At 40.7% G+C, this 72,089-nt stretch overlaps 1 pseudogene; it reads right to left on the bottom strand.

Annotated features, from left to right (window-relative positions):
* Positions 1–40,373: 40,373 nt before the first annotated feature.
* Positions 40,374–67,532, bottom strand: LOC119244745 (sperm-associated antigen 6-like; annotated as a pseudogene).
* Between the last annotated feature and the right edge of the window lie 4,557 nt (positions 67,533–72,089).

The following is a 72,089-nucleotide window of genomic DNA, read 5'->3' as shown; positions in this document are numbered from 1 at the left end:
TAACACAGTGCCATGCAGGGTAGGCAGTAAGTGCTCATTAATGTCAGCTAGTATGACCAATCAGACTAACAGCTTGGTGAACAGCAGTTGAGCACTAATTTCCACACATTTTTAATAAGCAGCTTACAAAAATATTCAAATCCTCAAATGCTTTTTAGTCCCAGCCTTACGTCAAAAAATGCCATCTCATCTCTCCTGATATACCTTCTGACCTCTGTCCAATATTTCCCATGCCACCAGACTGAAGGCATGAACATCTCTAAGTAGCAAATATGAAAATCCAAGCAAAAAAGAGACAGCCATATTCAATTCTTTTAGACACCAGTGTCATTTCCTCAAGATTTAACCAGATGAGAAGTGTTGGGTCAAATTGGTTTTCATCACCATGAATGGGGGGTGTGTCTGAGTGTGTCTGCGCTGTATGAAATTCAGGAGGCATTGCAGGCTTGAGATAGTTGACTGTCTAGTGCTAATAAATGTCACACCCTGCAGCTTCTGAGGAAGGAAAAAAGCTGTTTTAGTTCATGGTCTGCATTGCTAATCAACACTGGCTGCCTGGGCCTGTGTCCTGTGAGTCAGGCAGGGATGGAGAGGAGGAAAGAGGAGAAGCAGAGGACCCATCACCACAGGAAATCCCCTGTCCTGCTGCAGTCTTTGTAAAGAGGCCTCCTGCTCACTCAAGTCATGTCCTCCAGCTGGAAGTCTTGTCCTGTAAAAGGCCTACCTCCCACTTGTGCCTTTAGCCCTGTTGCCTGGCCTGCACCCAGGTCCTTATTTGGCACTTACTACTAATTTAAAGTAACAGGTATGGTAGCAAGAGCCCAGGACATATTCACAAAACTCCCGTTCTCTCCATGTGGCCTTGGACTAATCATTTAGACTCTCTAGGTTTCAGTTTCTTCATCTGTGAGTGCAGATAGTAAGGCGTTGTTATAAGGAAGTAACAAGAATTTTGTCAGCTCTGAAGTCCTACAAAAATGGAAGGTGTTATGTTGTGACTCCTGTCACAGCTCCAGGTGTTGAGGGAAGATCACTCAACAGAGCTCTTGTTTGGTCCAGTCTGGCACCTTGAGGCCAGACTCAGCCAGCTGGTGACAGACCCAGTAGCTTTCTGGGCTCTGTCCTAGCATTGCATCATCTGGGGAGGCGTGGGGTGAGGCTGAGCTAGCAGAATTCCAAAACAGCTTTCAGACTTTTACTGCCAGGGAAGCCTTGGAGTTGAGTATAAGGGTTTCAAAGAGACAAGTTGATACATGACTTTGATCTTTATCAAGTGAAAAGATTAACGCAAACTACAGATTTTCAAGTATTTTGAGAGGGGAGTGATAGATTGAGAGAGAAAGAAAAAGAGAGAGAGATTGAGAGATTGATTCCAAGACTGTTACTAGCAAAGAACAATTTCTAAATGGCCGTCTCGGTCTTGTGAAGCCTTTCTTGGTCAAGAGGAGTTTCCAAAACAATCCAAGAATATTCCCACTAGCAAATTTCTAGATGCCTTCCTGTGCTATAAGGGACAGGAGGCCTTTCTGCCCACCTAGCACCACCATCTAAAGCTATCCATCAGGATAGAAAGAAAAGTGGAATATAACATGCTCCACGAAGGTCCTAGGTCTAATTCTAAACTAGACAGCTCAAGTTAAATTTCCCTTTAGAGAAGACCAAGCACACATTGTCTCCATGTAACCTTGGGCCTTTTAACATTTAATCAACACCTATAGGATATAATAATTATGCAGGAATAATAATGAATAAAACCCATTTTTGTCCAAATACCCACTGCTGCCACCTCCATTCATCTTGCTGTGCATGTTCCCATCATCACCTCCTCCCAGGCCACTCCTAATTTACCTTCTGAAATGCATGACTTGGGCACTGGTGGGAGCAGAGAGGGAAAAATGAAAAAAATCACAGAGCTGATGTAACCTCTTTGTCCTGACCACCAAAATGGGTGCCCCAACTCTGGGCCTGAGTTGACTATTTCCTGCCAGAACCCTAAGTCTAGTGAATTTTACCAGGAACTTTGTTCTGGTCAGTCAAAAAAGTTGATCCTACCTCTAAAGAGCACTGCAGAGACTGTCTAAAATTCACATAACTGCAGTCCAAGCATCTGACCTCAAAGGTGGATTTCTTTTTGTCATTTCAATGGCAGTTAACATTCATGAAACTTGGTGACCATCACGTCTGATCACTGATACACTGGGCCTCCATGACGGGTCTGCATTTTAAATGGAAGTATAATGGGTAAAAATTTAACTGCTACAGATTTTTACCTAATTATTTTACAATCTGAACTTTCCCATAGATGCAATTTAATGAGAAGATACCAAGTAAATGACCATTAATATTTTTAAATGATCACAACAAATCTCCAGGGAGTGGACAAGCACTTCTCTGCCTTGGGCAGTTGTTTGTTGGCACACAATCAGAAGAGAAATAAGAGGCCAAGAAATTATTCAGCAGCTCCTCTTGACCTGCCATGGTGCTATAGTAACCTGAGCGACCACGTCTGTGCAGAGCACGGGTGTTCTGCCTAACAGGCTCCAGGCCTCCACCGCACTGGAGCGGAACCTGTGTTCCGCTGAGCTCCCCACTGCTGGCGTCCCTCTCTGAGGTTTGAGGAGGGGCCTCTTTTTGGTTCTGCAAGCTGCCAGTGCTCAGCTTCAGCAGCTTGTGAAGACAAACCGCTGCGGCAAAAGGCAGCAATCCACAAACCCCATACTGACCTCTGACCCTTGGGAAAGCTGCAGAACCCCTGAGCAGATGACCCTGAGCAGCTTGACACCATTTTATACAGCGGGCAGCATCCTAGGGCCACAGGCAGTAGCACTTCAGGAGAGAGCTGGTGGCTGGATGGTGGGGTAGAGGGGTTCCCAGATTCAGCAGGGCACCTGGTAGGCCAGACCTGCGGTTGAAAGCAGTGGGGGATCCACTGGGCTTACTCTCCCCACATGCGGTCCTCAGGCCTCACCCTGGCTGTGCCACCTTAGGTGCCTTCTGGTGAAACCCAGGGCGAATTCCATGCCCTTCAGGGGCTATCTCTATTTGCAAAACCCCTCAGACTATTGCCTTCGTACCATGAGGTCTGCGGTGGAAGTGGGGGATAGAGGTGGCCCCAGTAGCGTGGAGGGAAATAGGGGACAGGAGGCACCAGGGATGCTCGCTACCGAATGAAAGGGGCATCAGCTCGAATCTCTCTGGGAGTGATTTTAACACGCAGAGAGGTTGCACGTATGGTTTCCACGTTGGGCGGGCGCAGATACAAAGGATAATTTTGAGCCGAAGGAGTCTCCAGACATTGAACCCCAGCAATTCCAACGGAGGGGGTAGGGTGAGTGGCAGGAGGTGGATTTTTGGTTGAGATGCAGTTAAAGGGAGATGATTATTCACGAGCCTCTCAGCTTATTACTATTTATAGCCCCAGAGCCACAAGACCTTTGCTCCCAAGAGGCAGATTTTTCAGGCCCAGGCGCAGAACCGGGGTGTCTCAAGAGCCAAAAGCTTCGCCTGTGACCTAGGAGGACAAAGTTTGGTGGGGGAAATGGGTCTTGCGCGCCTTCTGCGTTTGTCCTCAATGCGTGAGCTGGGCAGCGGGAAGTCCTCCTTGGGGAATCGCGCGCTCTCCGCGTCCCGAGGGCCGAGGCAAGGCCTGCAGCACTTAGGTGCGCCCGCCCGGCCCCTGCAGGGCGCATTTCGGAAGCTCGGTTGTTCTGGTTATCATCCCAGTAATGCCTCCCCGCAACGTGTCTCTAGCTCACGGGACAGACGGCGTGGCGAGGAACGTTCCAACAGTTAGAGTTGGGGGTACGTGCATTTATGTCCTCTCCCCCGGTACCCCTTCCCACACGAGCCTCTGGGCCGCAGGAGCGAGATGACCCGCAGCCCTCGCTGCAGGGCGGTTGCGTAAAATACGCTTGTCGGGCCTCTGCAGTCCTCCGACGGGCCTTCAGCTGACTTTCCTCCCCGGGGCGGGGTCTGTCCGACAGCCCCGGCGAAGCCCCGGCCCGGGGGGATGGGCTCCCCGCGGCGGGAGAGCTCCCGGGCCTGGGGGGCGCGCGGGGAGCTGCGGGGAAGGAGCGGCTGTGGGGGCCGGTCCCGCAACGCCGACGAAGCGTTTGCGATTTGGATTTCACGCTGGTCTCGGGTTTTGGCTTTTCCTGCGCGGGTGATGGGGGCGGGGAGCCGGCGGCTCTCTCCGCCCCGCGGGTGGGGCGGCGTCCGGATTCTCCGGTAATAAACGCGGGGTTCCGCGGGGGCAGCGCCCCCGCTGCCATGGCAACGCCGCCGCGCGCGCCCGCTCCAGGCTGCCCGAGGCTGCGCCGCGATGGAGCTCTTCGCTGTGGCCGCCGCGGCAGCCAGCCTGTTCCTGCTGCTGGTCTTCCTCATCTTCATCTCGGTCTACGTGGGCTCTGGGCCTCTCCACCAGCCTCTGGCCCAGAACTGTTAACTGGACAAAAAAAAAAAAAAAAAAAAAAGGAATCTGTCGTCGCAAGTGGTGTCCCCGATTAAGCTTGGCGCCACAAAGGAGGCTCCTGCTGCATCCTGTGGGCACCAGAGGAGTCCCTGCCGCCCGCGCTCAGTCCCTGCTATGGACATCCCGGGCTCCGCTTCACGGTGGTGGTGGGTCGATTCCCACCGCCCCGAAAACTGGTTGGCGCCCACACCAGTGAACGATGAGAAAGACTCCCTGCGCGTTTCCAGGGGGATCCACGGTGTTTAATTATGATTATGGATTAGAGCATAAAGGCATATTTAACAAAGAGATATGGATGGCTTTGTAAGATATGTATGAATTTTCTGGACACGTTTGTCTCTGGACACCTCAGAAGAAAATGTTTTGGCAACCACGAAATGAATTTTTATATTTACCCATGTAAAGAGTGTGTGTAAATCATCGGTGGTGGAGTTGGGACGGAACAGTGACTCTAAATAATTTATAATGAGAAATATGCTACATTGAGAATAAAAACTATACTGTTTATTCAGTCCATGGCTATGTGTATGTGTGCAACCTTTTTTTTTTTTTTTTAACGTCAGCCAGCTAAAGAATTATGTGGCAATGACAATCTTCACGGTTTTATAATGGGAAAAGTAAATCTGATAGCAGGGTTGTCTATTCAATACTCTTGTCCAGTGCATGAAAACACTTGCTCTTTATTGCTAATTTGCACTTAATGCTTGCAATCGATAATGTATACCGATGTCTTCGTTTTCTTTTTTTTTTTTTTGACCTTTCAATAATGAGTTGAGTAACTGCCATATTATTCTCCGCCCACCTCCCAAGCCCTGTATACTTCTTGTTTCTATTATTTTAAATGAGCTTAAACATTTATCTTCGGGCATACATTAACAGAAGCTAGAAACATTCTATGTTTATTTTCAGTTACTTCCAAAAAACCTATGAGTTATAGTCTATTTTTCCCCCTCATTTTATTGGTAAGCCAAGTAAGACTCGGGTTACTCTATTCACACATCTAGTCACACACGTCACTAAAGCTGGATGCTTCTGGATTCATCCGTGAATTTACCCAATGTTTTTTCCTAAAACACACGCTCATTGCCTGAATCAGAAAATTTTGGTTCATGATTCTTCTGCCTGAAATGACACACACCCCTGGTTCTTCTTATGTCCAAACTACCTATTTTTAAAGTCAGTCTAAGCCCATTTCAACTCCAGAGATTTTTCTTTTTTGTCTTCTTACTAGTCACAATAATGTTTCTCTTTCAACATTTCATATATGACCTAACTGCAATGTTGAAAGAATATACCAAAACCTGAACTTGTGCAAAGATCAGCAGTCCCAAAGAAGATTATGAAAGTTATTCAATTCTGACTTTTCTTCAGAAAATGACACTTTTTGATGTGAAAGTTTCATTCTCTTTTATATTTATCTTAATTTTTAAAAATTTTAGTATTTTTTCACACTATCATTCATTATACCCACACCTACCCTCTTCCCCTCTAGTAACCTTAGTTCAGTTATCTATGTCCACATCCACTAATTTGTTTTCTCTTTACTTTGTCCATTCATTCATCTGTTTCCTTATATTCCACACATCAGAAAAATTACCCAATATTTGTCTTTCTCCAGTTGACTTATTTTACTTTGCATAATCCCCTTTGGGTTCCATTCATCCTGTTGCAAGTGGTAAAATTTCATTAAGGGCTGAATAGTACTTATTATGCATATATATACATCTTCTTTATCCAGTCATGTATTAATCAGCATTTATGTTGTTTCCATATCTAAGCTGTTGTAAAAAATGCTACAATAAATATTGTAAAAAAACTCTCCCGGCTAAAGATTTCATATTCTTCAGATACCCAGGGGTGGGGTTGCTGGATCATATGGTAGTTCTATTTTTCAGTCTTTTTGAGAAAGTTCCATTCTGCCTTCCAAAATGGTTGCCCCAATTAACATTCCCACCAACAGTGTAGGAGGGTTCTTTTTTTTTCTCTTCACCCTTGACAATACTTGTTATCAGTCTTTTTGATGTAGGCCATTCTCACAGGTGTGAGATAATGTGTCACTGTGGTTTTGACATGCATTTCCCTAGCAAGAAGTGAGGATGAGCATTTTTATGTGCTTCCTCATCCTCTTTGAAAAAGTATTCAGATCTTCTGCCCAATTTTTTTTTAGCTTTTTATTTTATGCTTTTATTTATTACTGTGTATTTTTTATTGAGGAAATATTGGTTTACAACACTGTATATGATTTAGGCATACAGGTTCAGAGATCTTCAGATCTATGTTACTACATCACAACATCACCAGAACACTAGTAATCCTCCACCATAGTCCATTGGGGCCCCTCCCTTTGCTCCCCAAGTCCCATCCTCCTGCTCATGTGGCTTCAACTCTTCAGTCAGATTTCTATTTTCATTTAGTTTTCTCTGTTCCTTTGTTTTCTTTCCTTACACTCCACATATATGTGAAATCATCTAGTGTCTTTCTCCTTTGGCATATTTTGTTTAGTATAATCCTCTCCAGTTCCATCCATGTTGTCCAAAATGGCAAGATTTTATCTATCTTTTTTTAAAATAGTTGAGTAGTATTCCATTATGTATACATACCGTATCATCTTAAAATTTTAGAATAGTTTTAAGCTCATAGAAAAATTGCAGAGCTTTCCTATACCTAGTCCTCCATTTCCCTTATTTTTAACATATCACATTACTGAGGTACATTTGTCACAAGTAATGAACAAAAACTGATTTATTATTGTTAATTGTACTTCATACTCCATTTAGATTTCATTTATTCCTTTGTTGTTGCTGCTGTTCTTAGATCCCACCCAGGATATCACATTATTTTTAGTCTTCATGTCTCCTTAGTTAAGCTGTGACAGTTTCTCAAACTTTCCTTGCATGATTTTTTTTGGATGTATTTATTTATTTATTTATGCATACAAGAACTGGGGTATAGGTCAGAGGAGCAAAGGGTGAGAGGAATCACCAGAAACAGAGTGGGGAGCAGAACATGCAGATCTGCTGAAATATGCTGCTAAGGGGAGCAGCAGACTAGACAGGAGAGGTCTGCTGCGCCCTGTGGGTTAGCTCCCTGGCCAGGGATTGAACTCAGGGCACAGGTGTGATAATGTGACAGTGCTGAGACTTGAGCCCTACACCATCAGGGAGGCCCAAACATTCCTTGCTTTTGATAACCTTGAAAGTTTGAAGATTTTTTTAAAATTGAGGTATAATTTACATATAGTGAAATGTAGACACCTCAAGTTATAGTTTTATGAATTTTACAATTACATACATCCAATATAATCCACTTTAGCAGAGAAAATGTCAACTCATATTTGAAATATTGTCACCAATATTGCAAATGTATTTGCATAGTTTCTTTGACATATATACACAATCCACTAACATTTTTCCCAATTTAATATATATATATATTTTAAGATTTATTTATTTATTTATACAAGCACTGGGTACAGTCAGAAGCACGGAGGTGAGAGAATTCACCAGAGCCAGAGCGGGGAGCAGAGCAGGCAGAAGGACCGAAGTACACTGCTGAGGGGAGCAGCGGGTGGCAGGAGAGGTCTACGCGCCATGTGGGACCCTCCTCCGGTGGCCGGGGAGCAGCCAGGGATCGATCGCAACCCAGTGCTCAACCGCTGCGCCACCGGGGAGGTCCACCCAATTTAATAGTTTTTGTTTCCAATTTAGTATTTACAGATTTTCAGTTCCAAGGATGTTAAAGAGCTTTAACCTAATGTTATCTTAATGAGTTGTTGATCATTTAGTGTAATAATTTTCCTTTGGACATAATTTAAGCTACTGATTGTTCTTCACTCTAGAACATGTTCTTCTCTATCGAGAGGATAGTCTAGGCATTCTCCTTAAGAAAATAGACAAGTTGGGGGACGAGTCAATCTGGGAAGCTAACCAAGGTGGCTTAGTAAATGTAAAAAGTGTCTTCATTTTTTCTTACTATTTAAATGATAATTAACATATCTATCCATGCACAACTCTTCTGGGAATTTTTTCAAGTACATTTCAGCAATTTGTCATAGATCACTGATTCTCTTAATTGTAAAAAAGTGTTCCATATTTCCATAGCTCCTTGAAAATCTGACTCATGGCATAACCTCCAAAGATGGATTTTGAAAATATTTTTTAGTCATAGCAATTCTATTAAGATAATCCTGTGTTCTGGGACTCATTTGATTGGCATCAATATGTAAGGAAACTGTACCTACAGTTCTCGCATACTTCATATTACATACTGTGGGGAGAATCACTGGAAGTGGTTAATAAACTTCATTTTCATCTGTGATTACCTTCAAGTTTTCTGAGAACTCATCATGCTTAAGATTTAAATCCTAAGGTAGTAACTGAAGTAATGTTTCTATAAGGAAATTGAAAGTAAGGGAACTATTTTAGTTTTCTAATGTACAAGGCACATTTGGAGATTTTTGCTGAAAAGATATAAGAAAGCATTTTGATTTATTAATTTTATATTTAGCTACAGCTAATAGTGAGCATTTAAATGAAAGAAATATATGCCCATACTTAATTTTAATCCAAGGATGTATTTTTAAGCGATGTTAACAAATAGAAGTGATGTTCAGCAATGAGGAATAAGGAAACAATGGTCTTATACCATGGGGATCAGTGATTCTGTAGCTCTGAACTTGATGCACATATACACCTTAAACAGGTGAGTAAAACACTCAGTGCAATCTTATTTCCTCTTTCATTTCTGTGGTGTTTCCTTTAAAGATTCACATTTAAAGAGTCACATTTGATGACTGGTGATACAGAGTAGTGAACATCAGAAAGGAAAAGTAAAATTTAGCACTCTATTTCTTCTCATTGCTACACCTTCTAACCCTTATTCAGTTAAAGCTGGACAAGTCAGAAAACACTTCTGTTGGTGATCCCAGGAGCTGCCTTTCAGAAGAAATTTTTGGCTTACATGGCCTTAGAGTCAGGCCATTTTGTGTAAACACAGTTCTGGCCCATGTTATCTTTCCCAGTTGACAAGTAAAAACCAAGCCAACCAGGGTAAAAGGTGTAAGAAACAACAAACAGATGTTGCATTCTTTTAGCATGACCAAAGAAGATTTTGAAATCTGTGTAATTTTGCATATATTGTCCATCCATTCTAAAAGCTTTTTAATTTGTACATATGCCAAGTAATATGAGCAAATGTCTTCCAGAATGATCATTTGGGGGAGGAAAAGAATATGAATTTTTTTGAAAAGTAATGCCTTTTTAATGGAGTCTACTTTTAATTAGTACTTTTCTTATGTGTTTTGAAGATTTAGTTAGGTAATCCATGTACCATCCTTTGCATAGTATCAGGGACATAGTAAGTATCAATAAATTTAGCTATTATTGATCATCCATTTAACTATCCTAGAGCAAAAGTTTTTTGGGGTGATTTGGTACCTCATGGGTCATTTACTTCTCAAAGTCAGCTTCTTTCCAGAAGTCATTTCAGGGTTTTCTATTGTCCATTGCTTAATCCTGGCATTTAAAATAAAATAAACAATACTAGATGGAATGGCCTTAGCTATTTCAGGTACTGTAATTTTACATCAGTAAATACAAATATAAAGTTTTAGTTGTTTCTTAGGTAAATTCAAGATGTTACCCTGTGCTTCTCTTGAACTATAATGGCAGCAACTGGAAGACAAGTCTGACTTCCAGATTAACTCACCTCTCCATCAGGTCTCCCAATGTTTCTAAAAGAAGCCTGAAGGATGAGCTCTGGCTTTGGAGCTTGGGTTTAACACACTGCTTCAAAAGAAGGCACGCTTTAACATGCTGTTTCTAACAAGAGGTTGCATTTTATTTTGCACAATGTTTGCATTTGGCAATAATGACACTTGAGCAACATCCCTGTCTACTTGGAGTCCAACAGGGAAGAGATTTGTAGATAAATGGCAGGGGGAGGGTTATGCTTTGTGGGAATGTTGCCACTGCCCTGGGAACCACAGCCTTTCCAGGAGGGGACTGGCTCAGACAATTCCCTGGGGTACTGGGCTTCAGGAGCAGGGTTATATTTTACCCTCAAACTCTTAGATACTTACATATCCTGCATGGGCTGTGAATGACCCTGCTCACTCATGAGACTGCACCCTGATTTTTGCAGTTCTAAACCTTGTGCACCAGTATATATATTTGTCAATTTTCCTGGTATTTTCCTTGAATTAAAAAAAAAAAAAAGCTTCAGGATGAATCAAGTGATCTGGGGTTAAGAAGTGAAGGGTCCAAGAACTTCAAATAACACCTATGGGCCTCCCCTGGTGGCGCAGGCGGTTGAGCGCCAGCGCTGTGAAGCTGTCCGCAGCCTCTGCAGCGCAGGTTCGATCCCTGCCAGCAGGTGAGATACCTACATGGCACAGCAGACCCCTCCTGTCTCGCCCGCTGCTCCCCTCAGCAGTGTATTTCACTCAGTCTGCCTGTTCTGTTCCCTGCTCTGTCTCTGATGAATCCTCTCACCACGCCCCACCCCACACACATACCTCTGGCCTGTATGTACCCCAGTTCTTGTATGCACAAATAAATAAATCTTTAAAAAAAAATAACACCTATGATTACTTTTAAGGTAGAGAAGTAAATACTAATCAAATATTTTTTGAATGTTGAATCACTGCATAGATATGAGATTTTATTTCCAAAGCATTTAATATAATGATGTTTTGTCATCCTTTACAACCCCATGGGAAAGGTTTGAATATTATCCCATATTGGGTAGGTTAAAGGGAGCCACATTAACTCAAGAAATTTCTCAATGTTGGCAAAGAAGCCAGTTAACTGAACTGGAATAGCCGATCCCTGCATTATGACTGTTCTAATGCACACACATTTTAAGAATATTTCTTGACAAAAATGGGTGATGAGTGACATATGTTGAACATTACCATTTTTTATGTATTTTTATATCAAGCAAAAAATAGCTGAGCAAATTACTAGAAGTCTGATTTTTTACATAGTGCTTGCCTAGGATAATTTCTGTTTCTCAGAAAATAGCTTGAACTATATAGGGGCAACACAGTTACATTTTAAAAAATCATTTTCAATAAAATCGCAACACACAGCACTTGATATACTTTTGATATTTTCTGTCACATGAAATAAATTCCAGAAATAAGCACAAGCTTATCTAAGAGGAACAAGTATCAATTCAGTGTATAAATTTGATATTGCTATTAGTCTATTAAGTACAGTAATTATATTTTATAAATCACAAACTGGCATATGATATGGTAAATATAGTAAGAACAATAGACCAAATATTTAAAATCTGAGCAATCTCAGAAAATTTGGATGAACTTTTCACTGTACCATTAAATGTGAAGAAAATATTTGATGACTTGAACATACTTGAGCATTCTGTTAATACTGAGTTGATTACATCTTTTCAGTTCTTGGTCCATATTTTTCTTACAAGCCTAAAATTACTATTAGTAAAGGCAATTCAACTTAACGTTCTTGAGTATTAAATATTGTTTCAGCATAATACAGTATCAATTTTTTCCAAGACAAACTGCAAGGACTGTATCTATAAAGGCATTGGAAAATTGTACATTGAATACTATCAGTCTAAGAAGACATAGTGGAAATCAGACAGGAACACCTTTTTTTCTCAATTTAAAAATTTGAAAACATATTTTGTCTTTTCTCTGATTTATGTGCTTTTATGGATTCTGTGTTTTAGATACTGCCAGATACTTCATTATTTGCTTGATTTGAAAGAAAAGTTGAAGGAATTCAGGAATTACAGTATCTGGAAAAACTTGCTGAACACTTACTACATGCCAGTTTCAGTGCTCAGACCCAGAAAAAGAACAAACAGCTAAACCAGCAGCTAAGGAAACAGACGAGCAAGAAGGTAGGTGCAATTCAACATGGCAAAGGTTCCATGGGCAAACACTACACATCAGGAGCTAAGGTGCAGCTGCCTGCCCTCCTCCCACAGCCCATAGGGGTTGAGCAACATCACCCAGTTGGATGTCTTCCTCACAGCATTGCTGCTCAGGGATTCAACTTTCAAAGTTTCATGGAAAGATATTGCTTAGGATTTAATAGAATGCAGCAGATTGCTCCATTCTATGTGATTTCCTTATAATGGTAAAGAGGGGAAAAAACAGATTCTAGTGGGGGCCACTCTCTGTGCAGATTTTGCATATTGTCCACTATCTGGGGGGGTTTCCGCCCACATCCCAAAGATATGCATGTGAGGTTCTTTGGTGTCTACATTGCCCATTGAGTGGGGTATGTGTGTGAGTGCACTCAGAGAGTCTGCTGCCCAGGGCTGATTCCTCCCTTGCAGCCTGAGCTACCAGCTTTTCATGACCCTGGACTGGAAAAAGCAGGTTGGAAAGGAATGAAAGAATGCAAATGATTTTTTAATATTAGGAGTATTGTGTGATTTATTTAGAAGTTGTGTGATGTTTTGTGACCAGAAATCTGCCATAGAAATTTAAATTTTTTTTTAAGATTTATTTATTTATACAAGAGCTGGGGTACAGACCAGAGGCATGGGAGGGTGAGAGAATTCACCAGAGACAGAGCAGGGAGCAGAACAGGCAGACGGACCGAAAACACTGCTGAGGGGAGCAGTGGGCAAGACAGGAGAGGTCCACCATGCCATGTGGGTATCTCTCCCGGCCAGGAATTGAACCCGTGCTGCAGAAGCGCTGCACTCAACCTGCTGTGCTGCTGGGGAGGCCCAGAAATTTAATTCTTACATCAGTTAATCTCTGATAAAATTGGTTTCATTATATACATCTTTTCCCTTAAAGGTGCTGTTTCCAATAACCCATCCACCACACTAAGTAAGGAATTATTGTATATGTAAGAGCTGAAAATACACTTTGTAAAGATAAAGATAAGGTAGTTGTCTTGAGGATAAATCTTATGTCACCTAGCTTGCTTCTTATAGTGACCTGATTCTGCTTAATAAGGTTTTAATGTCAAGTCTTCAGAGTGGACACAGGACAGCACAGGAAAGCAGGCATTGCTTGGTAAACTACACATTAAGTAATATACGCTGTTCTTTCAGGGGGAAGATAGATGTTGATTAGGAACTTAAAAGAAGGTATTCACATATTCTGAGCATTTGATATTGACCAAGTTACTAACCTTTTTTTACCTTATTTCAAAATCCTCATCTGCATTATGAGACATAATAGCATCAAATTCACAGGGTTGTTGTGAGGATTAAATGAGATGGTTCATGTAAAGTACTTGGGACATTGGCCTGCTACATAGTGCTATTTTATTTTAAGCCAAAATATAAACAAGGCCTGAAGTACGGATGTTATTAAAAAATAAAAGATGCAATTTCAATAACTTGAGGAAAATGCAGAATTTGCATTGAGTTCTCCCTTTATTCTTATCATGTATTATTCATTAGTTAAGAAAAGTATCTGTTAGGGTTTCCCTTGGTGGCGCAGGTGGTTGAGCGCAGCGCTGTGAAGCTGTCCGCAGCCTCTGCAGCACCGGTTCGATCCCGGCCAGCAGGTAAGGGTCCCACATGATATGGCAGACCTCTTCTGTCTCACCCGTTGCTCCCCTCAGCAAAGTATTTCAGTCAGTCTGCCTGTTCTGTTCCCTGCTCTGTCTCTGGTGAATCCTCTCACCCTCCCGTTAATCTGGCCTTTACCCCTGTTCTTGTGTAAATAAATAAATAAAAATCTTAAAAAAAAAAAAAAAAAGTATCTGTTAGCGATTCAGACTGAAGTATTTGTGGATGAAATGATGATAGTTGGGAAGTGTTTAAAAATAGCCCAGTGGTGGAGGAAGGCAGGAGAAGGAGGTGTGGAAGTGAAGCAAGATTAGCCATATGTTGATGATTGTTGATGCCGGTGCTAGACACGAAACTTCCTTAGACAAGTGTCTGCTCTGCTTTATGTTCAAACCCAAAACAAAAGTTTGAAAAAGTAATAGTAAAGCCAGAATTTGTAAGTACTATCTTTTCCTATATATAAATTGTCTGATGGGGAATTAAATGTCCAGGTTTGTTTTTTTTTCAAGTCGGCAAGCATAATTTATGTTAACCTGCAGCAGAAACAGTATTGCTACAGCAACTCTTCACACAGTCAATAATTATGGAATCAAAATGACAGCAGTCTTTTTTTTTTTTAGGAGATGACCTAAGTCTCAGAGGGAGAAACCCATCCAAAAGGTCCCTCCCAACCAGCCTCCATCCTAACAGAGCCTCCACCCACCGCCTACCAAGAGGGACAGAGGGGTGTAGACTCTGAGAGAATTTGGAGCCCAGCAGATTAGGGCATGAGGAGTGTCCAGTGCGGTGTTCTTACTCTGGTCACTGGACCTCCTGGGAAGGCCCCTGAGCCCAAATGAGGGACACTGATGGACAAGCAACAAGAGCTCCTTATCAGCAAGACAGGCCCTTGGTGAACATCTGTTTCTCTCCTTTTATGCTCTTTCCCAACATGTGCTACTGATCAGTGACAAGAAATGGAGCCCAGTCCCGGCTTCCTGCACATGGGACCCTGTTTCCATAGAGGCTGGCTGTGCTGGCAGAATCATAAGAAAACCTCATGTGGCCGGGGATTTCTGGGCATCATTAAGCCCATGCCCCTGCCTTCAGAGACTTTCTCTAAATCATTCCTTATGATGACTTGAACAGCTACACGAGGGCAGAGGGACCCCAAACAAGAGGCATAGGGGTTAATTCCACAGTGCAAACAGGACCTCTTGGCTTTGCTCCTAGAGGGGTTGGCTAGGGTGCCCACTCCATGACATGTGGCTGTATCAAGCTGGGTTGGTCATTTACTTTCTGTGCATTCATTTTCCTTCTTGAAAAGTGTTTCCCTCACCAGCACCTAATCTATGATAAAGCAGCTCTAATCATAAAATGGAGAAAGGACAGTCTCTTTAGAAAGTGTTGCTGTGACTATTGGAAAGCCACACATCAAAGAATAAAATTGGATCACTTGCTAACTCCATACACAAAAATACACTCCAAATGGATGAAAGATGTCGATATTAGACATGCAACATAGAAGGAAACATTGGGGATACATCCCGTGATATCAAATTTATAAAAATATAAAGATATTTTTGATATTTCCCCTATGGCGGGAATTTTAAAAAACAAACAATTGTAGTTACCTCAAGTTTAAAGGCTTCTGTATAGAGAAAGAAAGAAAAAAGATGATTAAAAAGACATTAAGTGGGAGAAAATATTTAGATGGTATATAACTCATAAGGGATTATTAGTATCTAATATATATTTAAAAACCAATGCAATACAACCATAAAAAATAAACAACCCAATTAATAAATAGGCAGCAGATATGAATAGAAAATTCACCAGAGGATATCCACAGGAACAACAGACATATCAAAAAATGAATGAGGATCACTGTTCCTAATAACATAGATGCAAGTTAAAACCACCATTCGATGACACATCCCACCCATGTGAAGGCACACAATAAAATATCTCCAGCCACAAGTGTTACAGAGGATGCGGAAAAAAAGAACCCTATTATACTGTTGGTGGGAATGTAAATTGATGCATCCTTATGAAAAGCAATTTGGATTTACCTTAAAAAACAAAAAATGGAAATGGTGTACAACCTAGCAATGACACTCTTGTGCATATCCAAAGTACATAAAACATCTACACAAAAACTCGTATGTTCCACAATGTACACAACAGTATTATTTACCATAGCTCAGACTTGGAAGCAGCATAACTGTCCACCAGATATTTATACAGCAGACAACTGGATGTGTAAAACTCTTAACCAGTGGACACCAGCAAACATCTGACGGCTCTGAACTTAAGGCGGGGAAGGTGGGTGGGGAAGGAAAGGGATGAAGAACATAAGGGATGGTGGTTGGGAAAAATAAATTTTAAAAATGCTCCCATCAAAGGTGTAATGAGACGGAAACAAGATAAAATATGAGAAAGTGCATTGAAGACTGCGGATGGGGTACGGACAAAGTCACTGAAGTCATTGCTTTTTTTGTCCTTTTCCTTCATCAGTCTCTTCCTACCACCCTACCTTTTTCTCTCCCTCATTCTTTTCCACTTTCTCTCCTCCCTTCTTTTTCACAAATTCCACAAACCAGACTCAGTTTTTTGTTTTGTGTTTTTTTAGTGTATACCCTGGGCACAATCTCACATTTTCAACAATTAGTTTATTTTTTAGATTTTGGGGCATTGTCAGCAAGCACCTAGTATTATATTGTACACTAGCGCTTAGGGTCATCCTCCACCAAATTCCCTGAGAGCACCTATTACCTAACTTACAGCACTGTCGTTGCCCTCCTGTCACCTATTTATGGCAAATGGGTGGAAATCTCCTGCCCTAGAGCCCTGTGGGTGGCAGATGGAGACCAAACTCCTCACCCTTGTCCCCCACCCATAGCACAGGGCATAGAATAAGCTATTCTGCTCATACTAGAGTCTTCTTTTTAAAAAACTTTCATTATATTCTTTATTTGTTTCCATGATGTCTCTGACTACAATGCTTGATGAGCCTTAAGAGTCAGTGTGACTTTAAAACCACAGAAGAGGTGGGCTGTGTGGACCAACAATTTTTCTCTTTTGGCAAGGGGATAAGTATTCCAATTTGTGCTCTTAGGCCTCATTAACACACTTATACTATTTTATTCTTCTTTGGATAGATCACATTAATAAATCAAGCATGTGTAGGGAGGAATTTCTCCTCACAGGGGAACTCACTCATCCTTGAAAGAATATAAGTTTTTTGTTTTTTTGTTTTTTTTTTTTAACATTTGCTTGGGGGAAATGCTGTGGTAGCATTAATAGACAATAGAATTTTAATTATGAATCTAATATATTGTATCACAAAACCTGGCAATTTTAATGATAAAATACTGTGATTACACAAAGCATTTTTAGAAATAATAAAACTCTGCTGAGTAGGTTCATGAACCACATTAAGATTCAATTTCAGAGAGGGCGGAGCAACATGGTGGCGAGGAGACGCTGCGAGTAAGATCTCCCATTAAAAAAAGTTAATAGGGAGGAAAAGCGGCAGGTCCCAGTGAGAACCGGGACACGGAAGATAAACGGGTGACGCCAGCAAACTGCCTGAAGAAGAAAGTGGCCATAAAAGAGGACCAGAAGGGAGGAAAGTGCAGAACCCTGCTCCCCTCCCCCGCCCACAGAGGCGGCACTCTCCGACCAGCAGAGAGGAGGGAAACAACAAACCAAAACAACCAACAAGAACAAACGACGCAGCAAGCGGGACTGTGAGTGGAAAGGAACTATTGCAGCCACCACACCCCGTGAACGGGAGCTGTGGAGAACCCTGCAGGATTCGCCACGGCGGTGAGCGAACGGCTCCGGCACCATTAGAGAAGAACAAAGACCATCGGAGGAGACCCGCACACAGCCCCGGGCCGGCCGGTCAGCTTGCGCGGAAAAGCGGTGCGCTTGGCGCGCTTGAAAAGCAAACGTGGAGCGGGATCGCCGCTGCCCAGGTCCCCGCGCCTGCGACCTAGGCTTGCGGGGAGACGCTCGGAGGCCCTCACTGGGGTGAAAGTCCCTCCCTGAGTGAGCAGGAACCAGGTGCCCAGGCGCGGGAGCGGGTGCAAAAGGCGCCATTCCCGCGCCACTGAACTGGGCTACAGCCCGCGTCCTGGACCTGAGGGCTTTGAACTGAGACCCGGGGCACAAAGTTCGGGGCGTCGGTTCTCCAGGACGGTGGGGCACAAGGCAGACACAGCACCCCAAAGCCGTTGAGGTTTACCCTACCATTCCCGCTCTGTTCCCTGTCCCACGGGGTGGGGGGGGCGAAAAACAGCCCCCCAAGGACAATAGGAGAGATCTCTGGCGCCACCTAGCGACCAGAAAAAAAAAAAGTCACTAACACCCCATAGAACAGGGAAATTTCTTAAGTCTGCTTGAAAAGGGCAGAAGGTTCCCGGAGGAGACAGTGGCCAGCTGGGAAGTTAGCCCACACCAGGCCCCTTCCAACCAGCAGTCTGAGCCCACAGAGGGAACAGGCACCCACGGCCGGGGCAGACTGGGCGCGCAGAAGAGTGTGCCTGAGACCGGATGCTCAGGGACTGAGTCCTGCGTTGCCATTTTAGAACAGGGACATTTCTTCAGTAAAGTCTTCCTGAAACCAGCAGAAAGCTCCCTCGGAAGCCAGAGATGGCTCCTGGAGGAGCCAGAGGGGAGCGGAGAAGTTCACCTAAGATGCCGGCCAGTCCGAGCAACACAGTGTCCCCATGCATACGACAAATTAGAAAACAGACAGTAGGGAGTAGAAGAACCACATGCAACCTAGCAACTCCTCAGGAAAAAAGCACACCACAAAAAGAAAACCACCCCCCAGATTGCAATGACAGTAACTTGGAAGAACTTCTGAGCCTTCCAGAAAGAGAATTTAAAATTGCCGTGATTAAAAAAATGACAGAACTCATAAAGGAAAACAATGATCAGAAGAAGGAAATTGAGTCCCTAAAGAGGGAAGCAAAAGAAACGCAGGAGATCAAAGAATTAATGGAGGAACTAAAGAACTCTGGGAAAGGCAATGAGCAGAATAGATGAAATGGAAGAACGAATAAGTACTCTTGAAGACACAGATATAAAAAGAACCAAAACAGAAAAGGAAAGAGAAGTACGAAGGAAAAAGAACGAAAAAAGACTTCGGGAACTATCTGACTCCATGAGGAAAGGAAATATAAGAGTTATAGGAATTCCAGAAGGAGAGGAGAGAGATGTAGGAACAGAGAAAATATTCCAGGAGATAATTGAAGAGAACTTCCCAAACGCGAAGAAGGAGCTGAAAATTGATATACAAGAAGCAAGAAGAACACCAAACTTCCACAACGAAAGGAAAAATACAGCAAGACACATAAAAGTAAAGCTCCCAAGAATCCAAGACAAGGAAAAAATAATGAAACTAACAAGAGGGAAGAAACAGATAACATTCAAAGGAAAACCAATCAGGCTGACATCAGACTTCTCTGAAGAAACACTACGGGCAAGGAGAGAGTGGAGGGACATAGTCAACAGACTCCAAGAAAACAGATGCCAAACAAGAATACTCTATCCCGCAAAGCTCTCCTTCCTCTATGAAGAAAGAATAAGGACCTTCCCAGACAAAGAGAAACTCCGGAATTTCCTTACGACTAAACCCCCACTCCAAAAAATACTACAAGGAATCCTAAAGCCAGAACCTCAGAAGGACGAATAACAACGAAAGAAGGCCAAAAAAAAAAAAAAAGTTATTAAAAGAATAAATAAAATCAAAGGAAAGACAAACACAATGGCAAATACAAATGCTAACATATCAATATTAACTCTAAATGTAAATGGACTAAACTCTTCAATAAAAAGACACAGAGTTGCAGCCTGGATTAAGAAACAAAACCCAACCTTTTGCTATCTCCAGGAAACACATTTAGCTACAAAAGATAAAAATAGGCTCAAAGTTAAAGGATGGAAAACAATCCTACAAGCAAATGGACCAAAAAAGAAAGCAGGAACAGCTATACTTATATCAGATAAAACAGACTTCAAACTCAAAAAAATAAAAAGAGACCCCAATGGTCACTACATCATGATCAAGGGGACAATACTTCAAGAAGAAATAACACTCATTAACATATACTCACCAAACGAAGGAGCACCAAAATATATCAGACAACTGTTATCCTCTCTGAAAACAGACATCAGAGAAAACACATATGTAGTGGGAGACTTCAACACACCACTATCAACAATGAATAGATCAACAAGACAAAAAATAAGTAAAAAAACTAAAGCTCTAAATAAGGACCTAGAGCATTTGGGCTTAACAGACATCTATAGAACACTAAACCCCAAAAAAACGGAGTACACATTTTTCTCAAGCGCACATGGATCATTCTCCAGGATTGATCACATACTGGGGCACAAGACAAACATCAACAGATACACAAAGATTGAAATCACATCAACCATCTTTTCTGACCATGAAGGCATCAAACTAGAAATAAACCATAAAAACAAGGTAAGGAACTTTCCTACCTCATGGAGATTAAAAACCACACTACTGGAAGACCACTGGACTAATGAGGAGATCAAAGAAGAAATTAAAAAATTCTTTGAATTGAATGACAAGGAGGACACCAATATCCTAAATGTATGGGATGCAGCAAAAGCAGTAATAAGAGGAAAATATATAGCAATAGAAGCTCACATCAAGAAACAAGAAAGAACTCAAAGAAACAACCTAATCTCGAAGCTCAAAGATCTAGAAAAAGAACAACAAAAAAAAAACCCAAAACCAGTAGAAGAAAAGAAATAATAAAAACCAAAGCAGAAATAAATGAAATTGAAACTAAAAAAACAATCCAAAAGATCAATGAAACGAAGAGCTGGTTCTTTGAAAAAATCAATAAAATAGACAAACCCCTAGCCAGGCTCACAAAGGAAAAAAGGGAGAAAGCACAAATAAACAGGATCACAAATGAAAGAGGAGAAATCACAACGGACACAGCAGAAATCAAAAGAATAATCAGTAACTACTATGAACAGTTATATGGAAACAAGTTCAACAATCTAGAGGAGATGGACAAATTCCTACAACTCTACAATCACCCAAAGCTAGATAAAGAAGAAATAGAACACCTAAACAGACCAATTACAATTAGCGAAATTGAAATGGTAATCAAAAACCTCCCCAAAAACAAAAGCCCAGGACCTGATGGATTTACAAATGAATTCTACCAAACATTCAGAGACGAATTAGTGCCTATCCTTCACAAACTCTTTCAAAAAATTGAGAAGGAAGGGACAATACCAAACACGTTCTATGAAGCCAACATTACACTAATACCAAAACCAAACAAGGACAACACAAAAAAGGAAAACTACAGGCCAATCTCCCTAATGAACACTGATGCAAAAATCCTCAATAAAATTTTAGCTATCAGAATCCAACAATGTGTCCATAAGATAATTCACCACGACCAAGTAGGATTCATTCCAGGAACACAAGGATGGTTCAACATCCGAAAATCAATCAACGTTATCCAACACATCAACAAAAAGAAATATAAAAACCATATGATAATATCAATAGATGCTGAGAAAGCTTTCGACAAAGTGCAACACCCATTCATGATAAAAGCCCTTGAAATTCTTGGGATACAAGGAACATACCTCAACATCATAAAGGCCATATACGACAAGCCAACAGCCAGTATCATTCTCAATGGTGAAAAGCTGAAAGCAATTCCATTAAGATCTGGAACAAAACAAGGATGTCCACTCTCACCACTGCTCTTCAATATAATACTGGAAGTCCTAGCCAGAGCAATAAGACAAGAGAAAGACATCCAAGGAATCCAAATAGGAAAAGAAGAAGTCAAACTATCACTATTTGCAGATGATATGATAATATACATAGAGAACCCCAAAAACTCCACAGAAAAACTAATTCAACTCATCAATCAGTTCAGTAAAGTGGCAGGATACAAAATCAACACGCAAAAGTCAGTAGCCTTCCTATACACAAACAATAAATCTGAAGAAGAAGAAATCAAAAAAACCATCCCTTTTATTATTGAAACAAAAAAAATCAAATATTTGGGAATAAATCTAACAAAAGAGGTAAAGGACCTATACAAAGAAAACTATAAAACACTGTTAAAAGAAATAGAAGAAGACACAAAGAAATGGAAAGACATCCCCTGCTCATGGATTGGAAGAATAAACATTATTAAAATGGCCATCCTACCAAAAGCAATCTACAGATTCAATGCTATTCCAATCAAAATTTCAATGTCATTCTTCAAAGAAATAGAACAATTATTGATGAAATTCATATGGAATCACAAAAAACCCCGAATAGCCAAAGCTCTCCTGAAAAAAAAGAAGGGAATGGAGGCATCACATTCCCAGACTTCAAACTCTACTACAAAGCCATAATCATCAAAACTGCATGGTATTGGAACAAGAACAGACACACAGACCAATGGAATCGAATAGAAAATCCAGAAATAAACCCACAGATTTATGGTCAACTAATCTTTGACAAAGGAGCAAAGACTATGCATTGGAGCAAAGAAAGTTTGTTCAATAAATGGTGCTGGGAAAACTGGGTCGCTACATGCAAAAGAATGAAGCTTGACCACTACCTCACACCATACACAAAAATCAACTCAAAATGGATTAAAGAACTAGACATAAGACCTGAAACCATAAAATATATAGAAGGAAATATAGGCGAAACACTACGTGATTTTCACATCAAAGACATCTTTACAGACACATCACCCAAAGCAGTGATAGTGAAGGCAAAGATAAACAGCTGGGATTACATCAAATTAAAGAGCTTCTGTACAGCAAAGATAACAAACAATAACAAAATAACAAATAACAAATAACAACAATAACAAAAACAAAGAGAAACCCCACCAACTGGGAGAACATTTGCACACAACACTAATGATAAAGGACTGATCACAAAAATCTGCAAAGAGCTGATGAGACTCAACAACAACAACAAAGAAAATAATCCCGTCAAAAAATGGGCAGAAGAGCTAAAAAGAAACTTCTCTGAAGAGGAAATGCAAATGGCCAACAGGCATATGAAAAAATGTTCAACATCACTTGTAATCAGGGAAATGCAAATCAAAACTATCATGAGATACCATCTTACACCAGTGAGAATGGCACATATTAAAAAAACTAGCAACAACAAGTGTTGGCTAGGGTGTGGAGATAAAGGAACTCTTCTGCACTGTTGGTGGGAGTGCAAACGGGTCCAGCCACTATGGAGAGCTGTGTGGAGATTTCTGGACCTACTAAACATAGAGCTTCCATATGATCCAGCAATTCCACTCCTAGGTATTTACCCAAAGGACACAGAAACATCAATTCCAAAGAACACCTGCACCCCTATGTTTATAGCAGCACGATTTACAATAGCTAAGCTTTGGAAACTGCCCAAATGCCCAAAAATAGATGACTGGATTAAGAAGATGTGGTACATATATACCATGGAATATTACTCAGCATTCAAAAAAGATAAACACATGCAATTTGCAGCAATATGGATGGTGCTGGAAGGGATCATGCTCAGCGAAATAAGCCAAAAAGAAAAAGAAAAATACCGGATGGTCTCACTCATAGCAGGAATCTAGAAAACTTAAATAAGGGACCAGAAAAATGAGTAACTATAAGAAAGCGAAAATCAAAATCAACAAAAAACTATGAACCAGAGACACTTTTTGGGGGGTGAGGGGCAGGAGGGGAGGGATTGGGGTCAGAATGGGGGGGTTGCAATTGTATGGGGAATATAAAAATAAAATTTATTATTTGTTTAAAAATAAATAAATAAATCTTAAAAAAAAGATTCAATTTCAGCTCTTGTTACTAATATCAAATAATATGGGTAAGCTGGTTATTTTAAAACGTATTAAATGTAATTTGACTTGGTATCATCAGAAATAATATTGAGAGACATTCTGTCATTGTGATCCTGCATCTTGCCCTGGATCCTGACCTGTATGTTTCCAATCATGAACGATTTATATAGCACTTTCATTTTTATTGTGTGTTATCTTGACTTCCTGATAGACACTTGCTGTGTTTTGCTTCCCACTGACCTTGGTCTTGTCTATTTAATAGACCCAGGGCCAAATCTGGAGTGAAGGGCTGAGCACCAAGTCCAGGCAGAGCAGGGGACATGGGGGTAGGGTCCCCAGTCAGCCTCCTGACACTGCTGCATCGCTCCAAGTTCTTTCTCCCACAGATCTCTTAACCTACTACCACTCGGGCAGGCCAACTCACATTTAAGTCACAAATATTGTTTTGTCATGCCACGTGAGTTAAGATTTTTCCAACAAAATTTTGTTCCACTCCTGGCCAGATTATGAAACCCTGATTGCTAGGTTCCCTGAAACTGCAGCAAGGCATCTGCATTACTGTAACTCTTTGATTTATTCATGAATACAGTTCAGGGAGTGTTTGGTAAACATGATAAAATAATCACATGCCTCCTAGGAGCTTTCGCCTTCCTGAGTACATGCAACCTGCCCTGGATGAACATGAAAAATGCAGAAGGTGGGCCTCCCCTGTGGCGCAGCAGGTTGAGCACAGCACTGTGAAGCTGTCCACAGTCTCTGCAGCACGGGTTCGACTCCTGGCTGGCCAGGGAGATTCCCACATGGCAAGGCAGACCTCTCCTGTGGCGCCTGCCACTCCCCTCAGCAGTGCTTTCAGTCTGTCTGCCTGTCTGCTTCCCACTCTGTCTCTGGTGAATCCTCTCACCCTCCCGCATCTCTGGCCAGTACCCCAGCTATTGTATAAATAAAAAATAAATCTTTTTTTAAAAAAAGAAAAATGCAGAAGGCACATGAAATATTAGAGCAGAATGCAAGACCTTAAATGGTCAACTGTATGGTACAGAGAACGCTTGTCAAGGAGGATGGGGACACACTGAGATGGGAATGTAAAAGCACTTTTTGGGCAAGAAAACAGCCTGTGCAGAGGCCTGGAAGCAGGGTGCCTTGTGAGCATTTGCTCTGAGGGAGGCACAAAAATGTGGGGGTGGGGGGGAACTGGGCTCACTGGGAATGGCCTTCAATTCCTAGGTTTTGACTTAAGTCACTAAGCAAACGTTGAAGGTATTGGGTGGAGGTTGTCTCCAGAAACACATTGCATACGTTGAATTAAAAAAAAAAAAAAAAAAAAAAAAACAGAGTTGCCATTGTCCATGCCCTGTGTTGCATGCTGCCTTTTACTTAACTGTATATTATCAACATTTTCAATGTTCTCCACTAGAGCAATTTTTGATTACAAGTTTACTAATCATTCAAACATTCCCTTGTATTGGGTATATAGATTTTTCTGTAATCTTTTATTAGTATAAATTAGTATGATGCTGAGCAACTTTGCACATAAAACCTTTCCTTCTATTCAAAAGTAGTTCTGTGTTAAAATATGTTCCTAGCTGTCACACCAACAATATATGGCAATTATTAGTTTCCTTACTAATAAGACTACCTGGTGGGTAAAAATTCCTATCCTCTACTTTTAATTCATATTCCTTTGATAATTAAGGAAATCTAATTGGTCACCATTTTTTTCAACAGGTAATCTTGGGGAAATAGGTAAATTTATAAAGAAATTTAGTGAACAGATAGAGAACAACAATTTGGCATTTTACACACCAGTAAATCTGTGGATGTGTTAACCAGTTTAGACTCGGCTAAAGGTCATTTTTGAAGCTATTAGTATTATTTTAAACCCAATATGTGTTTTTAAAGGTTAAATTGTTCTTTGGCAGAAAGAAAGAAAGACAAACTAGTAAGTTATATCTACAGACATATTTAGATAATGAGACCAAGTAGCCATGACTTAGATACCTGAGTAATGTATGTGTAAAGCAGTGTCTGAGTATCTGAAAACTCGCCTATTCTACTAATAGAGGCTCAGGCTCAGCTTCTTTTTATTGACCTCAGGAAATGTCTGGAACCATCTCATTGGAGGGGAACCCTGAGCTCCAGTGGTTTTAAAACAGTGGCTTCTCTGAGTCAACCCACACAGGAAAGCTGTGCTTTCCAACTCATTTGGACAAACTCCCAAATCGATTTACAACTGGATTCATGAAAAGCTCATAGTAACATTACTGTTGAATCCACTTCACAGGTAAGTTCTAAGAGGGAAATTTTTGCCCTTCCAGCTGCCTAAGGACAGCACCCTGCTCTTAAAAGAGTTGTATGAAATGTTTGTAAAATCAAACTGGTTCTCATGGAAATAATTGTTACCACTGACCTCAGATGGAGCAGGCGCCTGAGGTCTGATGACTCTACCACAAGAGTTCTGGTGGTAAGAGAACCAAACCCTTCTAGGGTTGCTTCCCAGGGAGTGACAGCGACACAACCAGAGGCCAGCAAGGGAACACTAACATTAGAATACCCAGCAGACCAGCACAGAGTTGGCCCCTGGCAGCACACCCATTAAAAACCAGACACAGCCTCTTTGGGACTATGTTGAGGCCACTGGTTGAGCCACAGGCAATCAAAGCCCTTGGAGTCCATAGGGAGAAAAAGTCCGTAGCCCTTGGTGCTGAGATCAGACCAGTCAAAGAGAAATGTACATGGGTTTCGCTGCTTGCTGGTACAACTCTTCCGGAGTTGTTGTGCAGCCCACACCCAGCGCAACCAATGCATCTGTCCTGTAGTCCTAAGTTCAGTGCCATCTAATATCCCTGGGAATGGCAGGTAGTTCTTTAAAACCAGTTTTAGAAATGGCTGTCAGAATTCTAGATGGGACGCCAAACTAGAACACAAAGACAATTACTCATTTAAGTCCGGTCATAGTAAAGCAAAGTCGGGACAAGGTTTAACCTCACGGTCACGGTCATTTGTTCTTACACCCAAGCCTCTGGTGTGCTATTTTGGGTGACCTCCTTATGCAGAAGAAGAGAGAACATTTTGCTGAAACCTTCTGTGTGGAAAGTCAGTCTTACTCAACAGACCCTCCTTGATTTAACTATTGTCTCAGGTATGTACAGTCAACAATTAGAGCAGCGAGCAAAGGACTGAGAGGAGGGGGAATCTCTCCAATATATTTTGTCTTGGGGTGTGGGGACTGCTCATTTTGAGGACTTACTGTTCTCTTCATGCTCCTGAAACTGGACACCACTCTGGTGAGGGAAGCTTATGGAGAGCTGGGACAAAACAAAGAAAAGGATAATTAATCAGGTCGTTACTTGGCATGCAGCCACAGCTTCCTTGGCAACATGGATCCTCCAGCAGTCAGCAATCAGACTACAGGCAACTTTCAATTATCAACGCTATTGGAGGAGGCAGTGAGGTGGATAATCCAAAACAGCAGATAATCCCTCAAAATCATTTAATTTATCCTTTGAATGGCTTTCACTTGCACATACACACAGATGACTCTTTCCTTCCTCTTCATGTTCTGCTTAGGCCAAAAATAAAATTCATGTGCATTCCTTGAAAATATACTGGTAGATAAGGTGAAGTGAAGGGAGACAGTCCTGAGAGTAAACATTTTTTGTGGGCCATCCACTGTGGATAATAAAGGTTTTAATATATTGACTTCATAGACTCATAGCACTAGAAGGAACTGGGAAATCATTCAATTGGAACCCTTTGCTTAGAAAATGCAAAACTAAGTCTGGAGGAAGTTCCTAACACCCTGTGACAGCAAAATGCTGGTAGACTGTCATATTTCATTAACAAGACTTCTTTTGCTATTGATGCTTTCTTTTACCAGTCATAGGAACTAAGGTATAGTCTTGTCAAGAATTTTTCCTATGTAGTATGATACTAAAGTGCTAAACCCAGGTCTCAATTCTGGCAGTTGGCTAGAATTGTCGAAGGAGCATTAAAAAATCCCTAACTAATTAAATTAGAACATTATTGGCAGGAATGTAGAAGACACAGAAGCTTAGTTCATCTCATGAGTTTCATCTTTTGCTCGTTTCCCAAGTTTCTAAGTATTGGTTTGTAAAGCTTTTAAAGGATCAAAACAGGGGTAAGGAGAGCACAAGAGACCATAGTAATAGTTCACGGGTGAATGGGTGGTGGGAATTTCACGGGGACTATAATCAAGATGAAAATGCATACATTGCACAAAAATGAAAAATGAGGTAAAAAATATATAAAATAAAATAATAATTAAAAATTAATTAAAAAAAGTAAAACTTAGTAAACTGTGTATATATTCTGAGTAAAGGTGGCAAGGGGTATTCCATTTCAAAAACTGGCAAATATAACTTTTTTAAAAAGTTCTTTAGTTGTGAACATATGGTCTAGACAAAGCTAAGTTTTATAGGCTTGTTGAGGTCAAATTCCTATGAGAGCCCTGACTTATTCCCTTACTTCCCAAGTTGTTTTGCCCTCTTTAATTCAACTTAAATCAAGGATCAAAGAGCACTGCCAGCCAGAATAATCCAAATAAGAGTAGATTTTTTTTTAATTATTTCTAAAAATGCACCAATTTTCCCCTGAAATTAGTGTTAGACCAATAGTTATTTTGCAGCTGGATTTCAAGTTTGTGATAGAAGAGGCTTCTTCTAGTCAAATCATTCATTGTCCTCTCAGTTAAAAACATGTTTAATAATAAAATGAATGAATGACCTCCAAACTTTGAATGAATGATCTCTAAACTTTGAAAACTGGGGAAATAACTCCAAACTAAAGAAAAATACTAGTTTCAGAAATCTAGTGTTTTGGTAACTATTTTTAAAAATGACTTTGTGTTCAGTTTCCTTCCACAATTCAAGTAAATTGTTCTATGGGTAATTTCCAGAGATCAACAGCATATTGCATTCTGCTGGACTAGTCACAAATCATTTCATCCCAAAGTACTCTATCATCTCTTACACCTGTTTTGTTTTGTTTTTTTTAAGGGTTCTTTGCCATCCAAAAATGTTGACTACATCTAATAAACGGATAAGGTTTGACACTTTTTTTTTTTTTTGCCAAAGTATACTAAAGATAGAAAATGGAATTTAGTCTTTTTTTTTAAATTCCCTAAACACATTCTGACATAGCCATATTACTATGGGTTGTAATACTATCTATTATTTCATCTTACCCTTTATGGAACACTTTACAAAGATAGCATTGGAGAAACAGGTGGCTCTGCAATAGCTGCTCTTCTTTTTTTTTTCCAGGGTTCAATTCTATTTATAATTTTTATCCACTCATCTTTATCATAGACACTGACCTATGCACTAGTTACAGGAATTTGTCCACAGTCTCTCAGAATTAGGAAGAGAGAACAGAAATGTCACTCCTGACCTTTCATACTAACCATTCATGAGCCCTGGAAACTTCTAGAGCGCAGAAGGATATTGATAGTAATTTTTAAGTCTCCCAAATGATTCTGTCAAGCAGGGTTGACAGAATCACTAGTAGGTTGTATATCCCAGGCCTAAACCATAGGCTTCACGTAATGATGTTTAATACAATGTACTTTTGAATGAATGACCTCCAAATATATCTCCAATTTTGCATACCAGGAGCTAAAATATCTGAATGACTGAGACACCAATATATGAAATACCAAACTTACTTTCTTTGAAAACTTTCCAACTATCCTCTGACAGGTATTATAAACTTTCCCAATGTGTGGCCCTTACCTATTCAACAGTTCCAACCAAATGGTGATGGAGACAGGGTAAGTCCATCAAAAGAAGCTGTTATTCTTGTAACAGGGTGGTCCCCAGGAAAGGGGGAGGTTCCCTGCCCCACCCAAGGGAGGGTGGAGCTGAGCAGGAAGAGGAGAAGCTGAAGAAGAGACTGAGGTAGGAAGCAGGATGGAGCCAGGAGACCTGGAGGAGGCGCATGGAGCCTAGAAACACGTGAAGAAACTGCGCTTGCCTTTTGGTCGTGGACGGGGTGACACAGATGTGGGTGAGACCCATGGGGAGGTGACCATGGCAGCTTTTATCTTGATGTTGATTTTGCTCTTTTCCTTCCGGGCTTGTCTGGTTGTTTCTGACCCTTTTCTGTGGGTCCCCACTGGAAGATGCTTTAGACTTGTGGCAGGCTTTGGGGCCTTGTTCTGGGCCAATCCCATTTGGATGGACTTTTACCCACGAGGGGACGGGTAACTTTGGGTGCTTCATTTAGAAACTAGATTCTTTGCCTTTCCTGTATTGTTTCCTAATTGTATTAAAGTTCCTTCCCACTAAAGTCTCATATGTTTTGTGTTGATGCGGCGGATGGCAGAACCCATTTTGAATAGGCAGGTTTGTGGGGTTTGGGCTGCCCCTCTCCCTGCCCTATAACATTCTGACCCTTCTTCACTCTCAAGTAAGCACTCCATTTTCACATCATTCAAAAAGAATCCATCATTTATGAATTAACATCCTGTAGCAGAAAACTCAGCTGATTTTCAGATGAAACACAGTGCCCTGATATGTCTCTTAAGTGTGTACATGATATGGACCCCAGCGCAGAAAGATACTCATGGCACACTGAAGTCCACCTTGTAGGTGTTCTGACTGTTCCAAAGCCCCATAATTGCTCATCAGACACCCAACTCCCAAATGGAGGTGAAATGTATCCAAGTGTCTTAGAGGAACAGTTAAGAAAAGACTACCATTTTCTTCATAGATTTTCGGTGGGTTTGCCTCAGAAAATCGATCCTGAGAACAAAGTGTAAAATATCTTAAAGTGAGAGTTCATTTCTCTCACTTTTCTCCTTTGGAAAATGGAAAGGTGTTATGACTATCTCTTGTCTATTCCTTATCAGTGCTACAGGTAAAAAGAGCAGGTTTGAAGAGATATTTTCCTTGAGTCACCCGGATTTTGGTTTTATGCTTCTCTCACAATAAGCTACCTGTTTTCTATTCACCGATCCGGTTTTAAAAACTCCAGCACTTTGCCAGGAGCTGTGCCAGGCTGCAGGGCACAGCCCTGAACAGACAACTCCCAGCTCTCTCCGGAGTAGAGGAAGCAGGGAGAGAAGACGACGAATAAACAAGCAAAATATGAGACGTTATCAGGTGGCGATAAGTGCTGTGACCAGAAACAAAGGAAGAGGATGGGAGATAATCGTAACAAGCAGCTCTGACCCCACACGTTACTTTGGGGCTGTCAAACATGACTCGACCACTTTCTTTCTGTCACCGCATCTGGTGTAGACGAACCACAGCCGCCTGCCCAGCGGACCTGAAGACCCAGTGGTCGCCCCCCTTCTCCGAGCAGGCACCCCGCCGGATAGTCCCAGTCCCGGCCTCTGATGACGGAACCACCCCGCACCCCCGACGGCCCCTGCTCCCCCGCCCTCTCCCCTTCTCTCTCCACAGCCTCCCTGGGCCGCGCGTTTCCCTCAGGGCTTCTGTCTGGCGCTCCGGGGAGGATTCGGCAGCCGCGGCTCAGTCCAGGCCCCGAGCGCGGGGGGCAGCGCCCACCCCCGCGCTCCCCGAATGCAGCTACTTCTGGGGAGCAAACGCCGTTATCGGGTCCGAAGGGAACGCGCGTCCCTGAGCTTTGAGAGAAGGAAGCAGCCGAGGAGACGGGGACGCGCGGCCGGAGACAGGTCTCCGCGGCTCCCTCTGAGGGGGAATGGGGGCCGGGTGTTTCCTCCTTCACGGAGTCGGAGTAGCCGCAGGCGGTCCCCGCCCCCCGCGGAGGGTGGCTGGGGCGGCCGCGCGCTCGGGGCGTCGGACAACAGCCCCTTCCCCGCAGACAAAGCCGCCTCCGTCCCCCGCCGCCCGGGGTGCCGCGCTCCACGGGGGCGAGAGCGGCTGCGCCCCGTCTGGCGGCCCCACCACAGCGGCTCCGGCCGCCCGGGCCGAGGGCGGCGCCCCCATCTCAGGGTCCCCCGCGTCTTGAAAACAATCTCGAGCCTCGCGGAGGAGGACGCGCCGGGGGGGACCGCGGGCGGGGACGCGGCGGCCGCCTCTGGAGCTGGTGGGGGCCGCGAGGCGACCCCGCGCTCGGCCGCGTCCAGCCGCGAGACGCGCAGCGGGCGGCCCCGCCGACCCCCCGGCTCCGCGGCCTCCCCAGCCCTCGCCCCGGCCGGCCCGGCGCGGGGCCGCAGCCCGGACGGGAAGTAGCGCCGGCCGCGCGGAGGGAAACGCCGGTGAGGGGGCCCCGCCGGGACGCGTCCGCGGGGACGTGGCGGCTCCCGCGCGCCCGCCGCTCCCCCGGGCGCTGCCACCAGGCCTGGCCGCGTCGCCGTGGCTCGTCCGAACCCGGGGAAACCCGGGGGCCGAGGGGCAGGCGCGTCCCGGGGCCTCCTCCCAAGCGCCGGGGCGGGGCGTCCCGAGCCCGGCGCCTCCGCCGTGGAGCACAAAGGTGGGCTCCGCTGACCGCGTGCGGGGACAGGCGCCCCCGTTTCCGGCGCGGGGTGAGCGCGCCCGGGCAGAGCAGAACGACACCCGCGGCCACGCGAGGGGAAATGAAAACGTCATGCTCGGGGGACAGTGACGCACGGGCTGCGGCTGGCGGTCCCGTGAGGAGACGGCGAGTGGTCGCCTGGGGGGACGCAGGGGAGCCCGAGGAGACCTTGGGGAGCGGTGGAGCAAGTTCTGGGCTTGACAGGAGGGGGAGTTACGGGATCCTCAGTCGCCACAGTTGGTCACTGTTGTCTTTAAACAGCTTGATTTTATCACATTGCAGTTACATCTCAAAAATGTTGCGGGACGTCTTTGCGGGCCAAGAGTTAAGGTAGTGGCTGGGGGTGATTGCGGGGAGGGGGGACACTGAGCACAAAATCTGAGCACGAATGTGGCGGCCTGTGAACTGAGGGGCTCCTCTTCCTCCCCCAAGAACCAGCGCGAGGGAAAGCGCAGATCCTAGAAGGCTGTACTCCACCCAGGTGTGCACCCCCCCAGGTTTGCACACTCCCACTCCCAGGACCCAATTTGGGGCTCTTAGAGACTGGCGGGGGGCGGGGGGCGGGGGCCCTCCCTGAGGTGGGAGGCTCTGGCTCCGCCCACCAGCCCAGAGCCAGGTGGAAACTGGAGGTTTCCCTGGCAGAAGACTGGGGAGACCGGGGACCACACTCGGGGCGGGCGCGGGCACTGGAGGCTCTTGAGGCAAACGTTCACGAAAAGGGCCAGAAGGCAGTAAGTGGCCAACACATAAACACCTCTCCGCTCCTCACTGACAGGGCTGGTCTCCACGCCGGTGGGTCTGCCTGGCTTGGCTGGAAGCTGTGCTTTGGAACTGAGCCACAACTGTACTTGGGAAGTTTGCAGCTCAGTGATGCACCCCACCCCACCCCCACCCCCCTTATTTGCTTCCCTTTGCATTTCCCCTTACCCTTGCTGCCCTGGGATTGCACTTCCTCATAAAATCTTAGCACTTACACTTGGCCTCAGGCTCTGCTTTCTAGGTAAAGCAGTTGGACTTGGGGCTGTGCTTTTCTGAAAATTTCATAGCCACAATGGCAAACAAATTAGAATTATTTTTGTTTCTGCCCTAAAATGCTATTTAAGAGACACTTAAATATATTTAGTAGTAGTGGGACAACAACTAAATATATACATTTGAATATGTGTTCCTCTGAAGTTGATAAAGATAAAAATTTGGTTTTCAGTGTATTGGCTAGTAGTAGTTTCCCTTCAAGAGTAAATTCCCAGGGCCTCCCCCGTGGCGCAGCGGGTTGAGTGCAGCGCTGTGAAGCCTTTCTAGAGCAGGTTCGATTTTGGCTGGCCAGGGAGAATCCCACATGGCGCGGCAGACCTCTCCTGTCGGGCCCGCTGCTCCCCTCAGCAGTGCATGTCGGTCCATCTGCCTGTTCTGCTCCCCACTCTGTCTCTGGTGAATCCTCTCACCCTCCCACGCCTCTGGCCTGTACCCCAGCTCTTGTATAAAAATAAAAATAAACCTTTAAAAAAAAAAAAAAAGAGTAAATTCCCAGAGCATAAGACTTTACATATTGTGAACATGTGAAGCTTGAGACACTTGAGAATATGTGGATACGAAACAAAATGAGTTCACTCAGGATCATAAAACTGTTAATTTGGGGTTGAGGGAAGGTTATGTTTTTGGCTCTTTCATAAAACCATGTTCAATCTTTCCCCAAATCCAATTGTTAGGGGGAAAGGATGTCCTGAGCTAATCCCATACAGGCTTTGTGGACTCCACCCCCACTCCAGACTAAAGCCATCAAGACATTGGGAAAGACAAATCCCATCACCACCAAAGGGAGGGTGGCTGGGACCTGAGGGTGGAGTTGGGCAGCCAGGTTGGATATAAAAACCAAACACGTGGGCCTCGGGGTCTCTCTGGCTCCGGATCGCTCGCCTCCTGGCTTCACCGCTCCTGGCTGGCTGTGAACTCTGAGAGCGCCATCCTGATCCTTGGGTAGGACTGGAGCTGTACATTTCCGCGGAACTGAGGGCGCTCATTTTGGGATTCCTGCCATCAGGGATGGGATTGACCTCATTGGATATAAACTTTGTCTCTCCAAAGAGCTTTTGTATCATCCTCCTTTGTCTCCCAGAGCTGTACATTTCCTCATGTAAATAACCTTTTATTAACAACCCTTTTATTCAACCTTTTGCGTGTGCCCTGCAGTAGAGCATTGATAAGTCCTTTCAAGCGCGCGGGTGAGGACCCACAGTCAGACACCCCGTTTTGTATCGGGGTTGCTCTACAACACTATTATCAGGGGAGCATATGTTAAAACATTTTCAAGCAACTTCTGGTGAAGAATACTTTAGTAAAATAATTTTTCTTTGCATTATTTTAAATTTGAGAACATAAGTAAATTTGTATTTTTAATGATAACAGCCACCGGTTTTGTGGTTCCCATTTATTCATTTATTGCAGGTTTGCTAGACATTTTTCTTCCTTTCCACCTGAATTGACAACGGATGGTCTGTAACTTGATCAACAGTAACTTGAGATGGGACTGGTCAGGGTTATAAGTTAAATAGGACACTTCCACTTTCTTCACAAAATCCTCCCTTTCCTGGCCACTTGCACACTGTTACATAATCTACAAACACATGGATCTGATGATCTTTTGCTACATATGTTGCCAAAGGTCACAGCTGCAAATATGTTGGCACAATATTTTAAATTAGAGGGTTGTTTTTTTTTTGCTTACAATCTAGCCTCTAAGATAATTTAAACATTTTTATAAATATGTTCCAGCTATATGTTATGTTATATATGTTATAAATATATATGTTATAAATATGTTCATCTACATCAAAGTGAATTGATTTTTTTCAGAGAATACTTTCTTCATATTAACAGTTTTTAATTGTTGCATTCAGAAGATATTTCATGTGGGGTTAATTCCAAAATCAAGCAGAAATGAAGTCAAGCTGTGAAAGTTAACACTTTCACCAAAGAGAAGAAGCATTTCAAAATACTTCTGGTCACTGACATGCAGTATCAGGCTATCCCATTAGGCAAACTGAGAGCTTCACTTTGAATCTTAGCACTTGATTCTTTCCAGGTATATGAGGGCAGAAAAAGTCCTAGCAAATGCACAGGTTTTATATATACAAATAGGTGTTGTGCCCTTTAGAATAGGGCATAAGCTTGCTGTAACAGCATTACTGTTGCTCAAACATTTTTAGAATTCTGTAAAAATATGCCTTAAGGGACAGAGTCACATTCTTTTAAATATCAGTGATAGCAAATCTTCTTCTTAGAATAGATTTATTTTTTTTTAAATATCCAAAAGTAATTTAAATCAGATCAAGCTTAGTAAACATTGTTTAGCAGGGGGAAATAAATTAATGATCTGAAAGAAGCTTATAGCAGAGCATGCATAGACATGTGATAAGGACTCCCTGGAGGGAAAACAACACTTGAATGGACTGGATCAGCAAAAGAACCACCCTGATTTAAGATAAATATAAGCTGCATGGAGAGGAAGGGGCTGGGAACAGACAAGGTCAGGTTATCCTGAACAGGGCAAGAATGAAAACCAGTGTAGCACTGAGGTCTATAATAATGCTGGATAATGAACAATAAAAATAATCACACCCACAGCATTCTGTCCTGTTGAGTCCTTCTACCTTCCTCAATACTAGCTCCTGTTCCAAGTCACTGTTTGTCTAAGAAGGCTGATGTTAATCTATGTCTTATCTGGTCTTTGCTAGTTTAGATAACAAGGCTAGGGATTGTGACTAAACCAGTAAAAAGAAGTTCCTGTTGTCAATCGAATTTTTGCCAAGTTTTAAAATACAATAATAATAAAGTTCATACAGATTTTTTAATTTGCTTGCCTAAACTCAAGTAGTATGCATTAACTTCCGAACAATTTTTTTTTCGTTGCTGGTGCTGGCATGAATGAACTACAGGATGACTCACCCAAAGAGAATTTCAGTGCTGGTGAAAAACTATATAGAAAATCCAGGTGAGCTGAAGGTGAAAGAGATCAGAGAGTTGTGAGGAAAATAAATGCAGGCAGAATGAAAAATGAAAAGAGGGGCTCAATGCAGAAGAACAAACATAGCAGGTTTGAACTCTAATATTTAAAGCCTGGTCAAGGCCTGTGACATATGACACGAGGATGGTGAAAGAGCCCAGGGTGAAATGTTTCTAAGCTGACTGTTAAATAGATGTAACTCACTGACGGGCGTGCCCATGTGGGATTTTAATTACTCAGACATCTGTTTAGTGAAGTGTACTACTAAATAGGGATCAAATACAGAGATCAAATTACGTGGAGGGGAGAGTGGAGATGACATTCATGACTCAGAAAGGAGAGCTATCAGCCAGGGGAAAATCAATCCCGGCTTTACATCTCACCAACAGAGGAGCAATTATTTTAGATGTGGGGCTGGTTAGCATCCTAGGTCATGAATTTAATTAACCCTCAAGTGGCAGAAAACAGAACAAACTACCGTGTTGAATTATCAGTAAAATTTGCTCAAATGGTCCAAATTCCTCCCCTTCTTACATCCTCCTCCCACATAGATTTGGAGTAATTTTCTTAAAATCACAACTCTCTTTCCTTTCCTAAGTTAGCCTTTCCTTCCCAGTGGCATCCATTAAATTCATCTAAGTCAAGGACTTGAACCAGAGGCAGAATTTGCCTTCCTCATTCTCACAATGAGATACTTGGGAAGATTGAAAAAGGGACAAAGTCCCCTCACAGGGTGTCATCAACCAAGATGGCACCTGGAACTCACATTCATCCTTTCATTCAGTAAATAATTATTGACCCTCTGAGTGCCAGGAAACTGCTATGTGATACACTAAGATGAAAGGTTCTTGCCCTCACAGAGCTTCATCCCAGACCTCTAGCTCTTGTCTGAGCTAATCTAAGAGCTAAGTTTTCACATGAATACTGTTTTATTAACTCTCTCCCACCTGTCACACCTTAAGAGAAACCCAAAGATTTTTCATGAGCTGTGAGGCCATTTTATTATTAATGAGGTTAAAAATTTCCCCCTATATTTAGAGCATTTATTAAGCTACATAAGATGAGAATTGAGATGGTTTCACAATTAACCATAGCCCACTTAGTTTTATGATTTGACCTAAGGGTTATGTTGTTTGGTGGGTGTAGAATTTTGAAAGTAGCTGATATTTTCTTCACCATCAGAAGCAAATGGATAATTGAATGCAAGTTAAGTTTTAAAAATTGTAGTTATTTCCCCTAATCTCAGGTGGGAGCACACTTTGGAAAATATTTATCAGCTAACCTGCCAGAGGAGTCAAGTCAGGAGCTTCTAATTAATCAGGGCTGCTAAGGCCATGGGGAGGCTGACTAGAGTTGTATGTGCAGTGCTGGGAACTTCTGTTCCAAGCTTACAGCTTCCCTTGGCAATAAGCCCAAAAGGTTACATGTGAGAAAATGTGATGTTCTGGTTTGGTTTGATTCCAATTTGAACTAGTTGCCTAAGTATTCTTAAATTTTTGTTGTTGTTTTTGTTTAATTGAGAGTTAATTTCCAGATTTAGCCAATTATGAAGACTTGTTATGGTTGTGGATTGAGGATTTAACTCAGTTATGACTCTGGAGTGGTTCAGTATAGGATAGTGCTAATGGACTCTTTGGCTTAAGGCAGAGCCATATAGGCTCTAGCTCAGTGAAACAAACATTCTTAAATCCTCAGATGGTGGGGTTGACTGAGATCCTGTGGATGGAGAAGGAAAATTCCTATCCAGAATATATAACTACCCCAGAATAGTTGAATTACTGTCTCTCCAGATAGAAGAGGTCCAATGCAGTCAGCTTACCTCCAAATGGTTGGTTGGTATATTGCCAGCAAGCACAGGGCAGGTTCTCTGTCGATTCAGGCAGATGGATAAACGAGAGTCCTAGAGCCCTCAGTGGCTTTTTTCAGGCTTCAATGCTCTTTCTACACCAATTGTTGTGGGGCAAGCCCACAGGTTGGCAAGGCAAGGAGGCTGAGGGTCCAGGCCTCCCAAACCCCAGCGAATCTTTACTCTTTCTCTTTAGGCTCTCTGACATTCTCGCGTTGTGTCATCCTCTCGTAGCCATTCAGCCATAGCTGTCTTTGTCTGAGTGACGTCACCATTACAGGCTCAGCCTCTAGGCTCAGGTGTGCACACTCACGCATGCCCACACCATACTCCAGGTATCCATGCTCCCAAGTGCCTTCTATATTCAAGTCTGCAGCTGATAGCCACAGAGGCTAGCGGTATAAAAGCCTGACCATTTTCATTTACTGTACAGTTGGTTTCTGTAAGAGATGGTGTTATATTGGAGGTAAGTGTTGGCCTTGTGATTGAGAGGCTGGACATATGGCAGAGCAGCAGCAGTAGCAGTAGCTAGATCAGCCTTATTGGGTTTGCTCCTAGCCACCACCCCCACAACCACAGCTTCTTCATTCACGTGCCCATCATGCCAGTACCCCAGCAGCCAGTGAGAGAGACTGGCTGAATCCATGACTGAGTCATGATTGTTGATTAGTGCTTTTTTGGTAGAGGATACTTTGATATATGTTAACATGGGAGACAAAATTCTGCACACTTTATATTCACACTTTACCCATGATATTCTAGTATTTTTCCTTCTAAGCCCCTGAACAAACTGCCTTCCATTTACCACTATCCACAAGATTATATATACTCTAACGTTGAGCTGCTCTTCTTTCCACACAAAGTAGACTAGGTTCTCTGCCACCTGGGAGGATTTCCCCTCACTGTTCTCTTTCAGGGCCACCCCAAATAGGATGGTAGTGTAGCAGCATCTATTTTTGGCTTCCATCCTTACGCTGAGCTGACCCATCTTTGAATGGTTGGAGTTTTTCTTCTTCAGCCAGCTGGTCATAAGGAACACCCCCATGTAGCCATAGTGGTGAGCTGAGATACTTGTGACACTATAGTTGTGAACAACAGTGCAGTAGTAGTAGATGCTATGGCTATGGGGATCTTGGCCATCCCCTGGTACAACTTAATTGTGTCCTTTGACCCTGCTCATGCCCAATTCTGTATCTGTCACTTCCATTTTATGATGTATAGCTGCCCATACAACTCATGAGCTACAAGTTTCATGATATCCCATGGTCAGTGCTTCACCTGTCAAGGACCACTAGACTCTAAGAACTTCTTTTCTAATGGTTTCTAGCTCTTTACTACCAATATCATCATCTTGCTCCAGAGTCCTAGGAGTCGGTGCTGTTGCTCTCATACTGGGATTACTAATAACCTTCTGGCAACTTTTCCAACCACAGCTCCCTCAAGTATCATAGGGTTCATAGGGTCTACTGAGTGATATGACAGGGCTTTTGTTCTGGTGCCTTGATCTGCTGCAGGGCTCTGCCTTTGGTAAAAGGGTTGGAACAATATTCTGAATGCATGGGAAATAACTACTGAATACACTTATTGAAGTGTTTCAGGCTCCATCTTCAGTCTTAAGTGAATGGGTGCTGGATCTGAAAATTGGACTGAGGTCTGGAAATGCAAAGTGACTGGCTTTGGAGGGAGAAAGGCAGTTGTCTGTAGTGTCCTGACCATCTAGTCTTGATTTATTTTTATAATTTGTTACCCTGTTGACCGCCTATTTTATCTTTAAAAAGATTTAGTTCTATTAACCATCTTCCATGTCCTGGATGCCACCCACACCAATTTTGTAATTCATTGCTATAATTGCACCCACCTTTTTCTAACAGTAGCATGCTATTACATGAGGATCCTATCATCCATTGTGGGATGGAGCCCAGTTTTGTAACAATGTCTTCTCCAGCCAACCCCAGCATATTAAGGAAGGCCACCACTGAAATTCTCAGTGATTTTTTATTACCTCTTAACAATGCATTTCTTACCATATTCGTAGAATGGTGCTTCTTTTGGAACAGTCAGGAGGGAGGTTTTCCATCCCTTACATGTAATATCTTCTTCCAGTCTATCATGGCACTTGTGTCATTTCCACTTCATTTAGTGTGCGATGTTGCTATATCCAAGCTTCCAAGAGCCATCCTAGCACCTGAGTCCTTGCTAGGTGATAAACCCTGTCCTGGGAGATTATTCATTATCAATAAACTCTCCCTTATTCAAAAATTCAGTTGGTCTTCATGACTGTACTCTGAGGATGAAAATGAGACAAATTTTTCTTTTTTGTGTGTAGAAAAGTACCATAAAGGCCTCTCAATTAAGGACTATTTGACAAAAAGAGAGGATCAACGGTCATATCCCAGCCTAAGTTTGAGATGAAGAGAGGAGAATGGAGTACCAGCATAGTTCCTTTCTAGAGATCTGCCATCTTGCAATACTGATCAGATATTCTCGATCCAATCTTAAAAATCATGATTAAAAGGCTATATGGGCCATTCCAAGTTGTACTTTGCTTTTTCATATATAGAATATGTACACTAATTTGGTCTTATATTCAATATTAATGCAAGCTTAATGGTTTAATTTGCATCTCTGCTAACTTAAAGTGAAGGTTTTATTATGGAACATAATAAAACCCCACTTACAAAAACAAAAAGGTGCATACTAAATATGATCTATTGAACACTATGTGCATGGTGGTGCAGGTTGTTTATTGAACAACAGTACCAGCACATGAAAGGGGAGTGGTCCACGGGTAGACATCATGATTTGCATATTCATCAAAGGAATTTTCCAGCAGGTGGCAGTAAAGTGTCTTGCTCTACCCAAATCATAATATTACAACAATTTCTGCTAGATGGAAGTAAAGTGACTTCAGGACTGTGTGCCTTTTTCTAGTTACACAAAGATGTACAGGCTTTTAAACTTGAGGTAATTTCAATTGTTTATTTCTTATTTTGTTTTTTATTTTAATTTGGGGTTACATTACTCCTCCATATGTGCTTCTGTTCCATAATAGATGGAACCTTGAGGTAATTATGTTAGTGAAATAAGTCAGAAAGTGAAAGATAGATGTTGCATGGTTTCACTTATCTGTGGAATATAAATAACCAAAAGATATACACAGGCAAAATACAACAGGAATAAATATTGGACTTAGGGAGAAAATTTAATATTTACCAGAGAGAACAGAAGAGAGGGATGAGGAAATGGGTGAGGGAGACAATGTGGGGCGGGTGGGAAGAGAAGAGGTACTGGGCAGGCAGCCGTTTGGTGCAGGTGATTTGGTGAATGGCGAGTGGGACATGTATAGATATGGTAGAACAAACATGTAACCCCCAAATTCAAATTAAAAAAAATTTAAAGATGTTTTAGAACACCATTTATAGAAACCAATGCTTCGAAAATAGCAATTTGAAAAAGTCATCTAACCAAAGTCTTCATGATTTTTAGTAATTTTATTTAAAGAACATCACATTTCACAAATGTGAGAAATTGTAACATTTACAAAGATATTTTGACAAAGCACGAAGTTAAATTCTAAACCTGACAGAGTTGGCATATACCCTGGTGTTCTAGAGAAGAGTAGAAAGTCTTATATTCAAGAACATGCTTAACTATTGCTAATTTTAACAGATTATTCCAATAAGGGGTGCTTTAATCTGCTTTTTTAATAATTTTTTTAATATTAGAAAATTGCATTGAAAGTTATTTTAGACTAACATAAAATAGCATTCTTCCTGAAGGGACTTTTATGTTCCATATAAAAATTTATTTTCTTGATATAATATTTCCAATTTTCTTTCATTTTTGTATATATTTTAATATATAAACTATTTTTCTATTATCATATTTTATATATAATACATAGATATTATGATATGTTGCTCCTTTGATATATTTTATATATTAATATTGTCAAAGCTAATTTACTGGAACTCCCTTGGTCAAGTAGTTTCATATACCTCTCAAAAGTGCATAAATCTGTAACCTCTGGAAAGAATTTATTGGTGGAATATATATGACTAGAAAACACATTTTATTAATTTTTTTATTTTCTTACACCTTTGTTAATTTTTGGATAGTATTTCATTTCTTTCTCCAGTGTAATCCCTGGAGTTCTCCCACCACTATAGCACCTGTGACCCATCACCACAGTCCCTTATGCTCTTCCCTCCCCTGGTTTGACCCCTCCTTTGTTTTATGCCTCAGATCTATGGTTAGTTTGTCAGTTTTGTCTTTTTTTCCTGACACATTATTTCATTTCTCTATATTCCACCTATAAGTGAAACCATTCAATATTTATCTTTTTTTCTGATTTATTTCTCTTAGCATAATCCCTTCCAGCTCTATCCATGTTGCTGTCAATGGCATGAGTTCATCTTTTCTGATCACTGAGTAGTATTTCATTGTGCATAAGTACCATATATTCTTGATCCATTCATCTGTTTGGGGGCATTTAGGTTATTTATATATCTTAGCTGTTATGAACTGTGCTGCAATAAACATAGGCATGCAGGTTTCCTTTCAAATTAGTGTTTTTGTGTCCTTTGGGTAGATTCCTAGGAGTGGAATTGCAACGTCATATGGTAAGTCTATTTTTAGTGTTTTGAGGAACCTCCATACAGCTTTCCATAGGGACTGGACCAGTTTGCATTAGCAGTGAAAGAAGGATCCCTTTTCACCACATTCTTACCACCATTTGTTTTTTGTTTTTAAATAATGGGCAATTCTCATAGGTATGAGGTAGAAAACACATTTTTAATCTTAAAAATACTTTGTGCCTTTAAAATTTATATTACCAGGCCTCCCTGGTGGCACAGAGATTAAAGGCACAGTGCTCTCAAGCTATCACCACCCACTGCAGCAGGAGTTCCATCCCTAGCCAGCCAGGGAGCAACCCACATGGCAGAGTAGACCTCTCCTGTCTTGCTTGCTGTTCCCCTCAGCAGTGTATTTCAGTAGGTCTGCCTGTTCTGCTCCCTACTCTCTCTGTCGAATCCTCTCACCCCCTGCATCTCTGGTCTACACCCCAGTTTTTGTATGCATAAATAAATAAATCTTAAAAAAAATTAAAAATAGAATATTACCATGTACATTGAAAACCACTGATAAAATAGGAAGAATTAATGAATAAAATAATTATTAATTAGAGAAAATAAATGAGTGTAGAATTAGAAAAGTATGGCTTTTTCTGCATGTTTTGTGGGCATATTCTAAGCCTCAGTTGCTTAAATTATCTCTCCTTCGTAATTTTGCATTTTTTTGGTGGGGGTTTAGTGATATAATTCTCCTTTAGGCTTACTGAAACTGATATTTAAAGCTGTGCACATCAACCTAATTTAAAAATAATCTTGAGGGCCTCCCCGGTGGCGCAGCGGTTGAGCGCTTGGTTGCGAAGCTGCCCGCGCCCTCTGCGACGCAGGTTCGATCCCCGGCTGCTCCCCGGCCACCAGAGGAGGGTCCCACATGGCGCGCAGACCTCTCCTGCCGCCCGCTGCTCCCCTCAGCAGTGTACTTCGGTCCTTCTGCCTGCTCTGCTCCCCGCTCTGCCTCTGGTGAATTCTCTCGCCCTCCCGCGCTTCTGACTGTACCCAGTGCATGTATAAACAAACAAACAAACAAACAAATAAATAAATAAATAAAAACATGCCTCTATTAAAAAAAAAAAAAAATAATCTTGAACATAAATTTCTGCTACAGGCACCCGCATATTGTAAGCAACATTATTTAATTTTTTTCCACACATTAGATAGTAACTTTTCTGCTACTTGATTTTTTTTCTATATGTAATACTTCCATTACTGTAAATGTGAGCTTTAGGCAGAAAAATAATATGCAAGAAACTATGAAAATCAGAATCAATAGGCCCTTTCTAAGTCAGATTTATATAGATATTGTGTATAAAATTTGAGCTTTGTATTTTGGGTACTCTTTAGTAAAGCATATGCTAAATTAGTATAGAAATGTTTCAAATGACATACTAGTCTGATTTGGAAAAGAATGTGTGTCAGTCAGAACATTATTTCATTAGAGGGGAAAAATAAATCAAGAGAGAAGTAAAGGTATACATTGTTCTCATGTAGTATTAAAAAGTCCACATTTTGACACAGTGCATATAATGTAAAACTAGATTTGAAAACAGAAAAGATACATTATCATTTTGAACTTCTCAAGATCTGTTTTTCCCCCCTTACTATTTCCTCTGGGTAACACTTGTTAATACTATTGATGTATTCCTGAAGGAGAGACCCAGGTTCTGCTTTTATCTCTTGAATCTTTTTAAGTCCACCACTTATTACAAAGAGTCTTCAAGCTTTGCTGTCATGTGGCAGCACCCTGAAAGGAGAAACACATTAAAATGTCAGCTTTTCTTTTCCAAGTCAGATTATTGATATTGAAAAGTAATAATATATCTGAGAAATGTAAAAAGAGAATTTATGTCCAGTATAACTGTAACATAATGAGTTCTAACTTTGCCGATGATTGAAAATGAAATGCAGTCTTTTTAAAAAATGATTAGCTTTTTATGTTATGGAGATAAAATAAAGGCAATGAACATGAACAAAGGCAGTCCCTCAGATACGTATGTAAAATGTAACGCTGAATCCTCCCCTTTACTTATGCCCATTCAAGGTGTCTCTACTGCCTTAAAAATTAAAGGCAAGCTCCTTATCAAGGCACACAGAACCTTCTGTAAATCCAGCTTCTAAATGCCTCTCCCATCAATTTCTATTCTAAGTTTTGCTTCAATGATGTTAAAGGGTCTGTGCTGGGATATTTCTTACCTTTGTCCATGCTGTTTCCTCTTCCTAGAATGACCTTCCACCCTTCACACACCTCTCCCCATTTGCTTGGCTAACTCTTGCTCATCTTTTAAGACTCAGCTCAGGTGTCACTTCCTGTAATAAAACTTCCTCTGGAACACCCCTAGCCTCTTATCCCAGGATGAGTAAGGTACTTTTCTTCTCTTACAGCACTCTGTTAAAACACTATTGGTGCACTATAATGCAATATTTTAATGCTCAGTTTATATGTCTGTCACTATAAATGTCATTCAAGGCACTAAACCATTCCTTCATCTTTCATTCATTTCTCCAGTGCCTTTTTTAACCTTCTGTCTTGCTTTCCCATCTCTTTCTAGTGCTCTGATACCTTCAGATACCTTATCTAAGGATTAAGAAAACAAAATTCTGCCAAAGGCAAATATTCCCAAATGCACATGCAAGAAATTCCAAAGGCTGCTTACTTGCTCTACTGGATCAGAACCAATTAGATTGTATTACAGAAGCTAGCTTGCCTTTGGGACAAAAATGAACTTCTACTAGGCCTTGTAATTTGAAAGCTGGCACAAAGTAACAACTGAAAAATACCATTAGATCCTGAAGCTCTTGGATACAGCTTCCCCTTCTGAGAAAACTGTCAAATCAAAAAGACTTGGACTTTAATTCTAAAGCCTATAAAACAACAATTGATAGAATCCACGAAACCTTAGGGAAGAAAAAAGATAGAACCATCAAGTCCCTACAATAAAGAAATATTTAGAAGGACTTAATCCTAGGAAAGATTGCTGACAGGATGACGGATAAAGATCCCATTTGATCATTTTAACCCAGTACACTTACTAAAAGTAAATAGTGTATCAAATATATGTAGATGGAGCCATAAAATCTATTATTAAAGTAAAATGTTCTAATAAAACCTTATCTTTGTTTAAAACAAATATTATGTTACTTCAAAAAGTGAAGTTTTCAAACGTATTTTACCAATGATGTTTCTATAACAAAACAAAATAATAGTTCATTAAAAATCAATTATATAAATTTGGTATATAAAAATCATATATTGCTACCTAAGGGACTTAGTTGCAAGCCAAAATTACAATTTACGCAACTATTCACTTTTCAAATCTTAAAGAAAAATAAGTTATTTAAAAGCAAGTGGGAAGGGGCCTCCCTAGTGGCGCAAGGGGTTAAGATGCAACCTATGAAGCTAATTGCAGCCTCTGGAGTACAAGTTCGATCCCTGGCTGGCCAGAGAGCAACCCACATGGTACAGCAGACCTCTCTTGTCTCTCCCGCTACTCCCCTCAGCAGTGTATTTCAGTCAGTCTGCCTGTTCTGTTCTCCACTCTGTCTCTGGTGAATCCTCTCACCTGCCCCCCCAACCCCTCCCACACACACTTCTGGCCTGTAACCCAGTTCTTGTATGCATAAATAAATAAATCTTTAAAAAAAATAAAAGCAAGTAGGAAAAAGTTGTTAAAAACCAGAAAGTCAGAGAATCACAAGGTTATTAAAAAAGGGGAAAGACCTTAACACGTTGTTAACCTTGCTCTCTACCCAAGCATTACAAAGGAATGCACTCAAGAGTGGAAAAATTTGAAAATGATTTCATCACATACCAGATACTCTGCAGAGCACTGGGCACATAACCATAAAAACAGCTCCAATGAGGCTATACCTATGAGAAGTGAAAGCACTAAAAATAAATTATTTAATTTGACCATGAATGGTTTATTGAAAAACTGTAAACTTCCATTTAAAAATTATTTTAAATAAAATTGTATTAAGTGTTCATTTTAAAAATGAAAATTCCAGGACATATGCAAAAAGGAGCAGGACACCAAGCTAATTGGGATCATGGAACCCTAAGCCTAAGTAATATGGCAGCAGAACTAAGGCAGAGGTAGTGTCCATCCTTGCAATGCAGACTAATATCTCAACTGATATTTATTACAACCAGAAGCTCAGGTCAAATGGCATCTAACTCCATGCCTACCAATGCTAGTGTCTGTGTTTTGTTTTGTTTTTAGGAATTAAATAAAGAGCTTACTCGCTCTAGGGCCAGGCTGCCTGAATGTGATCCTGGCTCTAGAACTCACTGTGTAGCCACCTCCATCTTAGAGTTTCACTGTCCTCATATGAAACATTAGGAAGAGCAGTACCTACCAAATAACCAAATCAAATTATAAATCCAGATTCTGTATAAGTATAATTTTCTAACTAATTTAGACTATAATAATTATCTTCTTAAATTTAGTGCCACAAATGCCAGTATTACATTGCATGCTACCATAGCAAAGGTTAAAAATGATCATGTTGTAATTTTTTCCACATTTAGATTTGTTGTTAGTAACAATTTCCTGAAGTGTCCTGCACTATTTCTTCATTAGCCACCTTTCCACAATGTCTGCTACTACAAAGGTCAGACCTATCTTGGAAGCAAGTTCTCAGAAAGTCCACACTTCTAGGATGTACCAAGATTGAAGAAGCAGGAGAAAAAGAAGATGTTGTCTCCACTCCATTGTTAAAACTCAGACTTAGTCCCTTATTTAGGTTTTCTAAATTCCTGCTATGAGTGAGACCATCCGGTATTTTTCTTTTTCTTTCTGGCTTATTTCGGTAAGCATGATCTCTTTCAGCTCCATCCATGTTGCTGCAAATTGTATGAGTTTATCTTTTTTGAAAAGGCATACATTGTGCAAAAATGAAAAATGATGTAAAAAATACAAAAAACAAAATTTAAAAAATGGGGAAAAAAACTCAGACTTAGTGGTCCCTAAGTTGTTACACTTAGCAAACGAGACAAGGAACATGATTGTGCTTTGAGAATTATACAGAATTAAATATAAGGTGTTGCTATTAGTCCTTACAGTACTTGTAGGAAAAGGAAAGAACCATGCAGCAATGTGTGGTTTGCCTCAAGCTGCTTGCTGCCCCTTGACCTTCAACTAACAGAAAGACCAACAAGATGGAAGAGGCCAGCAGCAACTTTGGACAAAGCAGGGGAGCCACCTGGTTGGTTTGGGGAAGAAATATAGAAAGCAAGAACAACTGCTGCTTCTTTCATCATTCTTTTTTTTTTTTTTTAAAGATTTATTTATTTATTTATATGAGCACTGAGTAGAGTCAGAAGTGCAGGAGGATGAGAGAATTCACCAGAGCCAGAGCAGAGAGCAGAACAGGCAGAATGACGAAATACACTGCTGAGGGGAGCAGCGGGCGGCAGGAGAGGTCTGTGCGCCACGTGGGACCCTCACCCAGCGGCTGGGGATTGAACCGGCGCTGCAGAGGCTGCGGGCAGCTTCGCAACCCAGCGTTCAACGGCTGCGCCACCGGGGAGGCCCTCTTTCATCATTCTTCCTTTGTGAGAGCTTTCTGACTATCCACAAAGGAACCTAGAATCAAAGATCGTGCTACTATCCCTAGAGTGACCCTTCAGAAAGCAGCACCACTTCTCTGTCACCACATGGACTTTGGGAGTAGAAGAACAAATGGAAAAGAGCACAACAAAAAGGAAGTGAAGCAAAGAAGTATCAAAAATTGGTAGAAAATAAAGATCTGAGACTCCTCTTTTATTCCAAGTACTAGCAAGGGTCAAAAAAGAAGTCCACAGGGTTTAACATGCAACAGCATGTTTCTATGTTGACGAGAGACCAACGCTTCAGAGGGTTGCGAGAGACACTGTAAGCACACAGCCTATGAAGCATTCTTCAGGAAATCAATATTTATCCATTCCACAAATATTTTTTGAGCACTGACAATGTGCCTGGCTCTGCTCTATGGTGAGTTAATATAAGTTGTAAATTAAAATAGGGCAAAAAACAAGCATCATACTGGGCCTCCCAGATAAGTCATACTCTAAGAAGTAGATATTTTGATGATATCAAACACTGAGAGAACTCTAAACTTCCACAAAATAAACTTTATTTCAAGCATAGCTTTCACAACCTACAAGCACTGAAAAAAAAAATCACAGATAATTCTTTCATTCTGCTCAGGTATGTTATACTCTGTGAGAGTATTAATCTGTGGTTCTATTTTGAAATATTTCAGTGCAATAATGAGAAGAAAATGAAGCAAGAAAAGACCTTGGAAGTGATCACTGCCATTGCCAAGTTCTCAGAATGAGCCGCAACATAACCAAGCATCATGATGCCAGGCAGCCTGATATTCCCTTTGCAGGATCCAATACAATCAATCATGGCAGCAACTCCTCCTGCATTGACAATCAACTGCGATAGCTAAGAGGAAAGAAGGAACCTAGATAATTGCGACCTTAATGTGTAAGATCATCTTTAACTTTTTCTTTAATGTTGCCAAAGATTTTTAATTAGGAGATAGAAACATCTTGTAAAGTTTGAAATATTTAGTGAAATTAATATGGTAACTACAATCCTGCTATTTTGGAGGCAAAAATATGCTACTCACCGGGAGGAACTTTACTCTGCTTTAATTTTTCATGTAGGGATGACAAGACTTTTTTCCTGTTATAATGGGTGTCAAAGTTCCTCACCTAGACACTAAAAAAGTTATTGTTATTGAAGTATCACTGCTTTACATACTTGCTAGTGTATTGACACTATAGGATTTCCCCCCTCAGGTGTAGTTACCATAGCACTCCCACCACCCTAATACCCACATTCCTCCAACATAGTCCATTGTTTTCTCTCCCCACCCCCAAAATTACTTACTTTAATGATTCATGTTAATCCTGGTACTACTCCAGTTTTTAACATGGTACATAGTTTCCCATTTGTATTATTATTCTCCAATCCTTATCGCATGCTTTTTATACATTCAAAGACCAAACATAATAATTCCTATCTGTTTTCAATGATAATTTAGGAATGATTCTTAAATGTAGAATATTAATCCTTGCACATTTCCATTTTCTTAGACTATACGAAGCTGGTTTGTTGGTTTGTTTAACTTTATTTTTAAATACCTTCAACTTAGCATCAGGATTCAGGATCATCTGGGCTAAGTGAGCAACAGCTCCGGCATCCACTACTGTCTGTGCTAACTCCGGAGAATGCTTTGAAATATCACTGAGGGTGGAAGCAGCAATCCTTTTCAAAGCAATTTCTGGCTCCTGGATACAAAGTACTAAAAGAGGAACAGCTCCCGCATCCACCACAGCTTGTGACAGTTCTGTGGGTCCAAGGAAAGTAATTAAGTGAGTATGGGTGACTGACCCTTGTGCAAGCCATTTTTCACCCTGACAGATACAGCAAAGAAAAAAGGGGAGGGTGTACTTCACTGTCTCGACATCTGCATTTCAAATCAGCCTTCCTGGTTTCATAAACCATGTGGACCAATCCTGAGCTGAAAAGCATGCAGGTCAATAGATGGACCTCCATTTACATAAGCACATTTGAGGTAGATTAGGCTGAAATGGCTTGTTATTCTTTTTTTTTTTTTTTTAAGAGAGTAAGCAGATGTCAGCTGTTTAGGCTCTGACAATTCTGCACCTCTCAATAGGCAAGTATTTTATGCATGGTTTACAATAACAGAGAAAATTAAACACCAAAATTTACCAACCACACTAATTAGGCAGTATTTTGTGCTATTTACATGAGTAAACATTAACATGAATCTTGTGCCAATAATGTCAATTTTTTAATTCCTTTTCATCTTATAGTACTTAAAAAAATTTAATTTTATACACAATAAAAAGGTAATTTCACTGTACATATAAAAACACTTTCAAAAAAGAGGTAGAAAATTGAACAAATAGCAGATAAATAATATTTGAAGGAAATCATTATCTTAACCATTTTGTCCAAAAATAATTATGAAAAGAACATTCCTTAAATTATAGAGAATAGGAAACAGACACACATAATATATAAAAACAGCCTTTTGAGACACAGAAACATTAATTCAAAAGGGCACCTGCACCCCTATGTTTATAGCAGCACTGTTTACAATAGCTAAGCTATGGAAACAACTCAAATGCCCAAAAATAGATGACTGGATCAAGAAGATGTGGTACATATACACAATGGAATATTACTTAGCAATCAAAAAAGATAAACTCATGCAATTTGCAGCAACATGGATGGAGCTGGAAGGGATCACGCTCAGTGAAATAAGCCAGAAAGAAAAAGAAAAATAGCAGATGGTCTCACTCATAGCAGGAATTTAGAAAACCTAAATAAGAGACCAGGAAAAAGACTAATTATAATAAAGTAAAAATAAAAATCAACAAGCAACTATAAAACAGAGACACACTGGTGGGGGATGGAGAGGTAGGAGAAGAGGGACTAGGGTCAAAACAAGGGGGGTGGGAATTAAATGGGGAATATAACCAAGATGAAAATGCATACATTGTACAAAAATGGAAAACGATGTAAAAAATGTATAAAATAAACAAACTGCCTTTTGAAAAGCATAAAATACCATACATGGTCACATATTCTCTTCTCATTATATTCATGGCCTATGTTACTGATTTACCTATACCAATTTCTATCTCTTCCTTTCAAATTTGGTGTTTTTCCAGATTTTTACCTCCTTGAAAATTTGTTTTAAAACCCAAGCTAAGACATATATTCACCATCACTTTAAGTTTTTAAGTTAAAGAAAACACAGCGTCTAATTTTTCAAAAGATTAGCATATCATATTTTACCAATACAGGCTGCCTATGTCACTCCTAGTTTATCTATGGCATATCTGTCTCCTCTTCCCTACTATTTCTTGCTGTCCCCGTTAGTATCCACCCAGTTGCCTTGTCAGTCAGGACATGGGCTTGTGAGCCAATCCCGACTAATGGCTCCTGAGTAGACGTCAGCTAGAAGCATCTGTAAGAGGTTCTTCTCTGTTGTAAAGAGATACGCAGGAGGTAACACTGCCTCTTCTTTGCTGGACATGGTCATGTCTGTAAATGACATCTGGAAATTCTACATCCATCTTGCAACTCTAACAGAATAATCACAATATACTGAGGATGGCTGAGTACAAAAATGAAAAACATCTGGGTCTTTCCTGACAGTCAGATGCATAACCAACCTTGGAACTGCCCTGACTCTGAACTTGGTGTCATGTGAAATTACAAAATGTCCTTATTGTTTAACCACTTGTAGTTCATACTGTGTAGCTTATAAACAAAAGCATCCTGATATAATTCTCTTGTGCTTGGTGTATATGCATATTGCCCTCTCTTCCTTCAATCATTGGGAGTTCTTTAAATGCTTACTTTGTGGCCTCCCTGGTGGTGAAGCAGGTTGGGTGCAGTGGGTTGAGCGCAGTACTGTGAAGCTGTCAGCAGCCTCTGTAGCACGGGTTCGATTCCCGGCCAGCCAGGGAGCTTCCCACATGGTGCGGCAGACCTCTCCTGTCTCGCCCACTAGTCCCCTCAGCAGTGCTTTTGGTCCGTCTGCCTGTTCTGCTTCCTGCTCTGTCTCTGGTGAATCCTCTCACCCCCCACAGTTCTGGATTACACCCCAGTTCTTATATGCATAAATAAATCTCTAAAAAAAAAAAAATGCTTACTTTGTGCTAGAAACCTGGCTAGATATTAGGAAAACAGAGTAAAACATTGTTCTGGTCCATAAGATTCTGCTCAGAGTGACTTTACCAACAGACCACCACAAGCACAGAGCAGAGGTAGGAAGCAAGTCTGGCATGCTTAGGGAAAATATATACAGGGGTGCAGACAGGCTGTGCCCCCACTTATTTCCTTCTCACATTTCCTCTTCCCTATAGTTTTCTACTCTAACAAAAATATATACAAACTTTTGTGCATTTAAAATAATTTTCCAAAGGAGAAATCTCACATATCCCATATTTAGACTCTAATATGAAAAGTGAATTATGGTTGTTCCATTTTCATAGTTATGAAATCAAAGGTTGATATGAACAGACTCAGGTATGCATGAGATTTTACCCAAAAAAGGCAGAAAGCCAAAAAAGTTATCATCAGTATCTAAAAATATCTTAGCCTCATTTTAAATTTATTAAGTAAATTTTCAAAAAAATCAAAGTTAAAAATACAATTATGCAATAATATGTAACATAATCATATGCTCTTGGGTAACAAGCATGATTAGAAATTTTAACTAAATTAAAAGATACAAAGCAAAAAATACTGTTATATAACTTTATTGACAGGATTTATCCTGGGGTGATAGTGCTATTAGTATTACATCTGTCTTCTCTATTTGCCAAATTTTCTTCAATATGCGATGATGTATTTTTTAAAAAGAAAAGAAATGTAAACATGTCTCCTGTCCATACGTATAATTATTTCTGGGGCTAATTACTACTACCATTATTCAAGAAAAATAAATGTTAAAATTTTAGCTTCTTAAATAGCAGAAAATTTCTCATTTTAAAGAATGGTGGAACTGCATGGCTCCTTAAATAAACTATAAGAATGTACAATTATTCTTCAAAGAAGCATTAATATATACTAAAAATATTATCCTTACTTTCCCACACTTTCCCTGCTGCCATAATTTCACACCCTTATTATACTGAAGTAAAACATCACACTTTTTTATGTTAGGAGTTATTCATTTTTCACAATTTTTTAGACTGCAATTTCTCACAGAGAACAAAATTACCCAAATTATCCTTATTCACAAACAGTAATTAAGTAATTTGTTGTGTGCATGTAGAAAACTGAATATACAATCCTCAAACTTGATGGTCATTTGTTTTCAGCAAAGAAAAAAAATTGTTCTCTTCCACCTCATGAATAGCTCATTGATGAGTGAAGGAATGGAGGTGGGACCTACTGGGCCCCTGCCTGGGAATGTGACAAGGGTGGGGGTCCTCTACTCACACTCTTCTGTGCCTCTCTCAGATTTTCCACGATATGTACATACAACTCATTCATTAGTAATAAGATGAAAATTTGGATGCCAACTCTTCACTTCTTACACAGATGCATTTAACTAAGATTTTATTCTGTGCTTTTTTGGGGAACTAGGATTGGGTTTTGCTTCTTTTTTCCTAACAAAATTAAGATTGAACTTGTAGTGATCTCTCACTAACTACTGTGAAGTGTCAAAGTTTAAATGCATCAAAATCTTCAATTTAATTGAAAAACACAGCATATCTTTAGGTTTATTTTAAAACAAAAAGAGACACAAAATGGAGGCCTTTTAAAATCAACAACACTGATAAAATCAGTGCTATATAAAGCTGGGTCAATCGTATAAAAGAAATGACATTATATAGACTAGAAGGGAAGAGGGCAGGCAGAAATGCCCACCAGCATAAATGGGGGAGACTGTCACTGAAGTTGTATCATCATTTACTTCTGCCCAAATGATATTTTAGCTCTGTATTCCTTAGCATACTGTCTACTATGATTTAGTTACACTGATAAGCATGAATATCAAAGATGACTTTTTGAGACCATAGCACTGCCACCATAATGCCTTTTAACAATTAACCACAAAGCATAGGCACAGCAATTCTGATTATTGTACAATAGGAATGTGAGCCATAAGTGATTTAAAATCATCTAGTAGCCACATTCAAAAAGTAAAAAAAGAAGTGAGTGAAACCGACCTTAATAATGTCATTTAATGCAATATATGCAAACTATAATTTCAACATATAATCAGTAAAAATTCAATAAGATATTTCACATTCTTTTCTTTATACTAAGTCTTCGAAATGCAGTGTGCATTTTGCACTTACACATATGTCAATTCAGTTGCTAAATTTTCACTAGAAACACTTGATCTGTATTTAGATTCCTAAAAGTTTAGAGTTTAAAAAGTACGTCCACATAACCAAGGTGTTCCACTTAAGCACAAAAAGTGTCTAGTAATGGGCCTCCCCTGGTGGCGCAGAGGTTGAGTGCTGGGCTACAAAGCTGCCCACAGCCTCTGCAGCACCGGTTCGATCCCTGGCCAACAGCAAGGGGCCCACATGGCGTGACAGACCTCTCCTGCCTCGCCCGCTGCTCCCTTCAGCAGTGTATTTCGTCAGTCTGCCTTTTCTGCTCCCTGCTCTGGCTCTGGTGAATTCTCTCACCCTCCCATGCTTTTGACTGTACCCAGTGCTTGTATGAATAAATAAATAAATCTTTAAAAAAAAAGTGTCTAGTAATTGAATTATCAATGTTTAAATTTAAATTAATTGAAACTTAGTTCCTTGGATGCACTTGCCACAAGTTAATTGTAATTATAGCTTGTGGCTAGTGCTGACCACATAGGTAAAACAGGTATGAGTCAAAGGAGATATGGAGAAATATTCTATGGCTACTAATAGAATATGATATAAATGGTCATATCACCTTTTTAAGGTCAGAGGCTCTTTGAGTAAAATGCTTTAATGCAATTCATTGATACTACATTTTTATACAAAGCTGATTCATTCATCTAAAACCACAGATAAGAGCAGAGCAGGCCTCAAAAGTAGCTGTAGAGATGACTGGATCAAGAAGATGTAGTATGTATACATAATGGAATACTATTCAGCAATTAAAAAAGATATATTCATAACCTTTGCAGCAACATGGATGGAACTATCAATAGAAGGAAATATTATCAGTAATATAAGTCAGAAAGAAAAAGAAAAATACCAGATTGTTTCACTATAGGGGGAATATAGGGAAGCCAATCAAAGGAGAAAAAAAACATAGAAAACAAAACTTGCAGGCAAACTATAGATCTGAGGCATACAACAGAGTAGGAGGAGGGAGATGCATCAAAATAAGGAAGGGAAGAGCACAAGGGACTCTGGTGATGGATTATGGGTGATGTGGTGGTGGGAGATTTCAAGGGACTACACATGAGCAGAGAAATGTAATACTGTACAAAAATAACAATGTAAGAAAAGAATAAAGTTTAATAAAAATAAATGAATAAATGAAAAAAAAAGTAGCTGTAGAAAAAAAGGTCTAATAACAATGTCAATTATCACCAACTATTTTCCTGTACACTACAGATCAAAAAATTTATGAGAGGTGATACACTTGACTTCTTTCAAAATACAATTTTTCTCCAAACAAAGTCCTAAGTAAGCTTTTCTTTTTTTTTTTTTTTTTTTTAAGATTTATTTATTTATTTATACATGCACTGGGTACAGTCAGAAGTGCAGGAGGGTGAGAGAATTCACCAGAGCCAGAGAGGAGAGCAGAGCAGGCAGACCGACGAAGTACACTGCTGAGGGGAGCAGTGGGTGGCAGGAGAGGTCTGTGCACAATGTGGGACTCTCACCCAGTGCCAGGGGATTGAACCAGTGCTGCAGAGGCTGCGGGCAGCTTCGCAATCCAGCGCTCAACCGCTGTGCTCCTGGGGAGGCCTCCTAACTAAGCTTTTAATAGCTTAACTCTCCTGTACATGTTTGCAAAATACTTAATTGGAGTACTTTCAAATTTCAGTCAAATATGCCGTACCCAATGTACTTCCAGATATTCAAATGTGAAAAAATTGTTTTTTCTCTCAAAATCTGAAAGGCGGTAGGATTTATACACTGGAGACTGGAAGTAAACCAAGTATGAGAAACAATTTTGTTCAAACTCAAAAAATATGTTATGATGGAGTTTTCTAACTCAGTTTATTTCTAAACCACTAGGATACAAAGAGCCTTCTCTTTATCCTCTCAGCACACACATTTAGTGACATTTCTTCACAGGTATTTGTACTACTTAGAAAACAAAGTCTCAGGCTACAATAGGTACCATCAGACAGACAGGCATTTTATGTGGAACTAGGGCTTACCCATCCCCTGAACCTGCACTATCAAATGTCACCCTTGCTTTTACATCTATGCCCAAAGTCTGTTCAGTGGTTATCCACATGTACTTAGAATACTTTAAAATTCATAATAAAAATATGGAATTCGCAACATAATTGCTTTTACCAGCACACAAATCTGGCAAGTAATGTAGTAATTTTATAATTTAAATGACTTTGTTTACCACAGTTGGCTCTATAAACCAAAAAACACAGAAGAGTCATTTATTTTTACTTTATCTTTTTTCACCAACAAGTAAATAGAAAAATATTTGTGAAATAAATGTGAGTATCAAAATAGGTGTAATATATAACATATATAATTTAATTGCAGTAGGTGTCTATGATTACGTGATCTTCAAGCGTCAAACTTATAAAAAGAAAAAGATGTTATAAAATCAACATTATTATCTATGAGCATCAGTAAAGACAATAATCTATCAAGTTTTATAAATGGCTTTTATTTTTTTAATCTTGTAAAGTGATTTTTAATGATCATGTTCTAATGTCCTCCACCATCCTCACTCTAAGATATCCAGCACAAACTCCCTAGTTATCACTAATATTTGACACAATATATGGATTTTTGAAATTTAATAACTACTACCTAAACCTATTACTCAGAATTTAGGCTAATGGAATTACATATGAGTGACATAGAAGAATATTTGCAAAAGATCTGAATTTTATAGTCCTTAATTAATCTCATCACGCTGTATGAGACAGAAAAGAATCAGGTTGGCCAGCTCCGTCAGGATTCCTTCCTTACATTATCTATCTAGTAAACAGCATATAATCCACTAAATGCTTCTGTAGTATTCAAATCAGCCAATTTCTGCACCCTGCTCATCTTTGTCCTCAGCAATCTCATCTCCTAACTCACCCTGGGCTGGAATGGAGATTACTTATTTGATTTAGGTCCCAAGGACATAAATCAAGTCTATAGAAAAAAAAAAAAAATAGTCACACACATGTGGAAAGCAGCCACTAGAGATTAAAAACAGAGGTATCTGGCAAGACTTTCAGATACTACAAGGCACTTAGAGCGTAGAGTGATGAGGCCTCATACACTTTCCTCTCTCACCTGATAAATAGGAAGAATCTCTGAAAGGTTTTGAATTATAGCCAGCAGTTCCACCATAAATTGCATCCGACCAGAATAAATCCTTTAACCTCTCTACGTCAGTTTCCTCATCTCTAATAGGACAAGTATACCAATGATTTCCAAGTTTCAGACCAGCCAATCCACTTACTCTGCCAGGCAAGAAAGCAGCCAAAGTTTGCTTTTCGGCAGCAAAGGTTTACAAGAAACCAAGTTTACAGGAGACAGCACTTTTAGCTGAAACTCCCAAAATAAACACTTGAAAGTTTTCCTTGAGCCCCATGTGGCAGTTCATTCCTAAAAAACTCTTGCACGCTCCTCCTCCCAGTCAGGCTATTGCTCTAGCCTCACACCCAAGCACTGGAAATGCTCCCACATTCCCCACTGGCTCTCCCGCTGTTGTGCTACTGCCAGTCACAGGGCAGGAGGGCAGCTGCCAAGAGGGAGCAAGGAGGCCTTCCTGAAGCCCTCTGGGCAGAAGGGCTTTGGCCACAGAGCCCAGGCTCCTCCTGCCTCGCTCCTCAAGGGCTCCTCTCCACGCCCGTCTAGCTCCAAAAGCAAAGCTAATCCACAGAAAGAGTGAGAGATTTCACATTTTTTGAGGTAAATAAGTTAATGCAATAATTCTGTGGCGTGGAAGAGTGTAGCAAGCAGGAAGAAGATAAGAAATCTAAGAATCCTACCTCCGTCTTTATTAAAGAGCACGTAAATATATAAAGAATTGGTCTATTTATCTGCAAAATCAGAGATACATATAATCATGGCATTACCTTAAGTTAATTTGACTTTTGATATTGCAAATTTTCAAATGCACACTTTACTGAGCACTAGTAGTCACTACTAACTACACAATAATTTATACTTTCTCCTCTTTACTCCCTTTCTCTTCTCTTCTGATTCCCAACCATCTTCTCTCCTATTCCTCACCAAAATCATTGCCTTAGGGAAAAAATGGAAAAGCAAAGACAGAGGACCTCACAGCTCATAAAGAAGAGATTAAGTCTCCTGTGAGGCCTATGTTTAAGAAGTGGCAGGTGAAGGAGACAGAAGCTTGTGAATAATGCTTCACACTCTCACTGTCTCCTCACTTTTCTGCCCCATTTCTTTTTTGTCTCTTTGCAACTAATGGAAATTTCTTCACATTTGGAAAACCTCTATTGAGAAACTTCTATGGGGAATACCAGAACAGAAACCCTGCTGCCCTCAGTGGTAAGAGCTAAGAGTCCAAGAAGAAGGAAGTCTAAATATTTGGTAATAGAAATATCACCTATGAGACAAATTAAATTTCTGTGATTCCTTGCAGAGATAAAACACTCGGTAGTAAATAACTCTCTAATCCTAAAAATAAGATAAATTAGGAGTTTAATATTTTATTCTGTAATATATACATAAAATTTACCATTTTACCCATTTTAAAGTATACAACTCAGTGGCATTTACTGCATCCACAATGTTGTAAACCATTCTCTGTTTAGCTCCCAAGTATTTTCATCACCCAACAGGAGACCCCCATATATAAACACTACTCATCTCCCTCTTCCCCCAACCCCTGGTAACCACCAATGTGCCTCTTCTCTACAGTGAAGAGTCTGGATATTTCACAAGTTAGAATCACATGCTGTGCGGCCTTTCACGTTTGGCTTCCTTCTAGCAAAATGATTTCAAGCTTCCTCCATGTTGCAGTATATGCCTTTTTATGACTGATAATATTCCATTGCACTGTATATAACATTTTGCTTATCTGGTCATTCTTTCTGTATTGTAAATAATGCTGCTATGAACATTTGTGTGCAAGTTTTGTTTGAACACCTGTTTTCAATTCTTTGGGAAATATAACTAGGAGTAGAATTGCTGGCTCACATGGTAATTATGTTTAACTTACTGAGGAACTGCCAAACTATTTTTCATAGCAGCTGCACCATTTTACACTCTTACCAGCAGGGTATGAGAGTTCTCAACTTCTCTATATCTTTGCTAACACTTGTTATTTTCCTTTGTTTTCTTTATTGTTATGATCATCCTGATAGGTAACATGATACCTCATTGTGGTTTTGGTTTGCATTTCCTACTGACACATGCTGTGGAACATCTTTCATGTCTGATGGTCGTGTGTCTATCTGCTTTGGAAAAATGTGTACCCATTTTTTAACTGGACTGTTTGTCCTTTGGTTATGCAAATATGAATTTGATCTTAAAGATATGTCAAGAAAGATATATCCCTAGATCATGATAGTTCTTGCCTATTATTTGATGGTACTGTACAGAAGATAAGAGCAGAATGAAACAAGGGGCTTGGGCGGGGGGGCAGGGGAAGGTGATCACACACTCTTAGGTGACCCTTAAAAGAGCCTACATGCTTGCTGTGCCTCTGAAAAATGCTTTATCAAACTTTCCCATTCAAACATTCTCCTTTCTTTTGGATGCTTCTCTGCCTCTTGCTTCAAAGCTGACTCTTACAGTTTCCATTACCCAGGTCTCACCTCTATATAAAGATGCTGACAATTATTTTTGATTTGCCGAGGACTTCATATACCTCACTCATACTGGTTCTATAAATTTAATACTGCCATTCACAGAAATACTGCTTTATGCATGATTCCATTAATTTTTTAAGTATTCCCTCTTTGCATTAAAAGTTAGTGGAAGGCTGTATATAACTGCCCCAAAGTAAAATACCCTGGACATGATGATGTGCAGTTCAAAGAACTGAAGTTGTACCAGCATCCTAATCATTCTAATGCTACAAGCTTATAACTGTACCCAACCATCACATTTTTAAACATTCAACCCAAAAAAATTACATTTAATTTTTTTTTTTTTAATTCTTACATTCTGTTCTGCTAATGAATAAACAAGCTGTGGAAGAATGTCACCCTTCACAACTGCTTCTGCTGGGTCTTCATTATAATTAGCCAGTCTCCCAAGAGCCAAAGCAGCAGTCTGTTGAATTGTTGGGACACATCCAGAAGAAGAGGCCTCAGCAAAGACATTACACCTGAGTTAAATTATGAAAGAACAGAAATCAGCAAAACTGTAATTTAAAAAAGCAAACGTACAATTAGGTGTATACGCAGATGAGAAAATTAGGGGGAAAACCAGTAAAAATGTGGGATATTTAGAAGGATCTAACTGGCCAAAGCATAAAACAATACAAGTTGCATAGCAGTTTTCAAAGCAGCAGAATAGCATGGAAATAAGAAAGACTTTGGAGTCAGGTGAAAAGTTTAAATCCTTGATTTAGCAAATACTGGCTATGTGACCAGATAGGGCTGTCATAAGGAACACAGGGAAAGGTGAAGCATATAGAATATGGCCTGGAACATGGTAGGGGGGCGGGGGTGGTTGATGCACTAAGGCATCATCTCCCCAGACTTTGCAAAGCTTGTCATTAAGGATTTAGTTAGATCTTTTCCTCTCCATGAAGTCTTCCAATTGATTTTTCTCTAATTCCACTTGTCTGATACAGTCTCTGATTCCAGCTGAACTTCGACTTTATTACAGAAATTTGATCAGAGTCTATCTCAGAGCTAGGGAGGCCCAGAGGGACCTTTGGACAGGCCTGTATTCATGAGGGGCTACAAATTCAGATTGTTAACATTATCTGCAAGTAAATAAAATCTTTGAAAAAAGAAAGTATATCCTATTACTCTCATAATATTCGTCCTAACGTTGAATACATAGTAGGTATATCATCACATTAACAATGAAAGTAGCTTATATTGAACACTTATATATACACATATTTTAAGCACTTGTTTTCTATATTAATTCACTGAACTGAACATCATCTATGTACATCATCTATGAAGTAGTCCCAATTACTCTACTTTATAGACAAGTAAATTAAGCTGAGAAAGTTAGAGAAAATCATCACACAACTAGAAAGCGGTGAAGCAAGGTTAGAAATGGGTAATTGCTAAATAATTATCTGACAACTGAGGAGGTGGGAAAGGAAGACCAATAATAACTGCATTTTGGTGATCTTTTATTTGGATATTCCCACTTATTATATTCACTTTGCCTTCCTAAAAAATATGCAAAATAGTCAACTGCTGTATTTAATCCATGTAATGATGATATGTTAATTAAAGTTATAGGAAAGCTGATTAATAGAGTTTAAACTGGAACAAGTGCCCTGACATTCTGAACTTTACTTTACCACAAGCTATTCAGTTGATGTTATTACAGCTCTTCCTTAAAAACATACCCCAGTGATACAAACAATATTGTCAGTATGCACACTTATGTTATATCCATAAATACTTAACATAGAATAAAAGGAAAACACTTACAATTACATGTAGAATTAGACCAAAAGAAGATAAATACAACCAAATGACATATATAAGCAGAGAATAATGATGCTGGTTCACAGCTACATTTAGGGATGTGATCTGTTTCCAATCTCACTTAGCCATCATTTTTATGGCTAACTGGACTGACTTGATTAGAGCATTCTGTATAAGGCTACAGCTGTGATTTTGAATGCCACTTAGGCTGGGTAACTTTGCAGGCACATGGCACTTTTGCTCATGCCAAGATGATACACATGTTAAAAAAATAAGCATGTTGGGCCTCCCCAGTGGCGCAGCGGTTGAGCGCTGGGTTGCGAAGCTGCCCGCGGCCTCTGCGGTGCCGGTTCGATCCCCAGCTACTCCCCGGCCACCAGAGGAGGGTCCCACATGGCGCGCAGACCTCTCCTGCCGCCCGCTGCTCCCCTCAGCAGTGTACTTAGGTCCTTCGGCCTGCTCTGCCCCCCGCTCTGGCTCTGGTGAATTCTCTCACCCTCCCGGGCTTCTGACTGTACCCAGTGCATGCATAAACAAAACAAACAAACAAATAAAACATGCCTCTATAAAAAAAAAAATAAGCATATTGGTGTTCATGGGTGTTGTTTAAATTAGTATCTATAGATTTTTACATAGATAATTTCACAAATACTAGCAACAAAAAGCTTAAAGCACAGAAAAAAGTATTAGAATATGACTGCCAAGTGTTAACATGGGTTCTTTCTAGAAAGTTGGATTTAAAAGTTTATCAATCACATCTCTGATGTTTGCTTTATTGCTAGATTTTTAAAAGTTTTTCACTGGACTTTAGTAAATTTACAATGGGGTATAACCATCACCACCATAAGGAACCATTAAACTCTATCCGTAGAGGTACACCAGTTTACACTCCTACTGGCAAAGGATGACTTCCAATTTCTCCATATTCTCAACAATATTTGTTATTTTCCTTCTTTTTTAAATAAGAGCCATCCTAATATAGTTTGTTTGTGAAGTGGCATCCTGTTGTAGTTTTCAAACTATTTTACTGGCACTAATGATGGTCAATGTCTTTTCATAGCCTTATTGGCCATTTTACATCTTCCAAGTTAAACTGTGAAACTATTCATGTCTTTTATCCATTTTTGAAATTGATTTGGTTTTTCTTGCTGTTGTTGAACATAACTTAGTATTCTTGTTAATAAATACGCACTATTTTTTTAATACATACTATTTTAAGTAAATTAAATCTGTACTCTAAAGAAAAGCTAAATTTCTTAACATAAAAAGTTTCATAATAAATACAATAATGAGGGAAAAATATGAAATATGATTGGCATAGTTTTAGAAGAATCACAATTGAGATTTATTTATGATTTAAAAATTATGGGCCTCAAATAAGTCATAGCAACAAAAACAAATACTGGACATTTACATAACAGACAACTGGGCAATATAAAATGTTTTTGAAAACAAGTGGACATTAATAAATATCATGAAGGTTCTGAGCATAAAGGGTGGGAGCAGGGAAAGATACAGGAAACACAAGGGATGGTGGTGGCGATAAAGATCAATAAATAAGTAAGATAAGGTCCAATCTCCAACTACAGTCATTCTGAGATACTGAGGGTTAGGTCTTCAACATACAAATTTAAAGGGACACAAATCAGCTCACAACACTATAAAAAGAAGAGTGTGTCATGATGATGTAATAAGATCATTCAACAATGGCATAAAAATAGAAACAATTGGATGTCCCTCAATAAGATACTAACAATTGAATAAATATAATGCCTTCGCTTAATGGACAAATACCCCTCTGTGAAAAAGAATAAAATAGATCTATGTCTACCCATAGGAAGTGCAATGAAGATTTACTACTATATTTTTAAAATTAGAGGACACTATTAAATATGCTCTCATTTCTGTTAAAAGCAACAAAACAGAAACTTGTTGGCATGGGTTCTGGGGTTAGAAGCAACTATATGCCTTTTAAACATGTACCCTTTAGGGCCTCCCCGGTGGCGCAGCGGTTGAGCGCTGGGTTGCGAAATCACCGGAGGAGGGTGGCGCGCAGACCTAGCAGTGTACTTCGGTCCTTCTGCCTGCTCTGCTCCCCGCTCTGGCTCTGGTGAATTCTGTCACCCTCCTGCGCTTCTGACTGTAGTGCATGGCCTCTAAAAAAAAACCCACAAATGGGAACCTGGAAAAGGCAGAAGTGGGTGGGGGAGGGATCTGAGCTGGGGCCTAGAAAGGCAGCAGGAAAATTTGGGAGGTGACTTAGATTCACTCTAGATTGTAGTGACAGTTGGTTTTACAGGTATCTACATAAAAATAAATTAAAATTAAATCAAAGGATCACAGTTCTGCTTCATGTTACTTTTTCCTGGTGATTCTGGTATTTCCCTTCTTTCCCAATATGACATATTTATGTGAAGTCAGTGGCTTGTTCACTTTCAAATTATAATTGGAAAATCAATCCTTACTGGGTTACACCTAGATATTTTGAATTAAGTCTCAGGCACTCTGAAGTTTTTTGTTAAGAATCTGATTAATTAATCCATCTGGGTATATTATATTTAATTTAATTACAGTGATTATTAGTTACAGTTTTTACTTAATATACCACAAGTCTCCCAGTTTGACAAAAAAAGTCCTCGATGGTAGATTTCAAGAAGCTATAGGAAAATCAGGTTTTATTTTTTTAACTAAACTCTCAATTTGAACAAAACAGAGGGTATATTATTAGACTAATTTTACAAAGACACTTCTATGGAAAACTAATGTAATATAGTCTGTGTACATAATTTAATAGACATTCCAATTGGAATCAGCAATAGAACTTACATACAGAAAATGTGTGGCAATTGTTCCCTTTGGAGATACATACATACAGACACATAAGCCTCAAACATCATTTGTTTTCATCTAACATTTTTAACATAACATGAATACACAATAAATGGTAAAATTGAATCCCTCTTAATACATGTCAAAATCAAAATTTCACTTTGAAAACTAAATACATCTAATTTGTATCATCTACAAAGCTAGGCTGAATTTTTTTCTCAAGGTGTGGTCTTGAGATTCTCCTAGGTCCAGCACATCTACTCAGTCGAAACTCCAAAGTTTGCCTAGTTTGCCTCCAGTAAACATAAAAGTCCTTCAAACAAAATATAGTTAAATGAAATAATAGAGAATACATTCACAGCCATCAACCAACAAACACCAGCTGCCTCCCCAATAACTGTGCTCAGAGGCCCAGGACAAGAGGCAGTCACTCACAAAGCAACTGACCACCCCAGGCTCTGATAAAGTCTCTCCTTGATGCCTGCAGGCTCTCAGTCCAACAACTCTCTGAAGTACTATCTTGTTTGTCAACTTCCAGTGCATTGCACACTTTTCCCTGGGTGCTTTTAAAGAGTTTCCTGTTTGTTAAGGCTTCCTTAGAAGCCATAGGAAGCAGAAAGGTCATCTAGACTCTGAGGCCAGTTTAAGCCCTAAATACAACTGCACTGCTTAAACCTACAAATGTCCATCAATTAGCATTAGTTACCTCATCTAGACTCCTCTCAAATTCCCACAGTGGTCCTCCAGTAGACCTCGAAAGCCAATTACACTCAATTACTGGACAGCCATTGGTAATCAAAAGCCTAATCAGAAGACTTACTGAAACAGTTAACACTGAGGTTCATTAAGAGCTCCTAGAACCATTAGAAATCGTTACTCCTATCTGCAAAGGCACACGGCCAAGAAACAGGTTCCACCCTCAGAGCAGCATACATAAATACATGAAATATCTTTCTGGGGATGAATTACTTTACCGCTAAAATTGCAAAAAGAAATTTTCCTCTTCAAAAAATATTTTCACTATAAGGCCTCCCTGGTGGCACAAGGGGTTAAGATGCAAGCTATGAAGCTGTCCACAGCCACTGCAGCACGAGTTGGATCCCGGGCCAGGGACCTACCCACATGGTGCAGCAGACCTCTCCTTTATCATCTGCTGCTCCCCTCAGCAGTGTATTTCAGTCAGTCTGCCTGTTCTGCTCCCCACTCTATCTCTGGTGAACCCTCTCATCCCCCCATACCTCTGGCCTGTATCCCAGTTCTTTTAGTGCATAAATAAATCTTTTTTAAAAAAAAAAGTGAATCTACATTATCAACTTTAAATCTCTTGGGAAACATGCAAGCATATGCAGGGTAAGGTAAAAAATCAGGCTTTTCTGCCCTCCCGCCATCAGGATAGATGAGGGAACCCTGTGATCCTGAATGCATGCCTGATGGCGGGCACCTGAAGTGGGTACACCTGGGCTAAGACTGTGCTTTTAAGGGTGGTGTCACGGGGACGCCAGTAGAAGCCAAGCCGAGAAAGCAGCAGCAGAAGCCGAAGAGAAGCTGAGATCACCATAGAGCCCAGATAGTGAGGATTTGCTGGGGGCCAGGAGGCCTGCCAGCCTCCTGGCCCCCCAGCACCCCTGCCTGCCATATGCCTGGTGAACCCCAATAAAAGACCTGCAAAACCACTGAGGACTCTGACTCCTCCTTTACCCAGTCTGCTGGATCAGAAAACCTGCACTGTGTCGTTCCTGCCTTTACAGCATATCATTGCTCTTCCACTACCCCAAGACCAGAAAAAGTGTGTCAAGGGCTCTGGAATTCCTTTGCTGTGAGGAAATGGAAGGTTATCAAAGGCGGGGTCGATATGCAATGACACCCAGATAAAATAGGCCTCTTCAGGGTAGATTCCCATTCACGAAGGAAGACGTCCAGGCAATGCAAAGCACGTTGACTTTCAACCGGACACTCCGTCGCAATGAAAATGGAAATTAGGACGTCGGGACTCTCACACCAATCAGAAACCTGGACTCACCCCCACACAATGCCAGTCTTCAAGAACACCGTCCTCCAGGCCCCTTCCAGTCTCCCCAAACTCTTGAGCCGGCGGGGGAGCAGGACACCCGCCACCCGGGGGAAGACAGCCAGGGCAACGCATGGGCGAGGCAGGAACGCGGGCACCCAGGCTGGGTTTGGCGGTGCCAGGGGCGGTGGGAGGACGCGGCAGGGACACCCCGCGAGGGGCGAGGACCCGCGACCAGGGGTTCAGGAGCGGGGCGAGGAGGTGCCGCAGGGCCAGGGGCGCAGGGAGGCAGCCGCGAGCAGGAGCGGGGCCGGGCGAGGGAGCCACGTCCGGGCCAGGAGACGCGGGCGGGGACCGGCACTTACCCGCGTTCTGCAGCGTCTCGATGTTCTGGGGTCTGGTCGCCAGCTCGGCCACCATCTGCACGAACTGGGTCCGAGCCTTCTGGTACTGCTCGAACACTGCGGGGAGAGGCGCGGTCGAGCGGGCCCCAGCCGGCCCCGCCGCTCCCCCGCCAGCCCGTCGGGGCGCCCCGCCCGCCCCGGGCCCTACCTTGCAGCACCTGCCTCTGACTCATCGGGCCCGCAGGTGTCCGCCCGCGACGGGGCCGGCGGGGCGGCGAGTGCGCGCGGGGCCTGCGAGTCCGCACCGGGGGCGACGGCGGCCACCGCTCCGCTGCGACGGGCGCCGCTGCTGTGTGTACGCGCGTCTCCCGGGTAACCCACCGGAACCGGAACGCGGCCGCGGCCCCGCAACGGCCAGTCCCGGGTGACGTCACGGCCGCAGGGCTGGGGCGCCCCGCGCCGACGGCAGGGCTGGGGGGGCTGGGGGGGCTGGGGGGAGCTGGGGTGGGCACTCCCCCTGCCGCGCCTGCCCGGGTCTCCCGGGTGCCCAACCCCGGGCTTCTGCGGGAGCACAGCGCCCGTCGAGGGGCGGGCACCTCCAGGGGCGCGGGCTCTGTCCAAACTGCGTCCACCCGGTTGGTCTCTTGTCTGCCCCGGGGACGCGATTCCCTGGGAGGCAGAGGGGGCGCGGGAGGGGAGATGCGCAGAGGGAGCCCGCTGAAGTGGCCTTGGCTCCATGGTCAGAGACACTCACATGTGACGTGTGTGAGCTGATAAATACGCTGTTGTCGAGGCAACTTTAACGTCCAACCCAGACGTCAATCCGGACCCTTCAGTTCACATTTTATACACCCAACATTTATGGTTTCAGGATTCCTGGTGGGTGCAGACGAGCATTTTTTGTGCAAGTATACTATATAGAGAGCAATCTAGAAGCACTCTCAGAGATTCAATGAGAAAAGAGAGGGAATATGATAAATGTGCCTTCTTCCATGGCTTTCCCCGAATTTCTAACTTTACTGCTCCCTCGCTGTGATTTTTGAACACTTGTCTTTGTCTTTTAAATTTGTCACTTTGCTCTTGAATGGCATTTCCAAAAGAAAGGGAGTGAGACTCTTACCTGGAAAGTCTTGATTGAAATGTTTTCACCAGGCATCCTAGTTTATATCACTTTCTCTTTTTACCCAGTTCCTCTTAGCAAAAATTAAGCACTTAATCTAGCTTGTCTGGGAAAAAACAAACAAACAAAAAAAACTGCGTGCCAAATGTTTCAAAGACAGCTGCTCGACTTTAATTGTCCATTACAAAATACAAGTTCACCAGATGTTAGGTGGGTAGATAGCCACGGCTGCTGCTGAGTATTGCTAAGACAGGAACCTTTTGGATATCTCCTCTGCAGTAGAAGAGAGTGTGTAAACTTAGTTGGTTCTCCTATTTGGGGTAAGTCCTCTCTGATAATCTTTGAAATATCACTCTGACTTGAGGTGTCTGGTGAAGGGCTGACATTTTGTGGAGCCCCAAATAGTTGAGGAATGGACCAGCAGTCATTACCCAAAGAGGGGGTAAAGTGTGTTCACTAGGGTGCCTGTTACCCCAGAGCACTTACATGTCTTTTGCCCTGCAATTCAGAAACCAGTGATCCCCCTTTAACTCTGAGCAGAAGTTGCAAAGTAATCTCACATTTCTCTAACAACACAGTTTTTTTTTAAATTAAAGCTTTCGTTTTTCCATTTAGAGGGTGGAGGGAAACAGATTGAACAAATAATTAAAATTATAACAAGTTTTCATTTAAAATTTTTGTTTTCAGTTCCCAGTTGCCTTATGTTTTAAAAATCGCCTTAAACCTAAGAAGTTTCATACTTGGTTTCAGTCCTTAAGCAATTTGAACTCCTGAGCTAGTATTACTGCCATTTTTAGTGATTGTCTTACTCTGTATTTTTTATTAAGTTGAGATAAGAGTTCAGTGGTAAAAATGGGAATAAACCTAAAAACAGAGTCTACTCATGAAACTCTACAGAGTTTGAAAACTTGAATTCAATTTGTATGTGAATTATCTTTAACAAGAGTCTGAGTATCATTGTCTATAAAGTGTATTGTTCCTGATAAAGGATAATACAGGATTCCTAGTTTATATCTGAAACAGGACATATTAAAGAAGATCTTTGCTCTTTAACCTACTCTTCTTTTAAAATGTCTTCAAGTTTAAAAGGTAAAAATAAGATGGCTTAAATTTAATGAAGAAATGTATCACAGGATGAATATAATACATTTAAATGAATCACTTGTAATTAAAGATCACTTGTAATTAGCCAATCTTACATTTTTTACATTTGACTTCTCAAATTTACTGACCTTAAAATAAAACTTAAAAATAAAATAAAATGTTTTACTAAGTTAATTGAATGCCCCATGATCACATCCACACCTCTAACAGTTAAGCAATGAATAAGAAAAGTATTCAAAGAATTATTTCATTCCTTTTTTTAAAAAAATGCTATTTAAGAATATAATACTATTGTTCTTAAAGTTCCAGCTAAATTCAATAGATGTACAGTATACTTATACATTAAGCTGTACATTTGATTGAGAATGAAACATTATCTGAACAACAACAAACATTATCTGAGCATTATCTGAACAATGAAACATTATCTATTTCCATGACAGATTTGTTGGATGTCTTTGACTACTTTTGTAAAAAGTTAATTATATGTAACTTCAAAAACATTTTTGCATTAATTCCTCTACTTATGAAAATGAAAATGAGATTAGAAAAGACAACAGTTTAAAGCCAACTCTAAAATTCTGTTCTGTTTCTCTTTAAAAAATCTATTTTAGAAATTCAGAAAATTCCACCATCCTAGGAATATATTCTAACACATGCCTAAAAGAAATTCTGCTAATTTTAACATGTGTATATTTTTTCTTCAACTCCCAACTGAATTTTAAAAGTTAAAGGTTTATTTGTGCCTAGTAGATGTGAACATCAACCTTTTCAAAAATGCCAGTGAAATGAATACAGTGTATGAATATTCTTCCATCAAGTCAAACACATGTTTTAATGTGTGCCAGACGCTTTGCTAATAACAAAATGTACCTGTCTTCTAGGACATGAAATCTAAGGAAGATATACCTGTAAACATAGTATTCATTCATTCAATAAGCATATTCTGCAAATTGCCACTGTGTTAAGGGCTGTAGTTGCTGTAAGCATTGTAAGTGCTTTGGGAGCAGAGATGAGGGACCTAGGGTAACCTAAATGAAGTGAGACTATCTTGTTTTTAGGAAAAAAAATCTTTTATTTAGATATGAAATCTCCTTCAATCCCCTAAAAGAATTAAGACATAGCATTAGCACTTAAATAGGTATTGATTGAGAAATGTGATAGTAATTATTCAAATTATGAGAATTTAATCATCATTTTGCTAACATGAAATCTAAAATGACTGAAAAATTTCCATATTTACATACTGGAATTTAAAATAAAGGTATTACATACTCTATAACCAGGTTATAGATTTATAATATCTTAAATGAGGAAAGAAAATACATAATATCTCAAATGTTGCATTGCTCCTCTTTTGAGAAATGACATCAGAATTTTACATTTATGTCAAAACCAACCACCCAGCCATACCATCAAATCTGTCAGCAGTGCCGAAGAAACTTGGACACTTGTATACAGAAGGGGAAAATTAACTTTAGTCTTATATTTCCTTTCCTAATGGAGTTGGATAATTCTTGAAGTGTTTCTTCACTTTTTTCCTTCATATTTCTCATTCTTCTGTCTGTGCCCTTTGTGCATTACCATCTTGTAGGCCACTGATTTTATATTCCATTGAGTCTATTCTGCTTCCATGGCATTCTTCAAAATGTTTTTATCTCCTCTATTGGCCTTTTTAGATCATGCACCTCTGTTATTTTCTTATTTAAAGCTTGAATTTCTATTTACTCTTCATTGCTTTTATTTCTAAGGATATTCATTTTTTCTGAACTTTCTTGAAAATTTCTGAATTTCTCTTTCACTTCTCTCAATTTCCTTATCATGGCAACTTTGAACTCTATATCTGATAGGAAGAAAAGATTTTCCATATGTCTGTGCTCAGATTCTGAAGAGTTGTTCTCTTCATGTGGTGGCATATTCCTTGCATACTCAAGGTGCCATGTGCTATATTTTCCCATCTGCCCATTTTGTAGCTTTCCAGTGTGCTCTTTTTTCCAAAAGTGTCCTTATCAGTAACTAAGAAGGTGCAGAACTACTTTTCAAGCAGTTGGTGCTTTGGCTATTATTTATTCATTTGTTTTAGGTTTTTACCAGCTTGGAATTTCCTCTTCCAAAGACAAATTTTCACTTTTTACTTCCAAAGATAAGTGTGCCTAGGGGAACCACACATGAGTAATATCCAAAGGCACAAAGCTACTACTGATATTGTACAAAGCTATTGATGCTCAGAATGGATGCTTTCAATGTAGAAGTATGAAGTCTAGCCTAACATTTTCTTATAAAATGGGACATGCATAAAAATCAAATTATTGCTGCTTACCATGTGTGTATGTTATATAAATATCTTCTTTCTAAAGATTTATGTGAGTCTTCCTTTAATGTTGTTCCCAAACTCTCCACCATCATCAGATGGAAATCTCTTACTGCCTGTCATAGAAGTCTGTCAACTACTTCCTCTCAACATCTCCCTGCCTCCTCCCCCTTTTAAAACCTTAGCATTATTGCATTTGTCTCAAAGACATTAACTTTTCAACTTCTTTATTAGTACAGGACACAGAGACAAATAGAAGTTACCCACCCAGTAGGTCCTGCTGCAGGATGGGCCTAGGGTTTCTGGCTGAAGAC

This window comes from Talpa occidentalis, unplaced genomic scaffold (genome assembly GCF_014898055.3).
Source record: "Talpa occidentalis isolate TD23 unplaced genomic scaffold, MPIMG_talOcc4v2.1 talOcc4.14, whole genome shotgun sequence".
Lineage (NCBI taxonomy): Eukaryota > Metazoa > Chordata > Mammalia > Eulipotyphla > Talpidae > Talpa > Talpa occidentalis.
The sequence above is the reverse complement of the archived record's forward strand: the minus strand, read 5'-3'. Positions and strand labels throughout refer to the sequence as shown.